Source organism: Drosophila pseudoobscura, chromosome X, assembly GCF_009870125.1.
Source record: "Drosophila pseudoobscura strain MV-25-SWS-2005 chromosome X, UCI_Dpse_MV25, whole genome shotgun sequence".
In the NCBI taxonomy this organism is placed as follows: Eukaryota; Metazoa; Arthropoda; class Insecta; order Diptera; family Drosophilidae; genus Drosophila; species Drosophila pseudoobscura.
Genome location: NC_046683.1, coordinates 42,896,158 through 42,967,497, shown reverse-complemented (window position 1 = coordinate 42,967,497; position 71,340 = coordinate 42,896,158). Strand labels below are relative to the sequence as shown.

The 71,340-nt window shown below is 44.4% G+C and overlaps 4 protein-coding genes across 8 annotated transcripts; 2 read left to right on the top strand and 2 right to left on the bottom strand.

Moving 5' to 3' along the window:
• Positions 1 to 8,417: 8,417 nt before the first annotated feature.
• On the bottom strand, positions 8,418 to 10,771 carry Best4 (Bestrophin 4). Of its 2 annotated transcripts, none has more exons than XM_015187088.2 (6): positions 10,611 to 10,771; positions 10,447 to 10,557; positions 9,634 to 10,384; positions 9,129 to 9,567; positions 8,831 to 9,073; positions 8,418 to 8,776 (listed from the first exon to the last, which is right to left on the bottom strand). In XM_015187088.2, exons 1-5 carry the CDS (start codon positions 10,679 to 10,681, stop codon positions 8,901 to 8,903), a joined length of 1,545 nt encoding a protein of 514 aa, XP_015042574.1. In that variant the 5' UTR covers positions 10,682 to 10,771; the 3' UTR covers positions 8,418 to 8,776; positions 8,831 to 8,900. The 2 variants fall into 2 exon arrangements, with proteins under 2 accessions (XP_015042574.1, XP_001353162.2); XM_001353126.4 differs by having other exon boundaries at positions 8,418 to 8,750.
• Positions 10,772 to 11,206: 435 nt separating this feature from the next.
• Positions 11,207 to 13,272, bottom strand: Best3 (Bestrophin 3). The gene is made up of 3 exons (XM_001353125.4): positions 12,882 to 13,272; positions 12,707 to 12,817; positions 11,207 to 12,641 (listed from the first exon to the last, which is right to left on the bottom strand). Exons 1-3 carry the CDS (start codon positions 12,950 to 12,952, stop codon positions 11,255 to 11,257), a joined length of 1,569 nt encoding a protein of 522 aa, XP_001353161.2. The 5' UTR covers positions 12,953 to 13,272; the 3' UTR covers positions 11,207 to 11,254.
• A 1,908-nt stretch (positions 13,273 to 15,180) lies between these two features.
• LOC4813539 (cationic amino acid transporter 2) lies at positions 15,181 to 21,320 on the top strand. 4 transcript variants are annotated; one of them, XM_033382616.1, is made up of 8 exons: positions 15,181 to 15,325; positions 16,141 to 16,206; positions 16,898 to 17,193; positions 17,263 to 17,547; positions 17,607 to 17,711; positions 17,775 to 18,590; positions 18,650 to 18,925; positions 19,065 to 20,767. In XM_033382616.1, the coding sequence occupies exons 3-8, from the start codon at positions 16,953 to 16,955 to the stop codon at positions 20,567 to 20,569; spliced, it is 3,228 nt and encodes a 1,075-aa protein (XP_033238507.1). In that variant the 5' UTR covers positions 15,181 to 15,325; positions 16,141 to 16,206; positions 16,898 to 16,952; the 3' UTR covers positions 20,570 to 20,767. The 4 variants fall into 4 exon arrangements, with proteins under 4 accessions (XP_033238507.1, XP_015042572.2, XP_001353160.3 ...); XM_015187086.2 differs by lacking the exon at positions 16,141 to 16,206 and having other exon boundaries at positions 15,183 to 15,325; positions 19,065 to 20,768; XM_001353124.4 differs by lacking the exon at positions 15,181 to 15,325 and having other exon boundaries at positions 15,963 to 16,206.
• Positions 21,321 to 45,184: 23,864 nt separating this feature from the next.
• Positions 45,185 to 50,745, top strand: Toll-6 (Toll-like receptor 6). Its single transcript, XM_001353123.4, has one exon. The coding sequence runs from the start codon at positions 45,947 to 45,949 to the stop codon at positions 50,615 to 50,617; it is 4,671 nt and encodes a 1,556-aa protein (XP_001353159.3). The 5' UTR covers positions 45,185 to 45,946; the 3' UTR covers positions 50,618 to 50,745.
• The last annotated feature ends 20,595 nt before the right edge of the window (positions 50,746 to 71,340 follow it).

Genomic DNA, 71,340 nt, shown 5'->3' with positions numbered 1-71,340 from the left:
GCTTTCCTTTCGGCATTCGGCATTCAGAAGCAGCAGCCAGCAGCAGCAGAAGCAGGAGCTTCAAGGAGCAGAGGAACAGTGCCGAACCGAAAAGCATTGTTAACCAACAATAGCAACAACAGGAGCAATAACAGAATGAGAGGAGAGCAGAAGCAGAAGCACAAAAGTGAGAAGAAAATGAAGAGTGGAAGCAAGCAAAGGCTGAAGCGTGGTACACTCAGAAAAAAACAATTGATACTTTTGCTGATCGCACAATAAATGGTCTCTATTTAGGGCCAAAGCTACCGATGCGATACTTTAGTATTTGAGCTCTTCATGGCTTTCAATAGCTTGATGGACTCTTGGACTTTTTTCTCTGTGTAGTGCTGTGGGTAAACCAAACCGATGGCAAGGCGCAACGAAGGAAAGAGAATGTCAAACTTTTGATGTTGCAATTTGTAATTCAAGCGGAAAACGAAGCGGACAAATTTTTTTACTTTGCTGCTTTGGTGCCCGCTTTTCCTCATCTTCATCTTCAGCTTTGGCTCCTGCTTCTGCTCCTGCTTCTGCTCCTGCTTCTTCTTATTTTTGGTGGTTTTTTGAATGCGTGTCAATGAACGAAATGCTGTGTGTATTTTTCCAGCAGCCTGTGTGTACCTTGGGCTGCCTGCTCGTTGATTGTGAGTATGTTTTATATTCAGGTTTCCAGACAAATGACTACAAGCCCCAGTCGAAATACATAGGAATTTTGCACCAAGGCTAAGACGATTGGGATATTGGGCGCTTTGTGGCCAACGGATGATAAATTGTGATCGAAATACATGGCTAACAAATGTATCAATTGAATGGTTACATTTCACATTCAAAAGAAGTACCTTATCGGATAAAACTATTTTGAATATGACAAAAATTGGTCAAGGTGCTAAGAAACCTACTTCAGCTAAATTTAGTTCGCATAGAACTGGTATTCCCCCAAAACGCACCTCCTGCTGGGGCGCCACCATCGACAGCTCCATCTCCATCTAATGCTGGTGCCACAGCGCTCTCTGTCTGTCTTTTCTCAGTTCACATTCGAGTTTGCTTTTCATTTATTTTTCCACACACTTTGTGGCCGCCTCGCCTCGCCTCAGTACGAGTATGTGGGCGTAATTGAAGCGAAGGAACAAGAAAATGTTTTCAATTTGAAAAATTGTTAGGAGTACGTACCCTGAAAATCGGAGCCAAATGAGGGTATCAAAATGGAAAGAGAGGAGGGGAGGGGGGCAGAAGGGAGTGAAGAGCAGCGTACAAAGAACTGTGCTCCAGATTTCGATTCCGCCCTAATCCTTTTGCACTCTGTTGGTATCTAAGTACATTTTTACATTGACTACTCTCATTATTCTCTATTAAATTAAGGTCCTACCCGAGACCATTTGAGTCTAACGTTAATTGTTCCAAGATTAAGATATTTGTTCCCTTGCTCTTTCGCTTCTCTCTTTGATTATTATTTACTTAGGATCGCTTCGGGCCTTTCGGCTTTCTTCTCCCGATGCGGCTGTGCGACGCAGAGGAGTGCCGATCAATGGCTTAATGCCTGAGTGGAGGTTAAGGAGATTTATTCAGTTGAGGGCTGAGAGCTGGGAGCTGAGAGCAGCTGTCATCGGTGTCGGGGAGACCGTCACCATCTCACCCCTTTTTAAAAATAGAAACCCTAATTTTCTATTCATTGCCAATTTAAGTGCGATATAAATAATTTGGCATCTACCAGGTAGATGTCGCTGACTTTGATGAAGCACTTTCGAGGGATCGGATGGTCCTAGGGGAGGGTTTCAGTGTCTAACGAATACCCGTATGTGGGGTGCCATTTTTAGGTAACGAATTAGCAATTTGATTTGGGGTAGTCTGGCATGGATCCTTGCCACAGCGTTGTTTAATTGATTATGCAGAAATATTTCATTATTTATGTAGGGAAGTGGTTTCGGCTTTTTTTTTCGGGTTGCCCTTTAAAAAACAGGATTTGAAGGATGGTTTGAAATTGTTTAAGTGGCAGAAGTATCTAAGGATCTGGATTTTAGTTTTGTGGTACTTTTCAACCACCCTGCAACATCCTGTAAACTATTTTTGTAGCTTTGGTTTATTTTAGAGCCAAAGCAAAATTTCTTGCCCTAATTTCGTTGAAATTTCTATACAATTCTTGGATCTCAAGCAAATTTCTGACAAAACTCCCATCACCAAATCAGATTACGCTTAATGCCATCTTGATTGGGCCTTCGCTTCTGTTGCTATTCTCCGCTGCTAACCTTAATTTCATAATTGATTAAATTATTTAATTTACTTTGGAGTACAGACATATTTTTGAAGTCTACCCTGCCCTGCCCTGCCCTGCCTGCCCTGCCCAGCTCTGCACTGCCTTGCCATCTTCTGATTATATCGGCGAAGTCAACAAAAAACCTTGTTAGTGATTGCGGTAAATGAGATTAGAAACTTCTTGCTGGCTCCACCTCCCCCCCCACCCACCTCTCGTGGCCTCGTTTACCGCTCTTCTCGCAAATTCCCCTGTTTGATTTTTACCATAGCAAAGATCCGAAACTTTTAACCTACAAATACAAATACACACACACGCACACGCACACACACACAAACTCACTCATATACAGAGAACATAACCGTAAATAGTTAGTTCACCTTTTACGTGCGTTAATGATGTTTTCTCAATCAAAAAGTTAAATCTTTCGTAGCGGTTGAAGGAGAGCTTTTGCAAGCAAAGTTTTGGGATAGACAGCGGCGTAGAGGGTGAGGGCGAGGGTCTAGATTGGTGTGAGGGTGGGGATGGGGATTGGCGAGGGCGAAGGCGAAGGCGAAGGCTATGGCGATGGGCAGGGTAAGGCTTCGCGAGAGCAAGCGTATGGCGGGGGACTATCGTTTTTTGGCTTCCAATCGGACATGAAAAGCTAATTACAAGTAGCTGAAAGTTGTGCGTGTTTCGGCTTCAATGGTCCAAAATGGAGTTGGGTGTCGGCAAAGCAGGAAGGGAGGAAGAAGAGAAGTAGGAGGAGGAGGAGAGCAACACCTGCTCAAAGAAACTTTGATTGGGTTTTATATATGATTTTGCAGTGGCAGCGAAAACAGCTCGTCGTCTCTTCGACCAAGTGTGCCAATAATTTTCATAAAAAAGATTATTGCATCTGCTCGTTGGAGACTTCCAAGTCTTTGCTGCTTTTCCATACAAATTGTTGCTAGAGTAGGTCTGGGATGGTTCGACTTACCTATTTATATCCCCTGAGCTTAGCAATCCAATAATGATGAAGGACTAGTATGCCCAGAAACAGATGGACAGAAAGATGGGCAGACGGGCATGGGCGAGTCAAGTTGATAAATATTCTATAATTCTGATCAATTAGGTCATTGGGTGGAAGGATGACCTCTGCTCTCTCTATGTTGTCCCATTCCAAATGGAGAGAATTCGCGCACTAACAACAAATTGATTCGTCCCATTTGCGATACCAATTCCAGCGGTTACATATAATTACGAATAAAGTATATTTCATTGGATGAATAAGTCATAAGCTCAGATACATACATATGTACATATATGTAAAAGGAGAGCCGCGGCCCTTGCCGTGGCTCGCAACGTTTCCGCTCGTTTTAGTTTTCTTTACTTTATTTGCGGCCTTACTTTAGTCCTGTGGTTTAATCGTTAATTCCCTTGGGTTCCAAGTCTCGTTCATAGTCCACAGAACTCAAATTTGAAGCTCCCCCAAAACCATCCCGATACACTGATGCATTCAACTGGGTTTATTCATTTATTCATTTGGTTACTTACTTTTGTACTTCCGTTGGACTTTAGAACTGGCAAGCTCTTTGGTTCAAAACTTGAATGCCAAAGAGTTTTGATCCCCAAAAGAAAGCGAGGGAAAGGGTGCAGGAGGGAGGTGGAAAAGGAGAACCAACCCAAACACTTACTTACAAAAGTATTTTACCGTTACGCTCTCCCCTGTGTCATAACAATGGGACTTCGCCAATTTCATGGCACCCAAATTGTTCTTAGTTTGGGGCTGGGTGGGGGTAGGGGTAGGGTATCGCTTGGGTTGGGAATTTTAATATTAAGCTAAGCTGTCTCTGCTTCTTCTAGAGCATTTTGAGAGTTTCTTGTCGAGTTTTCCACCCCTGCCGCGTGCCCAGCGAAAAAGTTTTTTTTATCTACAGCCAAATAGTTTTGGACTATTTCTCCATCAATTTTATTGGTAATACTTAGACAAAAGTTTATCCACATTACACACTCACACACACACAGTAGATAGGGGGGACAGTTGGAGTGGAAGAGGAAGAGGAAGACAGAACGAGAGTCCGAAATCCTTAAATGAAAGGATTCAATGCGTAAAGTTGGTTGAGTTTGGCCCGAGATTTCTTTTTTCATTTTGTAGGAATAAGAGAAGCCTTTTGTACATCTTTTCTTTTTGATAAATTTCCAAGTAATGCTTTTTCAGTGGATGCTGGCGAGGGATAAACTAATAAAATGGGTCCCAAATGCTCGTCGGCTTAATTTTAATTACTGGCTTGGGCATTCGTCTCCTCCTTCTTCCCCACCGACTCTATCTGCGGCGACGATTGAGAGTGCGGAAAGTTTTGCCAACTTGTAATTATCACTCACAACATGCAGTCGAGCATCCCTTGCCCTCTGCTCCTCCCTCATTCTGGTTAAACACCTGACAAACTGACAACTACAAACGGAGGGAGGTCCAAACTCCCCCACACATAGCCACACAGCCACACAGCCACACGCACACACAGCCGCACACACGTGTAGCTTAATTAATAGACATCACAAAGTGCTACACCGCTCTGTGGGGAGTACGGGTACCCGTATATTACCCGTGCCCCGAAATTTGACATGATGTAGCACAATTCTGGCCACAATAATAACTTACATTTTAAGCCAATTTGAAAATGGCAACACAAAAAAGAATTTCCATTTTCACAGTTAAATAAAAATTAATTACAACAATTTATCGTCGTCGTCGTCGCACCAGCCGCAAAAAATGTATGGAAATGCTGGCTTGCAGAGGCATCGACAGGTGGGTTACCCTAGACATTTCACATTCAAAATATATTACATTAATTATACGAGTAGTGGAGGACTGGCTTTTTATTTGACGGAACAGTTCTGAATATCCAGGCTTTTTTTGTCCAATGAAAGAAGGCAAACATTGATGTATGAGAGCGAGAGAAGCGAGTGAGCCGGGGGTTGGCACACGAGTATATACGAGTCATTATGTGGAGACACCTGTGGAACTGGTATGGAATTTGGAAGATACGAGAAGGAGTGATAAGGAGTGATCAGAGATGAATGATCATAGGGAACAAAGAAAGAAGTAAGCAGAAAGGAGTTTCAACAGATTATTAAACCTAACCAAATATAAGTTGTTATTGGCTCGAATCGGATTAGGCCGAGTTCCACTGTTTCTTTTCTACTCAAATGATGCAATGTTCCATTGTTGGCCCTATGGTCGATCACAACTTTCTAAAGGGTACACAAACGAGAGCAGTTACAAGGCGAACAACCCTCGGGACAACTGCCCCGTCCAGCTTGAAAAGTCCTGTCCCCCATCTTCTCCACTTACCGCACCAGTCCAAAGCCTGGTCGTTATATGCGGCTTGCTGCTGTTAAAACGCAAATGTTAAACCCTTTCGGTAATGCAAAATAATTGCTACGGTTCGTGGTCCGAGTTTACCAGAGTTCCGCAGAAAAAAATTTCCAAAAAAAAAAGAGTACCGAACAGAACAGAACAAAAAAGAAAAACGTCAAAACGTAATATTATTTTCCCTCTCCTCCGCTCTCATCTCCCGGTTTCTGGCTACAGTTTGGGTTAACAGAAATTAGAGCAACGGAAAAGTGGGCGTGTGCCGGGTTCCGTTTCATTTAGTTTTCAGTTTCCACCTAATTTACCCAATTGGGTAAAAGTGCTTTGTCATAATCAGCCCGGGAGCAAGGTTCGCATATCTAATGAATGAATAGAAGGGCCGTAGAAGGGTGGGGCCAGGGATCCGCTGCCTGGCCTGGGACCTGGGAGCTACAGAGACAGAGGAGGTGCTGGACCAGGCTCCACCTCCGGACCCATAAAGTAAATGTTCATGAATGAATGGGTCTTCGCCTTTCTCCGCTGGGCACATATTTACCGAGTTGCTAATAGGCTGTCACATAATTAGCCCTGAAACAACCTAAATCGGACCACCAGCATCAAAACAAAAAAAAAAAAACAAAAAAAAAATAAATAAAAGGATAGGAAAGGATAGGAAAGGAAAAGAGTTGGAATAAAATGGAGAGACTGACATTAACATTGGCTTTGATGGAAGTCAAAGATGACCAAACGATAATGTCCAAAGATGTCCTAATGAATCTTACGGCAGATTCGGGGTTCTGGCCCTTTCCTGATAGCGCTGGGGATTAGGGATTGAGGTTTTTTGTTGTCCTTGGGGGAGAGATCTAGAAATCTGTTAGGAGTGTTTACTCCCCATTAAGATAAAGAGTGACGAATGAGATTGAAGGGAAGGGCCAAAATGCATATTTGTGGAAGCAAAAAGGAGTAAGGAACAGAAAGGAAAGATTATCCCACCCAGGAGTCGTAGAGTCCTAAATGATTTATACATAAATCATGAGATAGAATGTCCATGAAAGAGTATCAAAATGTTTACCGATTATTTTCTTAGGGGTATCGTGAATGGTCCGGTCTTTTTCACTAATTTTCACCATAAATAAACGGCAAATTGCCTTTGAAACTTTGAAACAATTCTCTCTTCTGATATCTCTGCAAATCTCTACTTTCCAATATACAAATTGAAAATAAGAAATCCCTTAACTATCATTTAAAGATTAGGGAATAGAAAGATTCCTTCCATGGGCTACCGTGCATCAATTTCAGCTTGTTGAATGTGTCTTCCTCCTCCCTTCGCACCCCTGCCAACCCATATCATTTCCAATAAACAGAGAGAGAGAGAGAGAGAGACCACCCCCTTCCAATCTTTACCTGATTTGAGGTAAAAATTCTCTGCGCCTTCCCAGAGGTCGCATTAGACAAAAAGCAAAAAGCCGAAACTGACTTTGAAAAATGGCAAACGATTGAAGGGAATCGCCTGACCGACCCGAGAACCCTACCACACCCCACTCCCCGCCACATACCCCCAAGCCAGGGGCTGCATAAAACAGTTTGCATTAAGCGCATTTTGCATGGCTGTGTTGCAATTAACGATGCAGAGCAGCTGCAATCAAGCAGCATGTACAAACGAGCATAAATATTTCTGATATAGTGATATAAAAGAACATACAGGCACACACGTACATACATACATATACATATACGAGAATGCGAGAGGGAATGCAATTCGATGATTATTGTTTCAACGCCTCAATAATTCTGAAAATGTTGTTTTTTCCCGTTTTCGAAAAATGGTCACAAAAATTAAAAAAAAAGGAATATACATATATATATATATGTACATACGTACATACAGCACAAACAGCGATGAAAGGGGGAGAGGAATCGAGCAAATATTTGTTGCAGCAATCCAAACTCTGTTCCCTGACTGTGACTTTGTTCTGGCCACGTTGTAAGTTGACCATGAGAGATGGCCATGATGACGATGATGATTGCCATGGCTCTCTGTACGAATGTACGTATGGACGTGTGTGTATGCAGAAACGTGTATATGGCAATGGTCAATGCTAATTGCCAATTATGGACAAATTCGTTCGAGCGCGAAATTAAATTAACCCCTTTTTTGCGCCGATCCCTGCCTGAAATCCGCCCAAGCCGAGCACACAAAAATCCGCATCTGCAATCCTCGACCGCGTCATCAATCAGCCCCAGCAGCAAAGGAAGCAGCAACGCAACAGCAGGGCAGGCCACACGAGGCGACAAAACACAAACTACGCTATGTGCGAATATGAAATATTTATGCACACATTTCACAGGACTGTTGCGGCACGGATACGCGGCACAGCCGAATTGGTTGGAGGTTTGCCTGCTTCCTGATCCGCCATCAGATGAGGGAAGGCTCTTAATAAATATACAATTTATTATGGCCAGGTAATGGTTTCCTTACACCTGAATTTTGAGTGAATTGATCTCTGGATGTGTATCGCCAATCTATCTGGAATATGTTCTAGTCCCAATGTGCACCCAATCTCGTATAGAGTAGCCCCCATTCGGTAATGCGCAGATTCCATTCCAACAACACCTGCTTATGTTTTTTATCCGACCAAACAAAAAACCGCCGTATGCGAAACATATCGATCTGAAATTGTCAACTCGAAAGCCCAGAAAGCAGGAGGTAAAAAACGAAACCTATAATACCCCGCAAACACGTTAAGTGCCGAACAGAATCGGAATGATTCAGGCCCTCTCCTCTCCCCAACAAGTCAGTGCATTGAACGCATATAATACAAGCTTGTGAAACGATAGTTTTCCTTGAAACGAATGTAATTGCATTTAATTTTTGTCATGGCTTTCACGGGGCAGAAAGCCCTTTTAAGTTTTAACATTTTTAACAACAATTTTAACAACACGCATCGCGTCAGATTTTCAATGTTTGGTTATGACAATGAATGTAATACGGGGGGATATAATTCCCTTTTCGAGGCTGCTGCTCCTGCGGCTTGGTCTGGCAGCTGACACGCGTACATGGGTTGGGTATTGTGGTATGAACATGATTCGGATTCGGAAAATACTCGTCCTGGGCGCATTGTCTTAACGCATCAGAGGCCATTGTTGTCATTGAATTCAATTGAAAAGCTCCTCAAAGGGTAAACAACAACAAAAGACTAATCAAATGTATAGTAAATCGAAAGGGGGATTGTCGCAAAAGTATGACTCACCTTCTGCAAAGATGTGTATGTTTATGTGTACGGAGAAAGAAACGGAGAAATTTTCCTTCGATTTCTTCCTCTAAGCATCCTCTTCTTCGCCCAATGCCTCGTCGGAGGCGGTACGCAGCACGGCCACCGTATAGCCCCCCGATGGCGATGTACGGATGTGAGTGCCCCGCATATTGAGGAAGCGCTGACGCATACGATCCCGCCGCTCCTGATGGCGCTGCTCGATGAGCTCATCAAAATCCACTGGCGAATAAATAGGATGTTTATGTAGCTATGTGTGGGACTGCAGAAAGCTTACCACTGGCGGAATCAAGTCTACTGGGTCTACGCCGGCGTGGTCTGTCCTCCTCCGGACCATCCAGGGGCTCGGTGAAGGTCAGTCGCGAGATATCCTCCCAGGTGGAGCGACGGCTCGGATGATAGTTCTCCGCGAAACTGGCGCTGCTGGAATGCTTGTCCAGCATATAATTGAGAAAGTTATCGCGCCCACTACGGTTGGTTGCAGTCGAGTCTCGGGACATATGGAATCTCCTTTGCTCCGAGTTAGTGGCTCTGTAGTCCAGTTTGGCCGTAGAGGCCTCGGGCGGGCCCGTCCGTTTCGCGTCGTCGGCATAGGGCAGCTCGTTGGGGAAGACTTCGTCCCAATACTGATCCTTGACTAGTTCCGGATGCTCCTGGTGCATCTCATCGACAATCAGATAGGAGACTGTCAAATTGCGATCTATCATCCAATTGAGCTGCGAATATGGGAGAGTACTGGAGTAGTGTTAGATGAAATATAGGTGGAGTGGAGTCCAAGCAACCTCAAAGTCGTCGTCGTCCTCGCCAAAGGGGTTGATCAAGGACTCGGCCACCTTCAGCCAGCCCATGTAGAAGAAGAACTGCAGAATTGTGAGGAAGGGAAACCATTGCTCGACTCTGTTGGGTGCGCCGCCAGCATCGGCGACTTGTGTCCACTGCTGGCCGATCACGCTGAACAGGAAGAAGGTGTAGGTGGCCAGGGTGACCACCTGGGTGTACACCAGCGGCACACTGACCCAGTCGTAGTATAAGAGGAATCCACAGAAGCCGCGGAACTTGTTCAATTCATCGATGATTGTTTTGACGGCATAATCATCTCGGATCTTGTTCTCCTTTCGGGCTCTCATCACGATGCTGGCGGCCCAGACGATGGGCATCCAGTGCTTAGGATAATGGGGGAAGGCGATGTCCATGTTCTCGATGATGGCCTTTTCGTTCTCCAGCAACAGCCCGGAGTCGATGATCTGATTGTAGGTGGGAAATCTCTTCTTGACATTCGGCGATATCATCGTGAAGACAATCACCTGGCACAGGCACACGTACCGCAGTATGGTGCGACGCATGGCCCGAGCCCGATCGTCGAACCCCTGGATGCTGGAGCTGACCAAGATGGCTATAGAGTCCGGCCATGGTATGGTCGTATACTGCTGCCACCAGCGGCCCATCACAATGGAGACATAGAAGCCGAGCACAAAAGACAGCGGCAAGAGGTTGCCGTGCATATTGCAGTAGTATACAATGCCCTCGAAGACCCTACAAGTTTTTGGTGTTTTTAATTAGGGATAGTTAGGATCTCAGATTATAAAGACACCAACTCTTGGGCCTTTGCGCTCATCAGCATTCGATAGGAGATGGCCAACAAGCAATACAGTGAAAAGAAGATGAACAGGTCGATCCAAACCAGCTTGTAAATACTTCCGCGCCATCTAAGAGAGGGGACAGACTTAAGGGACATTTTTCAATCTTCCTTTTAACTCACCTGAAAAGCAATTTCAGAAAGTTGCTTATAACCTTCGAGGTGTTTACGTTGGCTGTATAGGTCACAGTCATAATTAAAGGAACAAGAATTCTGGATAGAAAATATCTCCGAACTGACAAAACTATGAATCTTTTGACAGTCAAGGCAGAGTAAACTTAAGGCAGTAGACACCTCAAAAGAATGTTGCTTGAACTTCATTCAGGACTATTTCTCAGAGAAGACTAATTCGTAGGCTGCATCTATGTTTCTGGCCTAAATATGAAGAAACGAGCTGAGGTGGTCGACGGACATTTTCATGTGAAAATTTCAGTTCTTTTCGGAGATGAATTTTTTGTTTATCGTTAATCGATATCAAACGCTACCGTACAAGGAAAGCTTGTGTGTAGGCTTATCGCAGAAAACACAAACCCTTTTAATGCAAACGACCATTGTGTCCAGTCCTAATAAGGCTGAAAGTGTCCTAGTCCAGAAACTATAACTTAAACCAAAACTTTTAAGCAGAATTATGCAAACAAAACACAACTAGGAGAACAGTGTGACCATAGTTGCGTGTTGTCTGTCCACACTCATTTATAGTACAGAGTACGCGTTTGGAGTTACGAGTATGGTAATTTTTATTGAAGTCAGTTTTGTGCAATACATATTTACTTGTCCTTTTTCTTGCTTATGTGACTCTTGTCTGTCTGAATTTCTGTGTCCTTGCGCGTTTGCCTGCCGTTGTCCTGCTCCGAGGCCCCACCCGAACTGGTTCCAGCGGGAGCTTCGCCCTTCATTAGCTCCAGCGTCATGGCAGCATGATGGATTTGACGAGTCATGCGTTCGCGTTCCCGCTCCGCCTTCAGACGGGCAAAGTCGTCCTTGCTTGTCTCGCGACTCAGGTGTTCCTCCTCGCCCAAATCCTCTTCGAACCGTGAAAAGTGTTCATCCGAGGAAACTGAGATGGACACAGAGCTCCTGCTGGGGTGGATTTCATGCGGGGCGAATCGGATGCGCAGCTCGTTCTCGTCCTCGTCATCGAAATCGGTCCAATCCGGCTCTAGATCGACGCTGTGAGCCTTGTACGGAGCCGTTGTCAGCGTGTTGATCTTGGACAGGTCCATCCTAGCTGTAGAAGCCTCCGGATGCTCGGCCCGCTGTGCCTCCGCTGCATAGGGCAACTCGTTTGGGAAGACCTCGTCCCAGTACTGATCCCTAACTAGCTCCGGATGATCGTTGTGCATCTCGTCCACGATTAGATAGCTCACTTGAAGATTGCGGTCGATCAGCCAGTTGAGCTCAAAGTCGTCATCGTCATCTCCGAAGGGACAGATGAGCGTCTCGGCCACCTTCAGCCATCCCATGAAGAAGAAGAACTCCAGGGTGCTGAAAAGCGGAAAGTAATAATTGATCACGTTCCTGTATCTGCTCTCGCCGCCAGACTGCTTATCGATCCATTGATGGCCGAATATGGCGGCCATGAAGTACGTATAGACCGCCAGGGTCACCACCTGCGTGTAGACCAAGGGAACACTGATGGTGTCGTAGTGGATGAGCATGTTGCAGCCAGCCCGAAACTTGTTCAGCTCGTCAATCATGGACTTGAGGGAGAAGTCGTCCCAGATGCGCCCCTCCTTCCTGGCGCGCGTCACAATGCTGCTGGCCCACATGATGGGCATCCAATACTTGGGATGCTTGGGAAACTTGGCGTCCATGGCCTTGATGATGTTCGCCTCGTTCGCGTTGAGCAATCCCGCCTCAATGAGGTAGTCGTAGTTGGGGAAACGCCGCTTAATCACCGGCGATATCATGGTCAGGACCATTGTCAGGGCCAGGCACACATATCTCATGATGGTGCGACGCATGAGTCGTCCGTGCTCATCCTGACCCCGCACCAGGGCACTCACATACACCGCCAGGGGATCTGGCCAGGGCACTGTGATGTACTGATTCCACCAGCGATCTACAATGATGGACACGTAGAAGCCCAGAACGAACGAGAGCGGTATCAGGGTGCCATAGCTGTGGCAGTACACGACAATGTCCTCGAAGATCCTGAGAATCAGATTTGTGAGCGGGCTACGTATACATATGTGGGTTGGGGCCCTATAAAAACTCACACTTTGTCACTTTCCCTGAGGACATAACGGTACAGCAGGGCCATGCAATAGAAGCTTGCCAGAAACGCCAATAAATCCACCCAAATAATCTTGTAGATACTGGCACGCCATCTGCCGATTACGGTCATAAATGCTTCAATGGACAGCTCTTTTCCAATAATCAAAGATATCTTACCTGGCCAGCAGCTTCCAGAAGCAGCCAAAATGGCGGCACGAGGCCACCTCGGCTGTGTACGAAACCGTCATATTCCCGCTATTAGGTATTCCAATTTGAGAACTTTAATATAATCTTCCCGAGACTGAGACTGAGACAGAGACTGAGAATCGATTGTGGCAATACACAAGCACTTTGTGAGGCCATAAGCACAGCCAACTTTGGAATTAGTTTGCTTGGGGCAATTTTCTTACTCAAGCATTAAACGAAGGCAATCTCGGTAGGCGCGTCACATTTGTGGGCGTAATTATTTAAATTAGATCATTTATATTTGCCACAGGGCGGTAGACAACACATACCCAATTTTCCTAGAGCCCCCACACATCCAAGCATCCAACTCTTCCTCCTTTCATACATATGTACTTGTACATGTACACACATACACACATACATATACATGTATGTATACTCGTACATGTAGTTGGGTCTGCTGGGAGGTCTGGGGAGCATTAAATAGGTGCAGTAAAATTTTAATACATTTTGGGTGGAATGGCAGTGAAATTTCCCAACTCCAACCCAAGGGAAAGTGTGAAGAACATTTTGAGCATCTGATTAGCATTGGAAGCGTGTAGTATTTGTTGTTATTGCTGATACCCCTCCATACAGCCAATAAACTCGCATGTTGAGTAATCCACAAAACTGAAAAAAGGTGAAAATAAATGAAAGCACGTGACGCATCGATAAAGTTTGATTCTTGGTCTAGTAATGCCTACAATCAGTTAAGAGATAATATAATACATACGATTAGTTAATATTGCTTGAGCGCCTCGCGATTCCGCCTCACAATCTTATTCTGAAATTAAGCATTTATTCGGCTTCTTCTAAGATATTTTTATACCTGGTACTCGAAGAGTTTATCTGTGGTGGATGCGTGTAACAGCCAGAAGGAAGCGTTTCTGACTACATAAAGAATATATTTTCTTAATCAGAGTCAATAGTCGAGTGGATAGAGCCATGTCTGTCTATCCATCCATTCACCTTTATGAACGCCTAGATATCAAAGGATGTATGTAAGTGCTAGAGTATCCAGACTTCTGTCATGTGACAAGTGTAATTTCAAATATTTCTCCGCCCTCTTCCTCGTCCAATGCGTTGGCACGCTGAGGTGAACGAAATATGGAACCATAATGCATCATACATCATAAAATGATATGTATGTATACTAACTGAGTATAACAGGGTATAACAGTAAAGCTGCGTCCCTTGCCACGGCACAAAACGTTCCCACTCGTTTGGAGTGGTAATTGCTCAATTTATTGAGATAAGAGAGCCGTCCTACAACGATTAAAACTACATTCAGCCAGGGCCCTCTACATATGTACAGTTTTTTTTTAGAATATATATCTTTTGACCATTTTTTTTCAAATAACTAACTTCATTAATTGTGATATCGAAATCGTGGATTGAACTTCAAACCAGAAAGGGATTTGAAGTTGAAGGAGCCTTATGAAAATGTAAGTTGGATACTTTTTTAGGCTTGAACAATATTAAATTTAAAAGACGATTTGAAACTTGTCTACGAGTGAATTATTTTTTATTGCAATTCATTCTTTGTTATCGTAGCATTAGTAAACTATCGGCTGCGACTGCTCCGATGGATGGTGAAGCTGTATAATTTTCGGAATGAAATTAAGGATGGCCAGTATGAATAGGGTAAGTTTTTAAGCGGAAGTTCCAAAGATAAATATGTAAATACTGTATGTATTTATATGTCTCCATGGACATATGATATTGGGACTGGTCATGTTTGGAGTTTGATACATTTTATCCAGCATGCAATGTCCTGCCCTTTGGCAAAAAGTGTCTTTTCGAAGCTCACATTCATCAATTTAAATCGATCAATATGTAAAATTGACTGTCAATTGATTGATACAATTTTGTACAATTAACTGTGAGTTCTGAAGTCAATATGTTATTGTTTACCGATGATTTCCCGTATTAGTGAGTATATTTCCATGCATATTTACAGCTGCACATCGTATTTACCCAAATGTTTATTCGAGATTCCATTCTCTTCCTCTCCTTCTCTACTACAAAGCGCATCCAAGCTTATCAACCGACTCGACCACTTCACCCAGTGTATAAATTGACACTCGACAACCAATAACAACAGCAACAGCAACAATTCTAAAGCGCATCTATACGACTGTATTTGTGTGCGTCTGTGCGATATTATTTCATTCCCCTGTACACCGGTGCACCGGTAGGGTACTACGAGCAGAATACGGAATACGAGTATTCCGAGGCCTCTCCTCTCGTATATATCAGGCAGAATATTATCTTACACTTTCAGTTAACGTTATGCGCTGAAAACGTCAACAACAGAGAAGCAAAGAGCGAGCGAGAGAGGAAGAGAGAGTGAGAGAGAAGAGAGTACAAGGGAGTGATAGTGTGAGCCAATTACGGTACGTTTAAATCTAAAGCCGAAACGGTAGATCGGACATAAAGTAAAAGAAATCATAAAACAATAATCTTATCTAAAGAACAACAACAGTCTGAACAGTGCGGTGCGGTGTGTGGGTGTGCCGTGTCGAGCACAGGGGAGTGAGTGCGGTAAAATCTGTTGTGTTGTTTCTGCTATCGCAAAGATCATAAAACGAAAAAAAGGGAGACAACATGAGCAAAAACGGCATACGGCATGCGACGTCACACGGCGTGATTCAGAGCAGCGGCAGCATCTTCCCGTTCTCCCTCTCACCAGCCGGACAAAAATACATACATATATACATACATACGTATGCATATCTGCTAATTTTTTGCTGTTGTTGCATTCGCTCCAATTACAACCCAGATCATCTACCTCTCTCACTCCCCTCGCCACACCTGACTTAGGTGATCGTGGGGAGGGAGTCGTCGTTTTCGAAGTCGTCGTCTCTTATCAGTTTGCCTCGGGCACACACAAGCTGTTTTTCCACTCTGCGTCTCCCTCTGCCTGATCTTGGCTGGGCGACGGCGACGGCGACCGCGACGGCTACCGCTCTCATCCGGCTGAGGTTCGGCTTCGTCTTATCTTAAGAGTAATACGAAGACGAATTCGCGTCTGTAATACTAGTCCGACACCCGCGGTGGCCTGGTCAGAGCAGTCCAAGACAGAGACAGACACAGACGCAGACGCAGATCGCCAAGTGTGTCAGTCACACGTTCTGTCCATTTTTCCATTATTGTTTTTTGTCTTGTGTGAAATTAATAAAAGACTTTCCATTCCGATATTCAAAAATAGGCTCAAATACTTTCCCATTCTGAGCTGGACACAATACTCTTAATTACAGAAAAACGCCAACGCCTGGTAAGTGTTTCAGTGGCTAATTCAGATGATAATTATATAAATCTAGCATAAGTTTCTATTCGACAAGCCCCACCTGTGCTCGCAATTATCTTAATGTGCAAAGAGAGGATAAGTATAATAATAGAAATGCAAACAAAGCTGGGGAAGATACTGTCTTGAGCATCCGATGAGTGGGTGGGCGAGTGCCTAGCTTAGTCACCTGCTAGAAACATAGGAGCCATAGGCGCCGGGCCACTGAATAGAATATGTAATAATCTTCAACAAATATCCAATTTGTCATTCCGCTCCCTTGTCTTGAATTGTTGGAATTCTGCAAGAAATAGGGGGACATTTCATTCTACAAATCTCCTTCATTCGAAAAAGTCCTTCCCCAGACTTGAGTTCAGTCTCGTCCCTGCAAATGGTATGGTAGAAAAACCTATACGATACGGCTGTATAGGTTGCTCTAAGTAGAGCAATCGAGTTCGAATTTGATGCTAACAATAGCCTCGTCTCACCCCGGCTGGGGCTATTATTACGATTACAATTTGAGCTCAATTATTTGCATATAATCGTATAATCGAAAGCTGCGCCAAGATAAGACAACAAGACATTAGACACAACACGAACTCGCAGTCGTACATAGATCGAAGTGCATCATGATCTTGGTGTGTACATACCTCAGCTAAGATGGGATTTTTTCGCTTTCCAGCTTCAAGGTTTAGTGAACTTATCGCGCATCAAGAGGGAAGGAGACGGAGCGAGAGATGGTTCAACAGCTTTCGCCCTGGAAGGTTCTGACACGACGGAAACGTATCCAGGCCGATGGCAGTGAGGGCGAAACCAAGCTGAACCGGGTGCTGGGACTATGGGATCTAACGGCATTGGGAGTGGGCTCCACTCTGGGAGCGGGGGTCTATGTGCTGGCCGGACAGATAGCCAAAGATCAGGCGGGTCCCTCGGTCATGATCTCGTTTGCTATAGCCGCTCTGGCCTCGCTACTGGCAGGTAAGGACGCGTCTTGAGATCTCTGTTGTCTGGAGCAACTTCATTAATGTTTCGTTCTCCGACTTTAAGGTATTTGCTATGCAGAGTTTGGCGCGCGGGTCCCCAAGGCGGGATCGGCCTATGTGTACAGCTACGTCTGCATCGGAGAGTTTGCTGCCTTTGTGATTGGCTGGAATCTCATCTTGGAATACGTCATAGGCACTGCCAGTGTCTGTCGAGGGATAAGCCTGTATCTGGACTCCCTCCTGAATGATACGTTGAAGGAAACCTTTGCCGAGGTGGCCCCCATGAATGTCACATTTCTCGGAAGCTATTTTGACTTTCTTGCATTTGGATTGGTGGTCGTGTTCGGTGGTATGTTTCGGAGAAGACTCTCCTTAAATTGATTGCTGATCGGTTTCTGACTCCTTTAGTGGCTCTGGCCTTTGGCGTGGAGACCTCGGCAATGGCAAATAATTGCATCACTTGTCTGAACATCTTTATACTGGGCTTTGTCATCATAGCCGGCGCTATCAAAGGTAATGTTTTGTATTCTGCGAGTGACGGAAATCCCTGAGAGTAACACTAAATTAATTACCCAGCTGACTTCACCAACTGGACTGTGGACCCATCGACTGTGAGTGCCAATGCCACAATTGGATCTGGGGGTTTTTTCCCCTTCGGTTTCGAGGGGACTCTCCAGGGCGCTGCCACCTGTTTCTTCGGATTTGTGGGCTTCGACTGTATCGCCACCACTGGGGAGGAGGTTCGCAATCCCCGCAAGAACATCCCACAGTCGATCCTGCTCTCCTTGCTTATAATCTTCCTGTGCTACTTCGGCGTCTCCACCGTATTGACCCTGATGCTGCCTTACTATCTGCAGGATGCCAATGCTCCGCTGCCGTACGCCTTCGAGTACGTTGGCTGGCCGGTGGCCATGTGGATCGTCACGGTGGGTGGACTGATCGGACTCTTGGCCAGTCTTTTTGGGGCTTTGTTTCCCCTGCCCAGGGTTATGTACTCGATGGCGCAGGACGGCCTGCTCTTCCGGTTCCTGGGAAAGGTGAGCCCGCGATTCCATGTTCCTGTGACCGGATCGATTGTGGCCGCTCTCTTTACGGCCGTCATTGCGGGCCTGTTCGATCTGGCCCAGTTGGTTAGCCTTCTCTCCATTGGCACTCTACTGGCCTACAGCGTGGTGGCCATTTCCATAATGCTACTCAGGTACATGGAGTACTATGAGGCGGAGGAAAACCAAACGCGGATCGATAGTCGAGCTTCGGAAACCACTTCATTGACCTCCAGGGCGGAGCGTTTCACCTGTGGGTCGGTCTGCGCTCAGCTCTTTAACGTTCATCGCGTCCCTGAGCCAAATAGGATATCGACTAGAATTGTAGGAACACTGACTGCACTTTTCAGTGAGTATACAAAAAAAAACAAGCAGTATCTAAAACTAAAACATTGATATATCTTTCAGGTCTTATTGCTTTGGGTTTGGGCCTGTTGATTATGCACGCCTATTCCGCGATCAGGTCCCAAAAGGCGTGGGCCATAACTCTGCTGGTGGTATTGATCGGGATGATCTGCCTGGTCCTCCTGCTGATCTGTCTGCAGCCCAGGGAAACGCGCAGTCGACTGTTCAGAGTGCCCTTCGTGCCAGTGGTGCCGGCCATCAGCATCTTTATTAATATCTACCTGATGCTGCAGCTGGACAGCTGGACATGGATACGCTTCGGGGTGTGGATGATTGTGGGTAAGCTTGCGATTGCTGTGTGCTTCATTACTGCAACTACAGCAACTACTGAGCATGTGGTAGAATAATGCGACTAATGCATGTCACTTCTTGAACTAACCATTTGTATTAAACACACCGTCTGTACTAACACACATAGGTATACCCATATTCCTTGCATGCTGGTATCTTTACGACTGTAAGAATCCACAGAAACGCAACCCCGATCGCTTGGCCTACTATACGGCCCTCAAAGGACCTTCGACAGCTGCCGATAGTGCAGATAATGCAGGCAATGGTCTGTCCAAGGAAAGCGTAATCACCCAGGACACTCACTGGAAGAGCAGTTCCTGCAGCAGCCTGGATCGAATACAGAACCTAAGCGAGCTGGGGGAAGATCTCATCGAGGTGAAGAATGCCAATGGAAAGATCTTCTACGTGGAAGACACCAAGAGCGAGAACTCCACCGCTACCCTGGGCGGGACTGAATCACCCTCTCGCGAGGATGAACAGTCCGTTATAGCAATGCTCGATGATGTCCTCGACGCGGAGGACATACAGCAACAGCAACTGGAGCTAAGCCAGCAGAATCACATCTTTGAGCGCCACTTCAGCCTGGACTCGGAGATGTACCCGAGTGTGATAGAGACCGTCATCGTGGCCACTGTCCATAGTAGTAGTGAGGACGATGAGGTGGTCAGTCAGCAGTCTCTGAAGCTGCGGAAGTACACGCACGATGAATGCCGAGTGTTTGCTCAGCAAATGCTCGATGAGATGTTCAATAGCGTGGTGTTCTTTGAGCAGCTTGAGGCAGCCTTGGTGGCCCGAGAAGAGGCTGTACCAGCGGAGGTAAACGATTCAAGGGATACTATTAGAGACACGCCAAAGCTGAGGCGGCTCGCATCCGAGACGTCCCTCAGGTCTCAGGCCTCCTCCATCGAGGATCCCATGCATTCAGACAAATTTAAAGACCGCTTGAGTCACATCATTATGAATGCCAGTGCCCACAAGGTGAATACAGCCATGAGGAGGAAAGGGGAGCCCGAGCCCGAGGCCGAGACCGAGCCTGAGCCAGAGGAACCTGAACCAGAGGCAGGATCAGCGGGAAGGCCAGAAAGGACGCTGCTAAAGCAATCGAAAAGTGAAACCGATGTGCGTCGGTTAATGCTCAAGGCCATCAGCGAGCTGAAAATCAACCATAATGAGGATGGTAATGTTGGTGGGGACTCCTCAGATTCACATACCGCCCACCGCCACCCCTCCACATCCACGTCCACATCGATACAGTATCCGAACAGCAGCCACGGTAACGGCAACACGGCTGGGCTTATACCTCGGCCACCGAAATTCGATCCAATTCTGTACAAGACCATCAACAGCATTAGTTTGCGCAAACAGCGACCCAGTTTGAGCCAACAGCATGTTGTGGATGCCAAGAATCTGGTGGTAGCAGCAACTGTAGCTTCCTCAACGGAACTAGAGCCGGAGCCGGAGCCGGGGCCAGGGCAGGGGCAGGAGCCGCAGTTGGTCCCATTCAAAGCGAAATTGGAGGCCATATTGCAGCGCGGACCCTCTCACCGCACCCAACAGCATCCGGACCCTGTCCGTCGCCAGCGTCCGCAGTCGACCCACGCTGAGCAGGAGACAGAGGAGGCGGAAAGCTGAATGGGGCTGGGGTGCTGTGCGGAGTGAAACCAAAGAGTGTGCAATATTTTTTCTTTTTTTTCCTAGCTAAAAGTAGTTAAACTTCCATGTGGACTGTAAAGAGCTGTAGATAAATAGTTGAATGTCAGCAATTTTCGATAGTATTAACAATGGAATTGTAGTGTTGTAGATCTTGAGATCTTCTAAAATCTCTAAAATACCTTCTATAGGTATATATGTATGTATATACATTAATATTTTTTTTCCTTGTATGCTGATATGGACGTTGTATTGTGATGGTAGAAAATTTAACTTGGGGTAGTTAAATATAGAATAACACACACTACCCGCACAATCCGTAGAGTCCTTGTCACGGTTATCATACTGAAACTAGTCGTAGACCATAAAATATATTTAATAAATTAAAAATGGTATTCTAAAGGTGAAAGCAATTAGCCAAGTGCATGCCTGAACTGTTTTGTCAACAAATTTAACTAATTATATATGTGTATACAGGACTATCCATATACTTTCTTTATGGCCTGCCCAACAGCTACAGAGAGCTGCGACGACAAAGGGCTGGCTGGCAGAGACTCAAGTACAGCGAACGGCTCTGAAAATGGTATTTCCTTCCGAAATCAAATAATTATAGATCTATGAAGCTATATCTACATACAATATGTGAATGGATCACTAAGATAATATGATAAATTGTGAACAATTTGTTGGTTATAAATAAATGAAACTACATACATAGATGTAATTAATTAAAGTCAAATGTCTTACCTGATTGGGAGAGAAAGGACAGAAGTGGAAGAAAATAAATGTCGAGTTGCAGTTGCTGCAGCCGCTTCCGGAATCGAACCCCGGACGATCGTTCCGAGAGTGTGTTGCAGTATTAATAACCCAATGAATTGGGATCGTTCATTGTCGTTTAATTCCCAGTGGCCTTGTCTCAACTGGTCGTATCTCCCATGGGTCGTGCACTGGCTGACTTTGATAAATTAATTTATTTCAGCTGATCGTCTCTCTGAAGATTCCCCCTCTTCCCGGTTGCCCCTCCCCTGCCACGAAAAACCCCTTCCCTTCCCATCCCAAAACGTTTGGTATTCCCTTTTGCCTTTGCTGTTGCTGTTGCTTTGATTTTGATTAGTCTGAAACATCCCCTTGGGCTCGGGCTGGGTCTGGGGCTGGGGATGGGGCTGGGGCTGGGTCTGAGGCTGTCTTTTGTAGTATACTCGTACGTAATGCCTTCCTTCCCCTTTGGCCCTACACTTACACTGTCCTGATTTATGCGGACGTTCGTTGGGGCATTTCTTTGGTTTGGTCAGGTCGCTCGAGCTGTTGATGCCAGTCTAGAGATTTGTCCAACCACAAGCCGAAACAACTGGCGACTGTTTGGCGACCCATCTCCTTACCAGAACTGGATCAGTCTGCTGTTCGAGAAGCATGGAATGCCATGCTATGGTATGGTATGGTATGGTATGGTATGGTATCGTATTGTTCTAGGGCGAAAGACGACGTTTGTGCTGCGTAAGTGTAACAAATTGTAATCGTATTTGGCGGGGACTTTGTCTGGGGCGTGCCCCAGAGTCTCCCCCGCTCTGTGTGTCTGAGCGGAGCTCCCCTCGGCGTGCCCTGCTCCCCTGTGCCCTATGCTTTGCTTTATTATTATTAACTTTGTTATGGGCCAGAGAGGAGTTGAAGAAGCTGCCTCAGAAGTCGTCCGGTGGTTGTTTTGGTTGTTTGCTACACTTGCTCCCTGGCTGTCCGCCCCCTTTATCTAGCCAACCGTTCAAATAGTTTTATGGCATATTTATGGGCGCCAAAACTTTAAGTTTCTTTGGCTAAGACTTTAAGACTGTCGGCAGGGCAGTCAGGTTGCTGGTTTTGGGGGGTGCCGAGTGTGGACGATGGTGGGGGTTGGTGTGGGTTGGCGTGACCCCGGAGAGCATTGACTCTGTGCGGCTCTGTGACAAATCGGCAAAGGGCGAAACTAATTATTGTAAAGGGAGAGACAGGGAAAGGGAGACAGCTCATGATATTACATTCTATTGCGAGTCCACCGAGTTTTGAGGGTAAATACCAGTACGCATATGAATATTTAATACTCGCCTGTAGTTATTTTCGGGCGGCAAAAAGGGGCTGCAGAAAAAACAATAGATTCAAAATGAGTAAAGAATATAAGATATCAAAGAATGGACACAAATCCAAATCAATAATAAATCAAGAGACTCAAGGATTGACAAAACGATTTCCAGATTTCATTCCCATACCATTCTGGATCGTCTGCAATAAAAAATCCTCATTAATCCCGAAGTAAGGTTGTGTTTTTTTTAAAATCCTTTTTAATGCAAGTATTGGAGTCTGCAAAAGCATATCTAATACTAGTGTTCGGAGCAGCAGCTGTCAATAGATCTAAAGATATCATCTATATTCCCTTCTAATATATTCTATTGGAATCCATCAATGGAGAGATCATACTCGTAAATGTGGAGCAGGATTACGTACTCTCTTTGGCTAGCAGAAGCTGTCTCAAAGTGAATATGCCATCCACAGCTCTCCGATGGCTGCCTGGCATATTAGGACTATGCTATGGCATCGATAACGAGAACGAATCTATTTGCTAGATGGTCATCTATGACTACGGAACCAACAGATGTGACCGGGACACACTTTGACCACTTCGAAAATGAAACTAGTAGATGTGGGCTTGAGCTTAGTTAACTTCCACTCCCAGGTCTGGGGACACTCGTTTGAAAAGTCTCTTCTCCAAATGAGTTGGACCCTCCACCTGTACTCACTCAGTGATCATCTCTTGTAATATTCAGCTCCCCTAACTTGGGGGCCCTAAGTACATTTTCGTCGCATGGAGTGCACAGTTATTTTTGAAGCTGTTTAGTTTGCCATTATTTTTTTTTCTCTCTTTTTTTTTTGCTGACTAAAGCGGCTTTTCCATATTCATAAAAATTGCGAGTTTTACCATTTCCTCTGTCCATGTCCTGGGCGCATTCGGAGTCCACATACACACACAAACGCCAACAAAAAGTAATCCTCTTAACGTTGCAGGACAATTCTCAGTGTATTCGTTTGACTATGGTCCAATCTCCCTGATTTTCTCGTACGTATTTTGTTTTGCTGAATTGTTTCGAAAATTAAAATATGTGACAGAGGGACAGGGGGACAGGGGCACGGGGTAAGCGGGGAGGGTGCTTAGCCAAGAGCGGAAGTGGTCAGCAGGTAGAATACTGTAATTTCCAGTGCTGCAGTTGCAGTTGCAGCTCCTGCTCCCTGCTCCCTGCCACCGACCAAAGTCAATGGCACTCAACAAAAACATTTTGTCAAAACAAGGAAGGCGGCTGCTACTGTACGCAAAGTGGATCAGTTGATTTGTCCGGAAAAAATCCATCTGTAGTCAGAAGTGACAACAACAACAGCAGCACCGTACCCAACTGCAGCACAGATGCAGGCAGAACAGAACCGAACAGAACGGAAGTCTCTCACAAAAAAAAGGATTAGCATTTTGGTGTAGCTGTTTTCCCAATCCGCCGTGACAACAGGACCAGCCACGGATATCGTCTATGTCAAGGTTTGGGCTTACAGTGGATCGAGTCCCTGCCGCCTGTGGTCTGTGCCTACGCACACACACATATGCTCGCCGGGGAATTGAGTTCGCTGGAGATTAACCCATTGATAAATTTCCTGAGTGGATCTGGACCTGGATCTGGATCTGGTTTGGTTGGAATATTAGGCCCCTAGTTGAATTAATTAAACCAATCCATTGAGTGGGAATCCATTGAGTGAACGGCGATCAGTCGAAAGATAAGCGATTCGCATCAAAGATGTTCATAAACTGTTTATAGGGTTAGGAATTAACCTATTAAGGAGGTCCACTTTATCTATAGATTAGTTAACAGATCGAGCAATGAATTCATTCCTACTTAGCTCTCTTAAAGGGTTCTGCTTAGGAGGATTTCAATAGACTTCGAACTTTTCACTTGGATCTGTGTCTAAAGGCTTATGTTGGGATCAGATCAGTATAAGATTTGCACAAAGAACATAATTTAAACTCTTTCTATTTCCATCATTTGGCAAATATCTTTACCTTCCTTATTGTTTGTTTTGCAATCCGATCTCTGAACGTTTTCGACCCAGTCAATTCCAATTGAACATTTCTTGGCCTCTACACACCTTCTTTAGTGGTCCAACTTCTATTGTTTCATCATTAGAACTCGCACAATCTATAAGACACTTTGGCAATTGTCAGTCAGCATTTTTTCTTGATTTTCATTAGAGTATTTCGCTGGATGTCTCCAGCCCTCTTACCATACAACAAACAATTAAATTTTATTCAGCCGCTTGGCTCCTTCTATTCCTTGGGTGCTCAACATAATTGCTCCTTTGTCATTTCCCACAACACAAGAAGGAACAAAAAACTAGAGAATAGAGCAGGAGAATAGGGAATAGAGAACAGAGAGGAGACGGGAGACGGGAGAGAGTGAGAGTTGAAGAGGAAAATAATACGCTGTTGATTTTCAACTCGACTTCAATTGATTCTTTCGAGGTCTCTCCTCCTTCTTTTTTTCTCATTCATCTTGTTTGGGACAAATGGTGAGTGCTGGCCATAACCTTTGCTACTCCGCCTTCTTCATCTTCTTGTTCTTCTTCTGGAAATATATATATTTTTTAAAATTTGTCCCTTTCTTCTCCATCATTCCATCATATTTCGTTGTATCCTCGGGCATTTGGAAATTTTTAAAGAAGAATAATATTTACAAAGCGGCGCACAATAGTAGGGCAGAGCAGAGCAGAGCGGAGTGGAATGGGACGGGACGGGACAGGACAGAGCAGGACTCTAGGATAGGGCATTGTTTTCGCATTCAATTCCCTGACAACAAGCATTATTGAGAATCTGAAATGTTTCTAATGCACAAACAGACACACACACAAGCACGCTCACACACACACGCACACACACGCACACAGACTCGCAACCGCCCTCTCCATCTGGCTGTCTGTGAGTGTGAATGCGCTTAGAATGTTAACCAAGCCAACCAAGCAATTCAAATTCAATTTGCCCCATTATGTGAGGCCCATTGTTCCTGGCTAAATTCTTCGGGGCTGAGAGGCTGAGAGGCATTGAGGGGCATTCAGGGAGAGAGAGAGAGAGAGAGCGAGCGAGCCAGGCCAAGACTGCAAGCCAAGTTAAGTGCAATACAAAAGGCAGTCAGATTAAAAATGTGCAAAAGACACCCGAGAAGGAGACATTGAGAGAGAGAGAGGGAGAGAGAGGGAGAAGGAGTGAGAGAGAGAGATGGACGAAAGGGAACCACTCTTAAAGCTAAATGAATGCAATAAGTAAATAACAAAATGTCGTTACCATTTTCTGACGCACTCACTCTCCAGCCACATTTCTCTTTCCTTCCATCTCTCTCACTCTATCTCCCTCTGATTCTCTCCACATCTTTTCAGCTCTCCAGAACAATGGGAATGTCAGCATTTGCAGTTGCAGTTGCTTTGCCGTTGACATCCTGGCCTGGCCTGCCCTGGCCTGCCCTGAATCCTGAATGCAGACAACCCAACAGCAACAGAAACAGGAACAAATTCTCCCTTCTCACAGCTGTCAGCGTCAGCGGCAACAAATTGCGCGCAAAGTTCGTATTAGAAAAGGGGGTGGTGGGGTGTGTGGGTGGGGTAGGGTTGGGGGTTGAGGAATAGTGGAGGTGAAGTTGTAAGTAAGTACAGGAATCGGCCTATCATTATGTGGGAGCGAACCGTGCAACATGCGACAGCTGAATGCACTTTTTAATTAGTGAAAAATGCAATCGAATAAAGATCTTGGGCTAGATTTATAAAGCCACATCTTATATGTAAATGTCATATGAATGGCTTTGTGGAAGAGACTTATTGGCTGGGTACTAATTACTCCTGGAACATTTTCCAACTATATCTAGATGTAGTCTTTTCTACCGACACTTAACTCTCATTTTCAAATCCCATGTCCCCTTTTATAGTTTGTGGTACGAGTTCTGTTACAAAACAATCCACCGACTCTATAGTACCCTTGGCGTGGAGATATTGAGCTTTCGTTTTGGGTCCGCATTACGTTCGCTCATTTGCCAGCGGCAGTAGGAGCTTCATCATCGTCGTCCTCATCAGGAGTCATCATCAGCCAGCAGCCGGCAGCCGGCAGCCAGCAGCCAACAGCTAGCATTCAGCACATCAAGTGGCAATCATATTAACTGGCTTAATTGTCAACACATAGCCGGGGGCAGGAGCGGGAGCAGAGCTCCCCTCCTTGTTGCGGGTGCCAGTTTGTTAACAAGTTGCCAGGAGCTGTTAATGGTTGCTAGTTTGGGGGGCAGTGGGAATGGGGATCGGTGGGGAGGGGAGGGGAAAGCGTGAAGCCTACAATTCCTGATTACAGTCACAAATGTGCGAATTACAAATGCTCATTAGCCGCAATTTTTCGACACTCAACGTGTGGTTTGTCATTGGCAATATAAATGGGAACCGGAAAGGGAAGTTGAAGGGGCTGGGGATGGGGAAAGGCCATAGTTAGTTAGCAGTTAGAGACATTTTTCCGTGCTTTCGGAAGCGCTAACTAATGACAAACACACCCATGACCACCCATCACAATCCTAATCGGACCCCAAATCTGGGCTGAAGGACAATCGCCATTCTCAATTAATTTTTAGTGTCCCGAAACGCGCATGAAGTTTCGAGTGCAATATTTGAGGGGAGCGTAGGAGAACGCGTAGAAATGGCGCCACGTGCCAAATGACAGAATAGGAATGATGATGCTGCTGCTGCTGCCATGGCACTAGTCAACAAAGAGATTCATCTTTAACCACCAAATCCAAATCCGACCACCCACTCAGCAACAGCGACAGCAACAGCAACATCATCGTCATCGTCATCATCATCATTCGCCATCAGCGTCCTGTCTTGTCTTCGCGTACTTGTCTCTGTCAAGTTGTATGCAAACTAATCACACGCAAGCATTTGATGCGTTTAACACCCACACACCCACACACCCGCACAGCCACACACAATTGAGACAGATACACACAAACATATGTACGTGTACATACAGACTGTTGGTTGATGGTAGTCCTATGTACGGATAGATAAAGATGGGAAGAGCTAAGTAATTGCGTCTGTCAGGGGGACTTGCTAGGAGTTTCGAATGAAGTATACGACAAATCGGATACACTATATGGAATTTAGCTGTTCGTTATATGTATATCTTGGCTAGGCCAAAAGTTTTACTGGATAAATATGTATTTCCCTATAGAATAGATGGTCTTTGATTATTACGATTGAATGAGTAGAAATTATCTATAAGTCCCTACAAAAATCGATGGGAGAGCTGATCATTATATAATAAATATTCTAGATAAGGAAATTCCACAGATCTCAACAGATTATTAATATTAAACAGGTTTTTTGCTTAATAAATGCAGGAAAGAACCTATGTGGGAGGGTCAGAAATATTCGTATACGGCGAATGGGATAGTGCTTCCGAAGCTGTTCATTTGTACGTATATTATAATGTTGGTAATTTAAACATTTCAAATCAAATCTAAACGTCAGCTGGTTAGCAGCTGTGACCCTTTCGGGGGGCCAAGGGGAAAAACGTACGAGAGAGAGAGAGAGAAAGGGAGCAAGAAATAGCTGGATGAGTCGCCAAATGGAAATTGTCAGCAGCATTGAAATGAAAGTGGAGATTGGAAAATGGCAGCAACAGCAGCTCCACTAGAACCAGAACTAAAACGAGACCAAAGCCACAAGGCAGTTTTGATGAGAAGCAGTTGGCTCTCCTCTCCTCTCCGCTCCGCTCCGCTCCTCTCCCACGTCCCCTCTGCTCCGACACGCTGCATAATAAATCGACTTGTAAATGCAATAAATTTTCTATTGAGCCGCCCCCTCTGGCAGAAGGGAAGAAAAGGAAATGAATTTAAAACGCTTTAAGCCCAGAACCTGAAATCTAATGAAGTAAGCTCCCCAAAACATTTTTTTTTCCCTCTAAAAAACGCCAAAAATGTCCAAATGTGTAGGGCAAGTGGTGGGGAATGAATAGGGATAGCGGTGCGGAGAGGGGGAGGGAGGAGCGGAGGCGAGGCAAGTGCCAGGCGAAAACAAGAAAACAAATCACGTTTTAATTTTGTTTAACTAAATACGAAAATCGCATACAGAACACTGTACTGTAGAGAAAGAGAGAGTGCGGTGAGGAGGTGTAGGTGTAGGTGTTTCGGGTCGGCGGTAGTGTCTGCAGTGGGAAGAGGAAGGGGAAGGGGAGGGGAAGCACCCGCCTGGTGACGTGCAACTCTCGACGCCATTTTGTGCGCTGTCATGCCATACACAATTAAAGCGCCCAGGATCTAGGAAACCTCCACAGTAGAGTGGAGCTATGTCTATCCCATACAAGTATGTGGGTCGGGAGGGTAGCCGGGTGTCGAGTTCGGGGGTGGATGGACTGGGGCCGGGGCTGGGGCTGGGGCTTGGGTCAGGAATAGGGGCCACCGGGGCTCCCTGGTAACGTCTAGCTCAACGTCTAGTTGTAGGGAAATTAAATTAAAATTCACTTGCACGTAAAAAGTCTGGGCCAATTGGGGTACGCAAGGAGCATGGCAAGCGGGGCCACAGCAGAGGGGTGCGGATTGAGTTGAGTGGGTATGAGGAGGGAGAGGGGCTGGAATTCTGTCGGTTAAGTTAGTAAGTCAGCGGGTGATTGGAAAACTGTGCAGATATTTTTTGTTTTTCGAGCGAGTGGAACAACAAAATTAATTCGTTGAGTTTGAAATAACAACTAATAGAAAAGGAGAGGTGGTGCAGCGAAACAAAACTATGCTAATGATATACACAAGTTGAAATTTCAATAAAATAATTCAATTTCGCGGGAGAATTTTTCACAGAGATTGCGAACGCGAGTGCGAATGATTTCAACATTAAAAGAGCTAATGAAATGCTAAATTGGTAACAGAAATATGGATAACTGAGTCTTAAACTGGGGGTTTGACCGATTTTTATGCAATTTTTTTGAGGATAATTTGTACGTGGAACGAGTAAAGCAAAAACATGAACGAAATCAAGAACTACAATTGGAACGGAGACAGACGCCAACAAGTGTATCGAGCATTTACATCCACTTTGTTTCTTCATCTCGCACTCGAGTACGTGTCAAATATTGACTATTCCGCTCATACGAAAGTTCTGATTGGTGGAATGAACAGAGAATGTCCATTCTCTGATTCAGATGGTTCATTGAGCCAGATCCAAACCCGTTCCTGAAGCCCATTCGCACATTCAATTCATGATTCCAATGTACTTCCACAATACTGAGGCAAATGGTTTGCCGGACCAGCTAGTTTAAGTTTGAAATATTTTTCTATCGTTTGCCAGCCAATGCGGATCATAAAATTGTCAGCTAACTTATTACTGTGAAACATTGTTTCCCGAAGTACTTCATGTACATCATCACCGATCGCATTATCTCTAGGGGTCTGCTCTTCTCTTCTCGACTCCCTCAACTCTCTTCAGACTCGTTGCTCTATATCATTGCCAACAAGCGGGACTATTTTTAGTGAAGGTCATGATAAATGACACCAAAAGTATCAAAATACAATGGAAACTACTCAGACGAAGAGGAAACATGCTCGCATGTGACAGCAGCTGCCGCTAAGTGCCCAGCGTTTGGGGGCGTTAGATTTAGTGCCTGAACTATGATACATATGCAGATTATTCCAAAGATAAGCGGAAAGTCGAAGAGGAAGGGTAGTGGAGCTGCTGCAGGTTGCGAGTACAAGGAAAACCTTTTTCCTCAACAGTAACCACAGAAGGACAGACTTATGAGCGCGCTTCACCTTGGAAGGCCCCACACGGCTGTCAGCATCTTATTGAGCGTACATAAACACATTAGCTGCGGTCGCATCCATGGGATTCAGATACACCCAAGGCCGAGAGCTCAGTGTTGCGGCAGTCCCTTTGGTCTACACAAACCCGAAAACTATAACTAATTTCGAAACAAGAGAGACAGAGAAAGAGAGAGACGAGAGACGAGAACAGGGGTAGAGACTTCAAGCAAAGGATAATTACTGGAAAAAGAGTGCAGCATATGGCAGAGTTAGAGCAGGGAGAGGCGGTGCCGAGAACCAGACAAGAACAGCCATATGGCCCAGAAGCGGTTTCGTCTCCCAACTCGTCGATACTCAGAGTAACAGCAGGGCAGGCAGGCAGAAAAAACTCTTCCTATTCGCTTCGCTTAGGTTTTCTTAAAAGTCATATCCTGGAGCCGTCATTCCGTCAGCTGACTGTCGCTGGGATCTATCATGATCTTGTTTGTGCTGGCCCAACATCATCCAGATTGATAAATAGATTTCTTGTTGTTTTCTTTTTTATTTTTTGGGATACGCATCAAATTAAAGAACCCGAACTTGTTAGATCGATACATGAAAGACTGTTAAGTCATTCCCTAAAGAACACACGAGGATGCTTAAAATCTAGTTAGGGGAATTTCTTTGTAACATTTTTTACGTTCTATGTTATATGGCATATGGATTTTGATCTTTGACAGAAAAGGTGTGAGGATAAGCGCAGATATCTTTCTACGTATTTGGTCGGAAATTGAGAGGAAATAAGTTGAACTTATGGTGATGATATGAGATGAATGGTAAAAATTGGGGCCTCTCTGGCCTCTCCGAAGACTCGTTGACAGCATCGATTGTTGGCAGTTGATCCTAAGCCGATTATGCTGCAGCTTCAGTTCCGTTCTATTCAATCTCTTAAGAGGCCATCACATGGTGCAGCAGGCCATCTTAAGCATGAGTGGATATAATAGGATCTATGACCTTTTCGAGGAAGGGCGGCACTCGAATACATGGGCTCGGCTTTGCAGGCCGGCTGTTGTTGACACAACAAGAAATTTGAGAACCAAAGAAGTGTACAAGAATAAGAATAAGAATACAAAGTGGATCACTGCAGTTAGTAGGAAACGATTTCTACGGATAGGCTTAAAAAATATGTCATAAAAAATATCGTTTGGCTTCTGGTTTCATTTTTGAGAACATAAGTAGAATCGCACCCCGTCCATCTCATTATTTAAACATCAGTTTAGCACATATCAAACATTTCAAAGCTTTTCGTTTCACAAATTGTCAATTGCCATTGGCCATTGGCCATTTGCCATTGGCCATTGTCCATTGGAAAAATAATAGAATTTTGCTTTTTGTTTCAGTTTGGTTCAGTTCGGTTCTGGTTTTGCATTCTCATCTCGTTTTGTGGACAGCAAAATTTGATAATCGAAACCAATTGAATTTTGTTTTTGTTGCTCTGCTGCCCATTTGAGAGAGCTCCAATCACAATAACCGAAATGTGTATGTGTCTGTCAAAACGTTATTGGTGGGCCAAACACAACTCACAAATGTGTCAAATCGATAATTGGCAAAATATCATTCTCGCTTCGGTCCGGTCCGGTCCGGTCCAATACACTGATGGTGTTTCTGGGTGGGGGGGTGGTGGGGTGGTGGCAAGCTCGAATATCACAAGACTCTCAAGGACATTGAGGCAACAGTTGACAACACTTACGGGCTTACCCATCCCCATGCACCTCCCCTGCTAACACCCACCTATGCCACAACACACTGCAGATATTTCCGACCACAAACGTTGATTTCTGGACAGGTTTGGAAAGAGTTTAAGTTGGGGCAAGGGCCGAGCTACTACATAAATCGAATTAAGTGAACACACAATGAAGGAGGTACTTTAGTGTCCTTTTACGGCTTGTGTGTCTCAGTGTGAGTGTGTGTGTACTTTAAATTTTGTCTCAATGTGTCTGTGCCACATACAAAATTCTACTTCATTTGTCTAATTCTCATTCTGAAGGGGAGCGGAGAGGGAGAAACAGATACAGAGAGAGCAAGAGGGAGAGAGGGAGAGAGAGAGAAGGAATCAAGAGGACACAGCACGCACTTCTTGCAAAAATGAAAGTAAATCCTTGGCCTAAGCCTGGGCAAGAGTCCTCCATTCGCTTGTGTGTGTGCGTGTCTGTGGGTGCGGCGTAGGATAATCTGCATTTGAATAAGAGCATTTTAGTGTTTTTTCAAACTATATACGTATGTACACACATACATATCTATGTATGTACTCGTTTGTCTCCTACTCTGTCCTGAGGGCTATTTCTCCATGCGTGTGTGTGTGCATGTGCCTATATAGGACACCCTTGTGTTGGCAGGCCATCAGCCTTTTTGCTGTTTTCTTTTTGCAGCTTTTTGTGGATTCCCTTCACAGAGAGGCTAGACTATTTTTTAGAGAGGTTAGTAACTTCATATTGTAGTTCTTGAGATGCGTATGAAAACCATCAATTGTTGTTTTTAATTCGTCATCAATATGGACCAAATTAGCATAATATATTATCCCACATACTTACTAGCCCATCCTTTAAATGTAGAAATGATTGATCAGTATTTCTCGAAAGCTCACATATTTATTCTTTATTTTGGATTAAATCACTACTTTGATTTGCTTTATAAGAACATCTGGTTTTTCTCTGAGCTTTTGGACACAAATATACTAAATTATATCCTCGTACTCGTACGAGTATATCGGCGATTCATCACTCCCTTGGTGGGAGCTTGAAAATAATCGATTTTCTGTGGAATTGTTTGTGGGAGTCTGATTTTTAGAAATCATTTCAGTGAGGATTGGGTGCCATGCGAATTGGATCCGACAATGTGGGAAATTAATACAATTTGCCTGATTTGCCACTGTCGGAAGTTCTCAGTGTCTGCCAGAAGATAAGGATTTCTTTTTCTCCGAAAATCAAAATCAATTTAAACGATTTCTGGTGTCATCGTCATCTGCCTCTGTCTCTGTCTCTGTCTCTGCCTCTCCCTCTCCATCTGCCTCTCCCCAGCAGCGAAAGAAAAACTTCTGTCAACTGTTGGTGGCCTTGATATAGGGGAAATTTTGGGAACTCCAGTCCCCCATGGAGGAGAAGCTTAAACTAATTGATAAAAATGTTGCACGTCGCCAAAGCGTACGTGTGGAGGAGAGGGTATCTGATGGGGGATTTGGTGAGTTTGCATTTTTGTTGGTTTTGTTTTTTTGTAATTTATGTAAAATAGCAAACAACGTGTAGGTCGCAATTTGTTGTGTGCCTGGGTCACACTTCCACTTCCACATCCACCTCTCCTTCCCCTTCCCCTTGCCATGCTCCATCCCTCCAGCAACTGTAGGCAATCCCTGACAACGCCGCATGTCTTGACTTTTAAATCCAAATGTATTAAATTTCCCCAGTACAGAGAAGAGTCATGGCCATGGAGTTCCTACTCCTGCTCCTGCTCCTGCTTGTGCTCCTGCTCCTGCTCCTGTTGCCGCCGAGGATGATGACGAAGGTGAGGATGATCGAGAACAAAATAAACGAACGAACGGCAAAGTGCCATTGACGGTGCATGTGGCATGTGGCATATGGATGTGGGTCTGTGTTCTACTCTCAGGTTCTGGGGCTTGGATTGCTAACCTCTATTCCAGCGATGTTGCTTCGGCATCTGGCATGGCAGCAATTATTCAACAAAAGCTACTGACAATTATGGCACACCAGTCATACATACCGCCAAAGAATGTCATATCCTGCCACCTTCGTTCCCCACATCCCCGACGCACAGACACTCACCCCCAAAGCCACACCCACGCCCACACCCACACACCCCATTGCTCAAATGATGTTGTGGAGAGGGGTGGATGGTAAGGTTGTGAGCGACTGCTCACGAATAAAGGCATTTGAATTGGTGGATGATCTTGCCTATAAAGCCAGTAGCTCTAGGCTCTCATAGAGACTATTCCTTCAAGAAATATATCTAAATTGTTAAATTTGTTATCCCTCTTCACCGCTGAACCATATCAAAGGGCTCCCTTGGAGCTACTTGGATTCCTACTATCAACTGCGATCGAAATGCCTCTGCAACTGGTGGCACAACCCTCGCCAGCGGTGGCACAGAGTGCACCTACAGGGAGGGTAAAAGCTTGATGGATAGACACACACACACCTGGATGTTGGACTTAGAGGAGAAGGCAAAAGCAAAGTACAAGTAGCAGCAGCAACAACAACAACGGATAAAACAGCCAGAGGCTGGGCGGGAGAATGGGAGGAGGTGGTGGGTGCACAGCTGGCACTGGGCCGGCTCCTGCTCCTGCTCCTGCTCCTGCTTTGGGGCAGCCCCCGCAACCCGTTTTCTAGATTGTCTGCGTATGCAAAAATATAATTTAACACACATTTGCGCAATTAGATTCATTCGTGCAGGATGAGAGGAGGGACTCTGTGGGTGAAGAAGTCGTGTGACATACAAATGAATATCTATGAGTGTTGCTGGGAACGTGTACTCGTACATGGGTATTGGTGTGGATGTGGATGTGGATGTGAGTGCTTCTTGCATGTGTGTAAATGTCACAATTTGAATACATAAAATGCAAATAACGGTACAGGAAAGGACCCAGGAGCGGGACTGGAACTCGGACTCCCCATCTCCCCCTGTTGTTCTGAATTTCTTTGCGGGGAAAAAAAAACGCATAAATTGCTTCCAATGCAGAGACATCTATTAAAAGGACATAAAAAAGCATAAAAGCGGAAATGATGCATGGGAAGGAGGCATAGGGCATGGCATGCCCCAACACTCAACCCACCTTTTTCAGCAGTTTAGCGCAAAAAAAGGGAAAGTGAATGGCTAACCCGCAGGGGATCCTGTCTATGCCTGCCTTGTGCGACCTGCGACCTGCGACCTGCGACCTGTTGCCCCACATATTTTTGGCTCTGCTAATTTAAGCATTGCAACTAAGTCACCTACCCCCCAACCTCCTCCTGCCCCCTAAGGCTTCTGCTCCAACCACCACCACAAATATATATAATAAAATTTACAGACTTGCAAATGCTCCCTAGTCCAACTCTCAGCCCGGGGTCTGGGGTCTGGGCTCTGGGCTGTGGGCTCTGGGCTCTGGAGTCTACGGTACGTGGGTTTTCTGGCGCTTCTGCATGAAATATGCTTGGGCAGAAATGCTTACAAGTGTAAACCACAGCCTAGGAACGTGTAGACCTGTCAAGGGCTGCAGGTGTAAGAGGCGGTAGCCCCCCTTCTGCTCTGTAATTGTTTTTTATAAAATTTAATTTATGGGATTTTTTGCAGAATGAGAAGAGAGATGGTTGGCTCCCTGTGCACTGCACTTGAAACGCTCTAACCAATTTCCAGCCAATGTGTATGCGACATTTAAATTTATTTTCAGAGAGAAGGTCTTGTATCGTGACCATTTTAAGATCAAAGCTAAGAGCTGCCTTAAAACGTTGATTAGTACAGGCAGAGGGGTGCCTAAGGGGCCTAAGAATAGAGATTGGATAGGTAGGGTATTAAGGGATCGCGATTGATTACGGATTACTGGTCATATTTGTGTACATGGCAGAGTCTGATTGAATGCTCCTTGAATGTAACTACTTATCCGTACTTATGTATGTCCACGATTTCCTCGTTTCCTTCAATTCCCAAAGGAACACGTGCTTAGACATTTTTTGGATCCGGCGGCGGATGATCATGGGATCCTTGCTTTCCTTACTTTCAGAACTCTCTGCTAAGTAGATTCCAAAGTCCATCTGATAAACTAGGTGAACCTTTGGATTAGATGAAATGATTTAGCATTTATTGTCCGGAGAGAAAAAACATTTCGTAAACCTTTTTTTACATTTATTTCGCGTTTTCCTTTTCCCCTTCCCTGTATTCCTTCAAGACGAGCCCATCTTAACCTAGTCTAGGGCATCATTCGTTGTCGCTGGTAAAGAAAAACCCAAAAACAGAAAAAAAGGATGAAGAAATAAATGAAATTTAATTGCCCTGCCTCATGGCACCCCTACTATTTTCTGGTTTTTCGGAATATTTTAATTAATTTCCCTGAACCCCAACAGCGCCTCCACCAAAGCACAACAAATTTGACTTCTAATTGCTCTGCCGCCCTTTTGAAGGGGGGGAGGGGGCATAGACTGGAGATCGAGTGAAAAAGTTCTTTCATGTTATTTATTCACTTTGATTATGGCTGAAAAATGTTGACGGCATACCATCATCGGTTGGCTGCCAATTTAATTGTTTCCATGACAGAGGGAGAGCCTGGAAAACTCTTGCCGAACTCCACCAGCTCCAGCCCCGACCCATTTAAAAAAAAAACCAGCCAATTCCCCGACAATCGAGAGGTACACACATATCTGAGGCATTATGTGGGAGTCACAGCAACCGCACCTTGGGGCCGAAATCAAAGTCAAATACTTCGGGCTCCAAGCTCCAACCACGACGCTTTGCTCAACCTGAACACTGACGGGAACACTTTAATAGAACGCCCCTGCTCACTCCACCCATCCCCCTCTCATCAACTACTCAGAGTACGCGTATATGTGCCTATTGTACACTGAATATTTGCGGTTGCAAAGCACCTTTGCCTGGCCTTGCTCCCAGCTTCTGTTTTGGGATAAAACTTGCCTATAAAGTGTGTCGAAAATGTAAGAGCCCTGCTGAACCCAACCACCAAAAACCGTGCACTTAAAGACACAGACAAACGAGATCGGATGTTAATGTTTTTCAACTCTTCACAGCGACTGCATCATCTTTGGACTTTAGTCTAGAAGGGTTTAACTCCCAAGAACATTAATGAGATGATTTATTAGATGATTTAAATGGAACTTGTCTCAGGAATCTCAGCATATTCGTTGGATATTGTTGATTTGTTTGTTTGTTTTATTGTATCATACATCATTACCTTGGAACACTTCAATGCTTTGGCAATTTCCCGGCACAAAAATAGAATATCCATAAGCCGGGCAGTGCAACGCACTCCGCTTCTATTCTGAATGTTTAGGCTTTGTCTTATGGATGTTTTTATATCTCAATTTAGAAACAATAATTACTTGAAATAGTCTAAAGCCAAACCACTCTTAGAAAACGTTATTTTTAATCTTATCTGTCCCTATTACTTTTCACAGCCCACCCTTGGGTTTAACCCAAGTTAAAAAAAATTAAAATCACTTCAAAACTACAGAAAGTAGTCATTTTATAGAGCCTTTGCTGTACTCTACATCGATGGGTATTATGCGGAATGCATTTTTCTATACTTGGCCGAGAATATTGCAGATTGTTGTCAAATCACAGTGATGAGGGATCTTCGGAGAAGATGTTTAAGTTTAGGATCTGAAAGACATTCTTATACGAGCTAGAGATGTGCATTTATGGGAGAAGGAGAGAAAGAGTCCCTAGGTAGATACATGTAAATGTGCTTGTGTCTGTATTTGATTAATATTGTATCGAAACTGTGTATCAAGACCAGGTTTTGTCTTGATTTTGAAAAACGGCGAGCCCGCAGTGTTTCAAAACTTAAATTGCATCACCAATGAAATCCTGGGTTTTATCATAGCTAAAGAAATACCAAATCATCGTTTTGTTGTACACAGGTGTTTTTCTTGCCACAGATCCATCGATAAAAATAATTTCCGAACCATTCTGGAGGAACGTTTTAATGCGCACATAAAAATTATCGCCAATAAAATTGAAAGTATTTCGAAAACAAGAAAAAAATACATAAAAAAACCACAGAAGATGATAAAAACAACAACAATACCGACAAATTGTTGAACGAAAAGTAAGTCACGAGGAATGCAAAAAGGGAAATCAAAACAGAAGTAGATGCAGGAGCAGGAGCAGGAGCGAGGAGCGAGGAGCGGCATTCTAAGGGGAGCTGCAAAAGGTGCAGCGGCTGGCACCCCACACAGTCAGTGTCAAAAGTCAATGCACTAACATTGTTTTGGCCTAATGGAAGAATATGCGAATGGAAATTGACGCTATGGCGGCTGGCAGTGATGATTATACAGAAATTAATTTATTTTGCTCGTAGTTTTGAGCGAATGAAAATTATTCCGAAAAATGTCGGACTCAAAAAATGTGTCACCGTCACCCCATCTTCAAAAGAGAGGAGACAAACATTAGAGTCAAAAACAGCGAAAGAGAGAGATAATTTAAGTAGAGAAAATTTCCCGTAGTGACCCAGTGAGGCACAGAGAGAGCGCAGGAATTGTGCTCTCCGTGTGGTGTGGTGAATTTTGGGCCGAGAAAAGTCACCATGGACAACAGCTGGCGCTCTCGCACACAACTTCAGAAATATATGTACGCACACACATGCATAAATTGAGGAAAAAACATTCTTGGGATAGGGATCCTTTTGCTTTGGGTCGTCACAGTTTTTCTGGAGGAAAATTCGTTGTGCACAGTATGCACCATGCAGTGCATTGTGTGTCGGCCTCCGTCGACTCTGACTTCGCGTTGGAGAGTTTTCTTCGTCGCTTTTCGCATTTCAATACATCCCACTGTTTTATCATTGTCTCAGCCAATGATTTAATGAGTTTTCCTTCTGGTGTGAAGCGGTGTGTCCTGCGGAGCGCCTGTGACACCTCAGTCGACTGCCTGCTGTGCATAATGGCCTTATGGTAGCTGTCACACCGTTCGCTCATTCCATTCGAATCTTAGTCAATCCAATCCAATCGAATCGACTCGACTCGAGTCACACTTCACGGCTGCTGGACAGGGCACACATACTGATTCCTCAGGACGACCGAGCCAGAGGACAGGACAACAATGAACAGAGTGCCCCGTCTTGATTGACAGTTAAATGTCAAGCTAAACAGTGTGAAATCTCCAGGATTGAGGACAAAGGCAACACTGATTGCTAGGCGCAGTGCCAAATGCCTTCGTATTGTGTTCTCCCTTCCCCGTCCCCTTCCCCGCCCCCTTCCCTGGCCAACAGCTACTACCACAGCCTTTTGTTTCGATTTCAATTTTCGCTAGAGAAAAAATCAACCATCAACCAAGGTACATTGTACATCCATACGAGCATAGCGCAATGGATGTATGGATTTCCCAGTTACAAGTAAAGCCAGATTGAATCGTTAGGAAATTGACACTTTCTCTCCTCAGGGGTGCGAGTCCGCTAAATTTCTGAAATTTCTGAAATTTGTGAAATTTGAGAAGGTGTCCTGCTCTGCCCTGCTGTCGTTTCTGTTTCTGTTTCTGAAAATTGTGTTCTATTATTTGTGGAATGTACGGGGGAACAGGGGACGGGACAGAGTGCTTTGACAGCGGGCACAGACCAAAAGTCAGAGGATGTAGAAGTCCTTGCAGCAAAAAACGGGGAGAGTGCAAGAAATTAATTGGAAAAAGAAGGAGAAGAATTTATTAACTTTTGTAACGAATACATATCGTATGTTTAAATACTTTTTATTGTATATTTCCGTTTCCCCGATCTGAGGATCGCTCCTTCACTTTCAAATGTATTTATTCTATTTTTCCAATCTATTCAATTGAATTGATTCTGTACTTTACGCGTATAATTTCTATATCATCTATCATCTATATATACCTACATATATAGTGTTAAGATGTAGCATCCGCTTCCCACCTGATCCTATCTGATCATACCTTCATACATACAAATTGTGTTCCCACAGATCAAGAGTCCGATAAAAGTTGCCCACTTTTGCTAATCCGAAGTTAGCCATCTCATCTTCTTAGTTTCCCTTTCAGGCCGAAACCAAGCCACTTTTTGTTGGGTAAACAGTAGTAGAAGTAGCATTTTCCACACTTTTATCTGAGATTGAAGGGGACATGCGGCAAAAAGAAAAGTGAACTTATCTGCAAGAATCGCTGCACTGCCTGCCTGTCTGCCTGCCCTGGGGTTGTCATCTCGATGAAGATATTATCTACTTCTATATACATAATATTCCCACCACTTCTGCATCTTTCAATGCAAAATCCAATAGTCATGCACACAATTCACAATTGTGAAAGAAGATTGAGGGATTTGAGGAAGGGAGTGGCAGGCAAGCACTTGCGGATGTTCAAGATTAGTGGTGGTCCAGTTTGTCCTTCTCTATTTGCTTTAAAAGGACATTTTGCAGCATTGCCAATGGCAATTCATCTTCTCTGTGTGTGTCTTTGGCTCTGGCTTTGGCCCTGGCTCTGTCTCTTGCTCCGTCCTTCTTGGTTTTTTTTTCGATTGAGGAATAAAAAATTTGTTTGTCAGTTTGCTGATTCCCAAATGTCTTTATGAGCCCTGTGCATTGTCCTTTTCCCTCTTGGCTGTCATTGGAGCGGAAGCAGGAAACACTAACATGTAGGTAAATGTCAAGTCAGCCCAGTTGGATGCATCTTTTCTTTTCGCTTTGTCATGACCGATATTTCTCTCAATCAAATGGCCATTGATTGTTTACATTTTGGCGTATTTTGACAACTAAATTGGTGGCTGGCCGGCCAATGAGTAGACCCGGAGCAGGACCCACAACAGGACATCGCATCATCCCACCCAAGTCGAGCACCCACCCAGGCAGACCTGCTCTTTGTAAATGAAATGCCATACAAGAAAGATTGCCCTTCTGTCCTTCGCCCGCTTCCATCGCTTCCCCCGCTTCCGTATGAACTGGCCACATGTCCGATTTCCGGTTGCCACCTTTTCATAACCCACAGATCTGCGGCCAGGCCAGACTTTTTTCCTGTGTGCTTGTGTGTGTGGGCCGAACCGAACCGAACCGAACTGAACTGAACTGAACTGTGGACTGTCTTGAAGGTCGACTGGGCAATTACTTGGCTGGCTAATGCCCAAGCCCAGGCCCATGCCCAGGCCCAACTGCTGCAATTCAAACTAACGTTTTTTCCCTTCCACCACATCCTTCCTTGAAATGTCCTTGGCTTGTGCAATTTTCTCTGGGCAGAATTGTCATTATGGATTTCGGTCAGACCACATTCAAGATTTGTTGCAATATTTGTCTCTGCGGCAAGCAGACCACTCTGAAACCTACTCTTGGCCCTGAATGAGATACGTTTAAGACGCGGTTTCTCACCAATAAAAATTAAAGCGATACCTATTGCTATTTTAGTTCTGCTTAGAGAGGTAAAAGAAAAGAGTTATGAGAGGGTTAGCTACGAAAACACCCATGCCGCTGAGGAAGATCAACTTCGAAGTATCTTCGCATCAATAAAGAACACTCTGGTTCCGTGTTGACTGAGAGTTCCAAGGAAATCTTCATTGAAACTACTTTAAAGTTATACTTTCTCATATACTTTCAGTTATTGAAACCAAAAACACGAATAGTAGATGCTTAATTCGGTGACCAAGATACATTTTCGATATGCTATTCCTACAAGTGTATCTAGAGGATTATCACAGCCCCTTCTCACCCAGCCACCATGACAGACAATTTTTATCCTGTCCGCCACTTTTTGCCGTATCGTTGGCGTATAGTCGGACTAGTCAGAGAGAGCCTAGCTAAATTTTAGCTTTAGTTTGCTGCTAATGAGCAATTCATGTCAATTGCTAATTAGTGCGTCGAAGATTTCTATCTGCCTGTCTGCCTCAGTGACTGACTGACTGACTTATCTGGCTATTTTTATGGCCGAAGCTCAGCGCTGGTCTCAGGGCTGCAAGAGACCAAGAGCGAGACACAATGGCCAAGAAATTAGCAAACCCAAGGCAAGATAAGTCAATTAGGTTCGGCTTTATAGCTGCTTCTGCTGCTTCTGCTTTTGCTCTGCCTGGAAAACAAAAGACCAGAAAAACAGTGGAGCAAGAAGCGCAAAAGAAAAGCCGAAGGAAAACCAAATCAAATAAAATGAGGCCAAATAAAGGCAACAATTAATAAACGCAAACAGAGTGAAGAGAAAAGAGACAAACGAGGAAGACCACGACGAGACGAGGAAAAGCTGCCTGCCTGCCTGCCTGCCTGCCCCAAAAAGGGATGCAGAGTGGACCTTGGAATGGGGATTAGCATGGTGAGTGGGTGTGGGCCTGGGTTTGGGTGTGGAGGGGGATGCTGACGTGTATGGGCAATTTAAGCTGGCATTGGACAAGCAACTGACAGGATGCTCCCTCTCCCTCTCCCTCTGCCGCTCCCGCTCCTGCTACATCCTTCAGCTTCTGTTACTGAGCCTTCGTGTGGTGCGTTTGTCGTTCAATGCCCCCAGAGACGCAATTGTAACATTTAATTGTGATTTTTGTCCTGGATAGAAAAGAGACACCATCGTACGCCATCGGTCCCCATCCTTGCTCCTGTCCCTGTCCCTGTCCCTGTCTCTGGCCCTCTCTGAGACTTCGAGGTAAAGCTGCTTGGGCGCCATCAAATATGCAACCTTTTTTGTGCTGCTTCTCCACCCACGGCAGAGATCTGAGAAGAGACGAATCCCGGGCCCACTCTGAGTGAAAGTAATCCGAAATGCTGTCATTAGGCCGAGTCCAGGCAGCCACAATTAAGATTGACTTGAAAGACGTCCAGCCGTCAGGATAATACCATTGTAAGGACACCCAGGAGCAGGACCAGTACCAGTACCAGAACCCGGAGTCGGCCATGAAACCAATCCAATCTCTCTGAGAGTTATGGCTTTGTCGAAAAGTGGACCAGAGCCTCGCTCCTTATCTGGTGGGTCATTTCTCATAATTTTCCACAGCTCGAGAATTATTGCAAAAGTTAATATTAATGACGTTGATGAAAATCTTGTCATTCGTGTTACCACCAGAAAAAAAAACCACGTAAGAGAAGTAGCCACACAAAGAAAAAAAAAAACAGAAAGAAACCTTCGTTATGGAGCACATAAATAAAGGAGCCGAGGCCACGGCCAGGACCACGAGCACGAGCACGACCAGGACAAAAGCCAGAAGCGTTCGCCAAATTGATAACCACCGAAAAAGACCAGAAAAAAATATTCCTCCTTGGTTGCATGTGCCGCCTCGCACCACACAAAGGATCCGCAAGAGCAACAAAAACGTCGTCGCCATTTACATTTGAAAGAGCCGCAGAGCCCAGAAGGCGATGGAGATGCTGGAGAAGGTGCAGGGGGAGGGGGAGGAGGAGCAGGAGGAGGAGGAGGAGGCTTATTAGACTTAGCTGCTGTTGGCTCTGCTGCTGCTGCTGCTGGTGATATAATTTTAATAACTTACATAATATATTCTTTTGTGTGGCCGGGGCCCATAATTGTTAGAAACATTAGGCAAATCATTAGCCCAGCCAGAAGCGGGGAGCTTTCGCTGACGCAATTTGCTAAAAATGTTTTTCTGTTTGTGTTTGCTGGATGTGGGGATGGGAGTGGGGATGAGGGGACAAATGCCTATAGAAGCAGAATATCCTATACGTATATCGGGGAAAACTTTCGGGATAGTAACTTGTGGATAAGGCGAAAATTAGTCATGGTTACCCATTGAAATCAATTTCAAATAAGCCTTAGCCTGGCAGCCTATCCATCCATCCATCAATAATCCAGCGATTCTGGACAAATCTTTCACATTTCAAATAAACCGTGATATTAGGAACTTTTGGTGAATGATGAGGGTTCGTGCTGTCCCTTGTGAATCTTTTTAAGGGGGAGAAGGGGGATAAGCAAATGTAAACATAAAACCAAAATATATGTAATCAAAATAATTAGAAACTAATGAGTCATACTCATAATGATAATACGACAGCTTAAAGTACAGTTCAACTGATTTTATTATTCATCATTTGTAAATAGATTAATATATGTAATTAGCCATTTGTATGTACCCCCAGATATAGGCATATACTAAACCATCGGAAAGCCAATTCGATAATCTGTCTCTTCCTTCGGAACCCCCCTGCCAACACAATTAGCAACACCCTAATAATACTCTATGCTCTGAGTGCAATCATCATACCTTAGCCAACTCGTTCCTATCGTAACCATACTTTATAAGCTCTGCCAAAATGTCTAGGACTTTAAAGCCAGCAACACTGCACCTAGGGCCGTACACCCACAGAGGCCCCATAATCGTATCGTTATCGTAATCGTAATCATCATCGTTAGCCTGATGAGAGAAAGAGAGAGAGAGAGTGAGGGCTTTCTGGTTTTTTCGTCGGAGAGGAAAAAGAAGTCATCAAACCGCAAAAATTGCTACATGAGGCGCAAACAAAACAGTTTAATTAAAATTATTATTGTAATTTAATGGAATGTGAGGAATTATTATTTTTATATGAGGCCCAGACACACAACAAGTCCGCCCACCGCCCACCACCCGCACCCACACGCACACAGACACACACACACACAAATATAGCACACACACGTGGTAGTGGAATAAAAATAAATTACATTTGTATGAAGATTGTCGCTGGCTTGGCCCATGCACATCATATATTTTCATTATCAAAGCAGAGACAGAGAGTCCTCGACGGGGGACGAGCCCAGAGAAGGAGCCGGAGCCGGAGCCGACTCCCGATTCGGCGGCAAAAAAAAAGGATACGAACGGAGAAACAACAACAACAGACAGCAAAATAACAAGAAAAAAATGCCAACGAACGCCAGCTGTTTGATGCGATTAGAGGGAGAATGCAGAAAAGCAAAAGAATACGGAGAAGAAGTACGAGTACGACTACGAGTACGAGTACGAGTACGAGTAGTTCTCACAGAAACAGAACGGAGTCCTAGCGACATCCTCTCCCTCAAGCAGCATCGCTGCCGCCATTCGATTCGTTTGCAGTGAAGCAGAGCGAATTTCCCTTCGGGAACAATTTCCTCTCGAAATTTTCCCTTTGTGCAGACCGCCAGCCATCCTTCGGCCGACGTTCTATTTAAGTGAGAGCTGCGCACGTTGCGGCAGTCACTCGACTCTCAGAACTCAGACAGCGCGCAACACACACGAAACGTACGGGCCAAAGACGCTTGACTCAACCTCAACTGCATGGAAAGCACGCACACACACACAGCCGCACACTAGCACCCACATAAATAGGTTCAGTTCAGTTCCGTTTGGTGAATGTTGTGTTTTTTTTTGTTTTTTGTCGGAGAGAGAGATACTCCTACTCGAAGTCGTACTCGTACTCGCACTCGTGCTCGTAAAGTGATAATAGCACACGCGCCCGCAGAAAATTAATATTCATCGAAGGTTCCTACATCAACGCCGCGTCGTGTAATAATTACAAAACCGAAAATTCTCTTTCAAAAGTGCTCGAAAATGTTTCGCGAGTTGTAGCAGCCCGGACCCAGATCCAGACCCAGAGAGTTATACTTATACCGGGTATATACGAAGAAGAAACGATACGAAGTTTGGCCACGCCAAAAATATAACTATATTGCGGGAAAGCGGAAAAACGGAAAAGCGGAAAAGAATAAACTTGAAGGCTCCATTAGACGCAGCAGCTGAAGAGGAAGTCGAAAATATGTGCGCTGACTTTTTTCTGGCCATCCAGTGGAATTGATTTCCTTTCGATTTCCCCTCCACACCTCTCACTCAATCACTCACTCACTCTATATATATGAGTTGTATATAGGGAACGGAACCAACCTTCTTCCCAAGTCACACAGAACCAGCAATTGCTGATCCACAACTATGCTGATCCACTACTACCCCTGGTGCCTGCTCGCCGTGGCCTTCAGCCTGGCCCAAGAACAGCCCCAGCAGCAGCAGCAGCAGCACACGGAACCCCTGTCCACCAAGCACCAGCAGCAGCAAGCCCACTCGAATGCCATCATGGGCGAGGCCGGTGTGTCCAACACCCAGCTTCTGCAGCCCTCCAGTCCGGCCAGGACGCTGCGTCCCCTGTCGGAAGGGGTTCCCGGAGCAGGTGGCTTGGGGGATCCCGCCCTGTACGATGCCCCCGATGATTGTCACTTCATGCCCGCTGCCGGCCTGGACCAGCCAGAGATTGCCCTTACCTGCAACCTGCGGACGGTCAACAGCGAATTCGACACGACCAATTTCAGTGTGATCCCAGCGGAACACACGGTGGCCCTTCACATCCTCTGCAACGACGAGATCATGGCCAAGAGCCGCCTGGAGGCGCAGTCCTTCGCCCACCTGGCGCGCCTCCAGCAGTTGTCCATCCAGTACTGCAAGCTGGGGAAGCTGGGACGCCAGGTCCTCGACGGACTCGACCAGCTGCGCAACCTCACGCTGCGAACCCACAACATCCTCTGGCCTGCGCTTAACTTCGAGATAGAGGCTGATGCCTTCGCCGTGACCAAGCAGCTGGAACGACTGGATCTCAGCTCGAACAACATTTGGTCCCTGCCGGAAAACATCTTCTGTGCTCTGTCGGCCCTGTCTGCTCTCAATATGAGCGAGAACCGCCTGCAGGATGTCAACGAATTGGGCTTCAGGGACCGCAGCAAAGAGCCCTCAGCCACAGGCTCAACGGAGTCGAGCTCCTCTACGGAATCGGTGAAGCGTGGAGCTGGAGCTGGCGGAAGTGGAAGTGCCAACAGTGCCAGCAGCTGCTCTTTGGACCTGGAGTTCCTCGATGTGAGTCACAATGATTTTGTCGTGCTGCCCGCGAATGGCTTTGGCACCCTGCGACGCCTTCGCGTGCTGGCCGTAAACAATAATGGAATCTCAATGATTGCCGACAAGGCCCTGAGTGGCCTGAAGAACCTCCAGGTGCTCAACCTCAGCTCCAACAAGATTGTGGCCCTGCCCACGGAGCTGTTTGCGGAGCAGGCCAAGATAATCCAGGAAGTGTATCTGCAGAACAACTCCATCAGTGTGCTGAACCCGCAGCTCTTCTCGAACCTGGACCAACTGCAGGCCCTGGACCTGTCCATGAATCAGATAACCTCCACCTGGATTGACCGCAGCACATTCGTGGGTCTGATTCGGCTGGTGCTGCTCAATCTGTCGCACAACAAGCTGACCAAGCTGGAGCCGGAAATCTTCAGTGACCTATATACGCTGCAGATTCTCAACCTGCGCCACAACCAGCTGGAGAACATTGCCGCGGACACCTTCGCGCCGATGAACAACCTGCACACGCTGCTGCTGTCCCACAATAAGCTCAAGTACCTGGACGCCTACGCCCTCAACGGGCTATATGTGCTGTCGCTGTTGTCGCTGGACAATAATGCCCTGATTGGCGTGCATCCGGACGCCTTCCGCAACTGCAGTGCCCTGCAGGACCTCAATTTGAATGGCAATCAGCTGAAGACGGTGCCCTTGGCCCTGCGCAACATGCGACATCTGCGCACCGTGGACCTAGGTGAGAACATGATTACCGTGATGGAGGAGAGTGCTTTCAAGGGTCTGGGAAATCTGTACGGTCTGCGTCTTATTGGCAACTATCTGGAGAACATCACCATGCACACGTTCCGGGATCTGCCTAGCCTGCAGATCCTTAATCTGGCCCGAAATCGCATTGCTGTCGTCGAGCCGGGTGCCTTCGAGATGACCTCCAGCATTCAGGCCATCCGATTGGACGGAAACGAGCTGAGCGATATCAACGGTCTGTTCAGCAATATGCCCTCCCTGCTGTGGCTCAACATCTCCGATAATCGTCTTGAGAGCTTCGACTACGGCCATGTGCCATCTACGCTGCAATGGTTGGACCTGCACAAGAACCGCCTGTACGCCCTGTCCAATCGATTTGGCCTGGATGCCGAGCTGCGACTTCAGACTCTCGACGTAAGCTTCAATCAGATTCAGCGCATTGGTCCCAGTGCCATTCCCAACTCCATTGAGTTGTTGTTCTTGAATGACAACCTCATTACCACCGTGGATCCGGACACTTTCATGCACAAGTCGAACCTCACCCGGGTGGACCTGTATGCCAATCAGATAACCACCCTGGACATCAAGTCGCTGCGGATTCTGCCTGTTTGGGAGCACCGTGCCCTGCCGGAGTTCTACATTGGGGGCAATCCCTTCACCTGTGACTGCAACATCGATTGGCTGCAAAAGATCAATCACATTACGTCGCGTCAGTACCCCCGCATAATGGACCTCGAGACCATCTACTGCAAGCTGCTGAACAACCGCGAGAGGGCCTACATCCCCCTGATTGAGGCCGAGCCCAAGCACTTCCTGTGCACGTACAAGACGCACTGCTTTGCCGTCTGCCACTGCTGCGAGTTCGACGCCTGCGACTGCGAGATGACCTGCCCCAGCAACTGCACCTGCTTCCACGACCAGACCTGGTCCACGAATATTGTAGAGTGCTCGGGCGCTGGCTATGCGGAGATGCCGCGGCGCGTGCCAATGGACACCACCGAGCTGTACATCGATGGTAATAACTTTGTAGAGCTGGCGGGGCACTCGTTCCTGGGCAGGAAGAACCTGGCCGTGCTGTTTGCCAACAACTCGAATGTGGCCCACATTCACAACACAACGTTCAGTGGACTGAAGCGTCTGCTGATTCTGCATCTGGAGGATAATCACATAGTCTCTCTGGAGGGAAACGAGTTCCACAACCTGGAAAATCTGCGGGAGCTGTATCTGCAAGCCAATCGTATTGCCAGCATAGCGAATGGCAGCTTTCAGATGCTGAGGAAGCTGGAGGTGCTGCGCCTCGACGGCAACCGACTGATGCACTTTGAGGTCTGGCAGCTGAGTGCTAATCCGTATCTGGTGGAGATCAGCCTGGCGGACAACCAGTGGAGCTGCGAGTGCGGCTACCTGGCCCGCTTCCGCAACTACCTGGCCCAGAGCTCCGAGAAGATTATCGATGCTTCGCGTGTCAGCTGCATCTACAACAACGCCACGAGTGTGCTGCGGGAGAAGAACGGCACCAAGTGCACCCTGCGGGACGGCGTGGCCCACTACATGCACACGAATGAGATTGAGGGACTGCTGCCCCTGCTCCTGGTGGCCACCTGTGCTTTTGTGGCCTTCTTCGGACTCATTTTCGGCCTATTCTGCTACCGACACGAGCTCAAGATGTGGGCCCACTCCACCAGCTGCCTGATGAACTTCTGCTTTCGCTCGCCTCGTTTCGTCGACCAGCTGGACAAGGAGCGACCCAATGATGCGTACTTCGCGTACAGCTTGCAGGACGAGCACTTTGTTAATCAGATTCTGGCCAATACTCTGGAGAGCGACATTGGGTATCGCTTGTGCCTGCACTACCGGGACGTCAACATCAATGCGTACATAGCGGATGCCCTGATCGAGGCTGCCGAGAGTGCCAAGCAGTTTGTGCTGGTCCTGTCCAAGAACTTCCTGTACAATGAGTGGTCCCGGTTCGAGTACAAGAGCGCCCTCCATGAGCTGGTCAAGCGCCGCAAGCGAGTGATCTTCATCCTCTACGGGGACCTGCCTCAGCGGGACATCGATCTCGATATGCGGCACTATCTCAGGACCAGCACGTGCATCGAGTGGGACGACAAGAAGTTCTGGCAAAAGTTGCGCCTGGCCCTCCCCCTGCCCCATGGTCGAGCCAACAACAACAAGAGGGTCACCGGCTGCCTGGCAGCCCGCGCTCCCTCGGCCAACATGTACTCCTCGTCGCATGAATACCAATCCGGGGGGACTACTGCCGGCGGTGTGCCTGTGCCTCCTCCTGCGGCTCGTCTGGCCGACAAACTCTATGCGGACTGCAGCAGCAACAACTACGCCACGATCAACGAGTGCGGCGCCGTGGGCAGTGCCAGGGGCGTGGGCTACAAGCCCATTCCCACCTCCGCCTCGGCAGCCGCCGCCGCCTGTAAGTTCAACACGATGAATCAGCTGTCCAAAAAGCAGCGCGAGCTCAGTGTGGGCGTGGGGATGGCCAAGACCCTGGAGCACCAGCACCACCATCATCATCCCCAGCAGCAGCAGCAGCAGCAGCAACAGCATCCGAATCGCCGGAGTCAGCATGAGTACGCGGTTCCGGCGTATGTTCCCAGTGGCGCACCAGCCTACGACAGCGTCGACTACGCCAAGCAGCAGCTCCAGCAGCAGCGCAGCAACTGCGAGTGCATCAGCCTGGGGACCGGTAAGCGCGTCCTCGCCAAGAGCTCCACAGCCGCCGTGCTGCCTTCCAGCTTCAGCTCCAACTTTGTGCCGCCCCTCGGTCCCACTGGGGTGGCCGGTGCCTACAACTGCAAGAAGCCCTGCAACTGCAATGCGGACGACGAGCTGGTCTGTGGCTGCGGGGGCCTCGAGAGCGGAACCCAGAGCAGTGTGACGATGAGCAGCAGCAGCAACAACAGCAGGCAGCCGGAGCTGACGCACTACGAGTCCAATCTGAGCCTCAACGAGCTGGACGACAACGTCCAGGCCGGCAAGCCACTGCACGATCTATGGGCGTAACGGGGAGGCCAGAGCGGCAGGCGGAGGATGTGGCAGAAGGGGGGAGATAGGAGGCAGAGACAGACTGCGAAACCAGTGAATTTATAAAGATTTAATGAGAAACAAAACGAAAACATACGAAAATCCAACTCAAACTGATTAAACTGATATTGGGATAGCTTATGGAATACAAAATGGATAGGAAGTTAGAAAAGAATACTTTTTTTAGGCATGGTTTGAAACAGACTGATACTTTTAGTTCTTGAATAAATTTGATGTTGAATTATTCCCTGTAAATAAAAAAGATACAAATACCTTAAATATGATAAATGATATGATGATAAAATATGATGATATAGCCACAAAAACGGTTTTAATTATCTAAGTATTGTACATAAACAGCGACACATAAACATAGCGGAGAAATCCAAAAAAACAATTTTTTTTTTATGATAAATACACACTAACATACATGAATATATATATATAACATAAAATATACATATATATGAATACCATTAATATATTTAATATAAAAACAATTTTTTTTTATTAAAATTAATATAAAAATAATATTAAAATTAATTAAGCGGAGCGCTAGCATCGTGGCCTTCGGCACACATATATATATTCTTAAAAACCATGTTAAATAAAAATAAAAAAAATAAGTATATGAACAAAACGAAACGAAAGATCTAATATATATTCCACCACCCTCCACAGCATTATCCGCATCATCCGCATTTCCACAGACTCATCCCATCATTTAAGATCATTTTCCACCGTTTTGCAGACAGATTCCGACTCCCTGCAGCATCAGATATTCAGGAAAATTAATTAGCATGTAAGGAAATTGTATGATAAAAATCAAACAATGCCATTGGAAAACAAAAGCAGAGAAGCACAACCAGAAAAACCCGCGCTGCAAACAATAAAAACTCATAATAACTGCTATGAAAATATCTACATATAAGCGTACGCCCAGCCATATATACATAAATACATATACATTATGATAATAATATTAATAGTTGACACTCAACGAATTAAAAATAAAATTACACTGCATCATACTCTCGTGCGCACTCATTTTAACTCATGTCCTGGCAGGGCGATAATGATGAGCCGACGCGCCGCCCCGAGTCCCGCCCGCGAATCAGCCGTTGATAACAATTAAGTTCTGAATAAAATCCAAGCGAAAGAGAGTAAATTTAATTGATTACGGCCTGGCCATAATAGCTTATGTTGTGGGTTAAGTTAGCCAATGGGTACCCTTTGGGAACGAGAGGTATGATGAACGCCATGACGGTTAAGAAACTCTGGCTCCGGCTCTGGCTCTGGCTTAAGCTCAAACAATTTTTGTTCTTCGAATCCTAATTGATACCTATTCCTAGGGTTCGACTTAATCCCACTACTCTTTTTCTGTTGTGGTCTTCTTTTAGTGGTGTTTTTTGTTACTTTGAACAACTTTTTTGTAATATTTAGCTTTTAAAATAATTTGTTGCGCAATCATCTGTAGATGCTGTCGGGTAAATTGAAAAGAAACAACAAATAAATAAAACAAACAGTAAAGTGAAAATATTTTTTTTTGCGGTAATGTTGTTCGCGGCCCATACAAAGTATTTAATAACATGCCATTAAAATAACAAAAGCAGTAAAAATAGAGCCACACAACGGCAGGTCATTGATTGAAAAGGTATCGGAAAAATCAGGGTAGGAGGCGGACTATTGTTTTCATACAATTTTTGTTTGTTTTAAAGGCAACAACAACAAAATACACATGAATAAATTATATTCTTGAATGTCTGACTGCAGAATGTACATACATAAATAAATAAACCTAATGATAAAAATAAGAGAGACATTTTAAAAACTAAAGTGAAACGAAACCCAGAAGAATTTATTGCGAAATTAAAAAACAAAAAGCGAAAGGCAAAAACCAAAATGGCAAAGAAATACCCTTGAGATACTAATGATAAATATTCACTAAGCATTACAAAATAAAAGCCGAGCAATAAACCGCAACAAGGATATATTCGAAGATTTTTTAAGTTTTGTAAAAACAATGGAATGTAATACATTTAAAGCTAACCAAATTGACTCAAAAGTTATAGATAAATTAAAAAAAGCAAGAAAAGCAAAGCCAGAAATTATAATAAATTATCGTTAAGCAATAAATAAAATGCATTTCACTTCAAGCCCAATTTTTAATCACAATTTTTTACAAAACAAAAAGATAAAGCAAAAGAAATAAATAAAAGATACCATTTAAAGTTGAAACATTTTCAAGTCACAATTTACTCATTTAAATAATTCATACAAACACTCATACAAACATCAGAGGAAAGGAGCAAAGATATTTAAAATAAAATACTTTTTAAGGTTTTTTATGTTCCTAAATAGCGTTTATGCAAATTAATAACAATTTCTATATATAAATATCTGTGCAAAAGTAAAGAGAAGCATCAAAAAATATGAAATATATCCTTCATTTGATCATTCAAATTTTTGTTGGTTTTTTTTAAGAACATGGCTCATTATTTAGTGCGTAAGTGGAAGTATATTTTAAACAATCGCAAAACTAACTAACTAAGCGAGTACGGAGGTGTGGAGGAAAAAAAAATATACTTAATGCAGTCAAAATGAGACACAGACGGAAACGAACAAAACAAAAAACCAGAAAAGTCAAGCAACAATAATAAATAAATCAACTTATTTCAAAAATTGAAAAATATAATGTAATTTTTTTCCTCAAGGCGGGCTACACATGAACATTTCGGGTGTCCAATATTTGTATTATCCTATTTCTAAAGCGAACTATCATTTGTTATACTCCCGAAGGAGGTATTAAACCTTTGATCATAACATTTAAAAGCACATCAAGAAGATTCTTGGAACCCATAAAGGATGTTCATTGATGGTCAGGGGGACAGGCTAGCGTTCCAGCTGTAAAAGAAGTTGTGCACAAATTGTTTGACCATTGGAACCCTCGCGATGCATCGATGGATTCCACCCTATCGTATGTATGTGACCGCAAAAGTGATGAAATGTTGATGGTCGGAAGTCTCAAACTCCTGTTGGATAGTCATTTACATAACTTCGGTGGACCGTCCTGACACTTTGCAAATTGACAATGAAATGGATCAATTTAGTGCACAACATTTTTGCTGTCTCTTAAAAGGTTAAACTCTTTAAGGACCTTTGTGCCTATGTTCTAGACTGTTACCAAAACAGGATATGGTTTTCCTTAATGATATAGTCCTTAATAAAAAGCCTTTAGAGATTGCTACTGTTTCCCAATAGCTGTAATTTATGTGGAATACACCGAGCTAGTGCTGATATCGAGAATTCATATGCACTTTCCAGTCCCAGATCCGTAACAATAATACCTACATACATGTATATATGTATATGTATGTTGTAATAAACTCGGGTAGACTGAATCATTTACGCAACTGAAGCATGCTTGACCTTTCTCTCGCTCTCTGTTTGTCTGTCTGGGAGAAGGGGAGACCACGCTCCACCCACTTGGGCGAGTGTTTTTGAATGCACTTTGAGTGCATTTCGCGTACCACTTAATGCAACCGCAAGCCATTCATATTCATATGAAAAGTACTCGAACGCACACACGAATTATTATATCCGCTCCTCGCACCGCGGACGCCTCTTTCGTCAGGGCTGTTTGCCCTGTTTGTCCTTCCGGTCCTGTCGTCCCGCAGTGCCGAGGCGTTGGCACGCCCTTTTACACTGAATGGCGGACTGCCGACCACACCCATTTACGGTGGAGTCATCATTGCAACCAGATTACACGGAGTATGCGAGCGGCTCAATGCAGGATTAAGCCAACAAATAGAGAGATAGGGACATACAAATACTAAATTTAATTTCATATAATTGCTTTTCCAAAGTCCATTTAAATTATATTGCCTACGAGTGAGACCAGGACCACGACCAGGACCAGAACCAGGACCAGGACCTGGACCAGATCCAGGGCTTCAACCGGCGCGCCGGTGGAAGGCCGGTCTTTCCATTGATGCATATTTATGGCATACGCAGACAGTCGTCAATGAATTGGTATTCCTCTGATTTGTTGTTGCTGCATTCCTTGGATGCGGTGCTTGTTGCAATTGCTGCATTTGCTGCCGTTGGCATTGCCGTTGCCAGCATTGCCATTGCTGTTGCCGTTGCCGTTGCCGATGCAATTAGACAGCATTTTCCATCATCGACAATAATTTACAGTCACGGACATATTTTTTGCAGTTTATTTTAATGCTGTTGTTGTCAATATTGGCATTACTTCAGTTTATTAATGCAATGCAATTAGTGAAAATTTGTCAGTTAATGGCATCCACCAGCAACCAAATAAATAATCGACCCCCTTTTTGGACGCCCACAATTTTAATGCATTTTAGCAATAAATTACTACTGCACACAAGCGCAAACAAACACCAGATTGTGCACAAAATAATGCATTTTCTATGGCCGAAAGCTCATTAATAAATTGCCAAAATTAAAGGAATTTTATTTCTATTTATATCTCTACACACGATATATGTGAATATTGTAATGTATGCATAAATATCAACGTACTTATTTTTTTTGGCAAAAAGTCAATTGCGCAAAAAACTAAATAGTTCCACGAGCCGTGGTATAATAAAGATATCCTAAATGGAGAAAAAATAAATATTATAGAGAAATAGTAGTTTTGATGTTAAATTGCAGAGCATTATACCAAAAATTATACAAGCCAAGCCAAGCCAAACCAAACCATTCATGATAACATCTGTCCTCTTTTTTTTCGAACCATAACTGTCCATCTAGTATATTTGAAATCCCTCAAAAATAACGTTGTCCACTCGCCTTTCATTCAGTTGAAGGTGCAAAAACCATTCATTAATTTGATTTGAATCTTGTTCAGAGCTGGCACTCTGATGAGGTCAGAATGAGTGACCTCCACTTCCACCTCCACCTCCACCTCGGCCTCCACCTCTGCCTCCACCCACAGCCGGTGCTTGTTTAACAATTCTCCTTTAGTTTGAATATACACTATATACTCGTACTCGTAAGGACGTATATTAATCCGAAGGAGCTGGGAATAATTATGTCATGTGCTTATGTTTTATGCTTGCGTTTGCTTAATTGTGAATTATAACCTCATAATTTAGGCCGAGCGAAAACAGGCAAAGTGGATTGAGGTAGGTTGGGTGTGGTTTGGTCGTGTGTGTGTGTGTGTGTGTGTGTGTTAACAGCATTTTAATACTCTTCTAACCGGAGCGGGGTGGGGTTTGGTGGGCTGGCCATACATCAAGCAAGCTGCCACGCCCGGCTGACGCTCAAGGTCCTTTTGTGTTCTCAATAAAAATCTCATTCGCTGACGCATAACTTTTACTTTTAATTAGTTGTATTATCTCCCTTGTTGGTTGCTAATTGCTTTATTGCTCGACTTGTCTTTGTTCGGTCCGCCTCGAATTGCCGTCCTCTTGCCAGTTCTTCGTCTACTCCTCCTCCACTGCTTTTGATATCAGCTTTGTTTTCCTTCTTTTCGTGTCCTGTCGCTTAATTTGAAATCATTTTGTCGCAACTTTATCAGCAGCCGTACCAAGCAGGGTCTTCCATTTTCGATTGCTCCCATTTCGATGTCCTTGCGGACAGTTATTGATTTTTTAGTCTTCTTGTCTTTTGGCTGTAAAATGAAAACCAAAATCTGCTGCCATCAAGTCAAGTCAGTTTCTGGCAATTCATACAATTCGCCTGACCTACATGTGTATGCACCCTGCTCCCTGCTCCCTGCTCCTGGCTTGACTCTAGACTCCGGGGCTCAACCCGATGGCCATGTGTCTGCTAGCGATTCTTGTTGTAAGATGGAGATGTACTCGTAGATGTAAGTTGCGGGGATGGAGTAGGATCTGGGGTCTGGTCTGGTCAGGTCAGGAAAAACAATAAGATTGAAAATGAAAAGAGCCAACGAAGAACGCTTTCAATGCTCCATAGGAAGATTGATTATGAGATGGTACAAAATGGGAGGTCTTCTGGTACAAATTCCTTGGATATATTGCAGTATCTATACAGATTTTTTACTTTTTCCGATGAACCATTAAATAATTTCCATTTAGTCTGTATGCATATTTATTTCTATAAGATTGCATTGCTTTATGGCTTTATTGCTCGTGATATATCGAGCAAAACATTTCATAACCAAGCCTTTTCGACCATAGTAAAACCTTTTTGTGTCTCAGCGTGCTCATTCGTACTCATACGAGTATTAACTAAAATATAAATATTTTTTGGAGCAGCAGTGGAGCAAAGGAGCACACACAGCAGAGACAACAGAGTATCTGCATCCCTGTGTTGGGCTTCTCAAAGTCTTGGCTCGCGTCTCATGTTTTTCCGCTTGGCCCACCCCCCGCCAAAACTGCCATGGAAAAGAATTGGAGAGTTGGCTCTTCTGGAGGCCGGGGGTGGGGGCTGGGGGCTTGGGGTGGTTCGTCTTCCATGTCACTTTTAGTTTTTAGTTGTGTCTCGGGCATCCGTTTCGCTTCAGTTTGCCGTTTGCCGTTCGTCTGTTTGTTTGTTTGTTTATTTGTTGGTTTTGTTTGTTGTATGCTTGTCTGTTTGCTTTGCTTTGCGTATGAGTGCGTTATCGTTGTCCTCTGCCACGCCCACATCTGAGCGAGTCGCTGGGGCGGATAGTCGGGGACGGGATGGGACAGGCGACACAGGACACAGGACAGGGGACACGGGAACTGGCTTCGTACTCTCATTTCATTCACGAGCAATTTATTCGTCCATTAGAGCAAGGACGAGCAGCAGCAGCAGCAGCAGCAAGACAGGACAGGAGACCCCGGCTTGGCCCCTTCTTGGATTTCACTGTGAGCGTGTGTGTGTGTGTGTGTGTGCTCGTATTAGAGAGTGTGCGAGTATCTGAGTGTGTGTTAGAGTGAGTTTGTTTTGCTTTTATTTATTCCCTGTTTTTGCTTGTCCGTTGTCTTGTGTCCTCTTTGTTTCGCTCAAGTGTGTGTTAGGATTTCCCAGCTCCTCTTACTATCTGTCTCCGTTTCTCTCCTCCCTCTCTCTCTCTCTCTCTCGCTCTCTCTTTTGGAATTACTTTCTTCGTGTGTGCTTCATGTGGCGTTGTGTAGTGTCTAAATAAGTTGAGAGTCAACTTACAAAGTAAACCAAAGATTCTTAATTGGAATTTTACAAATTCGTTTGTTCACTAGCGCTCTCTACGAGAGTGTCCTTCTCCACGAGAGAGAGAAAGATGAGCAGAGAAGAGTGAGAAAGGTTTTCGAGGGGCCTCCAGATCATGGAGCAACTGTATAAATAACTTATACGAGTATGTGTGTACATCCGAATATTGATAAACGAATATGGCTGCTCTTATAGGATTGATAAAAAGTCGGGAAATTGTCCAAAAATATGTGTGTACTTGGCTACCCGTATCCTTCTAACTTCTACCGTCTACCTTCTACCCTAACCTATCCATCGCGCTCACATTCGCTATACAGACTAGAAAGGACCCCTTGTCGCCTCGGGGGAGAAGCGAAAATTTCTTCAAGGATTACTGATTCGCAGCATCTTTTGCAGTTTTGTCTAATTTCCAAAGAAGGGGCGACACCGAACGGGGTGGAATTTTAAGTATTCAAGGGTAGTTCTCTGCCACATTCTTCCCCAAGATAGACTTGGATTTACACCAACAAAAAAAGGGGGAAGGGGAAGGTGCAGAAGCTGTGGCAGGACCAAGAACAGAAGCAGATGAAAATGGAAATGTGTGACAGTTGAGGAACTCTATACAAGGATTGTGATTGATTGAAGGATTGCCAGCCATTGAGACTAAGCTTCTCTTTCAGTACGTATTTGTGTGTGTGTGTGTTCGTGCATCTGTGTCGGTTAGCAAATAGATTAAAAAAGGTTATTTGTATGAAATTTGATTAGGGTAGGTCAAAGAAACTAATCTGATTAGGACTGAATAAAAAGCAGCACATTTGGCGCATTTGACGCATTTGAAGCATTTGAAAAGCTTGAGAACTCTTCACAACTGGAAGCCGTAATGGAGACACATGTTACGGTCAGACCTATCAAAAGGAATCTATCAGTCATCAGACACTATCTTAGATATCCATATCTGACAGTTTTTCCCAGGTATTTAGATGGAGACGAAGTGGGTCTAAATATGTATATTTTATAGCAATCTCTTGAGCTTTAATTTGACCAAGATCAAGGTCCGTCCTTCGCTATAATTCGAAAAATTCTTAAGTTTTTAAAGATTACCCTCATTTTAAAAATCTTCTTGAGGCCCTTCGCCTTGGAAAAACCTTTATAAATTTGGCCATATATCATCCGTAGATCAATCACCGCTGATGTCAACCAATTACTTCCAAATCATTCAAGACAAACTCTTCCTAATATCAAACCCTCCTCCGCTTCTACTTCCCAAAAATTTAAGTCATTAGCAATCTGAGCCATCACCCTCATTAATATGGGAGGAAAAATATTAAATAATAATACAGCAACTGTCATATTTTATGATTCATTTAGACCCCATCCCTAACCCGACCCGTCCCCCACAGACGAGCGAACAAAATAGGAGCCGCAGCGGCAATTTTATTTAATTAATTTTTAATTCGAATTTATTTAATTTATTCTTTTTTTTTGATTCAATTCTTCTTTTCCAACACACATATGCAAAGCCCATCAAAATCAAAACGTTTTTCAGCCCGGATATTTATAATTTTTTGTTTTGTGAAATGAAAAAGTGAACTCTGGATCATCCATCATCATTGCAAGCCCTCCCCTTTCCGCCCCTTCCGCCCTTTCCGGCGGTTCTGTCTCCTGTATACGAGTATATAATTTAAACAAGGCGGAAAAAAATGTCAAATGTCACAAACACTGGAGGGGAGAGCTATGTGGTCTGGAAGGCTCGAAGAGTGCCTTCAATTAATTCTTTTTTCAAATTTATATCAATTTATAATTTTTTCCCCCTTCGCTGTGATTCGCTTGATTAGGAGGAGGTTGGGTTCAGGATTTCCCCTATACCGAAACCGAGCCAAACGAGTTGAAATTTTAGATGTTTGTGATTAATTGTTGTCTTGAGTTGCGGGGACCCATATACTATAAATCTATGTGTGTGTGTGTGTGTGTGTGTGTGTGTGTGTCGACGGCGAAGGGCCGAAAGGATAATGATGCTGCGGCAAACTGTGGTAGTAAGTCGAAGGAGTCGCGTTAATTGCAGGGCTTCTGGGTAGCTGGATGGCTGGGTACTGGGTGTGCGGTTCGGTTCGCTCATGGCCCGGTGAACGCACGAGCTATGAAACTGGCATTAGGGCTGGAATGAATGTTCCCGTGACTCGGGTTGGCCCAGACCCAGACCCCAGACCCCAGACCCCAAAGCCCAGACCCTCGCGACAGCCACAACAGTGGCCTTAACTGGGACTCTGATGCTCTGGTGCTCTGATTACGTACTATGCGATTATGATTTTGTGAAAAGGATTAGTTGCATACTACGCTGAAGTAGAGGAAACCTCCAGCTAAGGGATCAGAGATAAAGTAAGTCAGAATGGTCGGTTAGAGAAGGGGAGGAGACGAAGGGGTAGCCAGGATGGTCCAGACGAGGAGCTGGCTTCAGTTCAGTGGCTTAGGCAGTCAAGGCTAAAATCCTAGAAAAATATATATATATAATTTAAGCTTCCCCTCAACCCTATTCGGATTGAAGTTCATACGCGCCCCTCCCCCAACAACAGAGAACAAGAGACATCTGTTATGCCAGAGGATTTCTGTACAACAATTTGCCAGTAATTATTGCCCGTGTATAATCTTTATTATGGCTGTTTCTTCAGTTCCGTTCCGTTCCCCATTGTCCCCCCATAAACAAAGGGGGGGACTCCTCCTCTAAGCTGTTAACAATACAGTATTTTTGGTGTGTGGGAGTTTTTTGTCAAATTTTGCACGACTTTTGCAATACTCAATCTGGCGGAATGCTAAGCGCCACCAAATTCTATCCGGTGTTAATGTGTCAAGAGATACTCATATGTGGCAAGATTTTGTAGGAAAGTGAACCTGAAGAGAGGATGAACCTACTAAAAGTTACTCCTACATATATTCTGTAAATACTAACAGCTGTACGTAACTTAAGACTTTTTCTGCCCCGAGGCACAATTCTCTGCACGCACATTTAATAGTCGGGACCGCCCGCATTCCTCTATAAATGTTCCTCCATAAACAAAAGACTGCCTCCCGACAAGTTATTTTGGAAAATAGCTCACGCAACAATGAATTCAATTAACCCAAGACTGCAATTTAAGATTTCACACAATAAGGGAATCGATCTAACACCTTTTATAGCCGAGCGAAGCCACAGAAGACAACCACATGAGGGGGGCAATACTCGTATTAAAACCGAAAATAGGAAATTATGCACGCAAGGATCTTTCAGCGGATCAAAAACTTCTAAAGCGGAACAAATTAAATAACCCTCGTATATTGTAGATGTACAAAAACAATAGATATCCCTTGGAGATACGTTAGACGTTGCGGTTTTGTTGTCGATTTCGATTTCATTTTTACCTGCAACCTTGACTGGATTGGGCTGAGCAGAACACGGAACAGAGAACACAGAACACTGAACACAGAAGAGACCCTCCTCAAACGTCAGGGACGTCGACGCTCGTCATTGTCTCTGAACGAGCGACTCCGCTGGACATTGATGGTGGTCCTTTCTACACTCCATGCCCCCCTCTTGCCGCAGAAGGGACTCCTGGGCATAATTTGTAATTTCCGACACGTCAAAGCCGCCTGAGTCTGAGTCTCAGTCCGAGACAGGGAGAGCGAGACTCGAGCTAGCTGCGAGCAGGTGCAGGTGTAGGTGGAGGTGTGCCCCAACCCCAGTCTCAGTCCCAATCCCAATCCCAAGCCGAACTCACGCACTTTCCCCGCACTCGAGCCAGGAAGCAAAGCTGTGCCAGTCGAATATCTAATGAGGAGAGCGGGAATGGGGCTGGGCGGAAAGTGTAGCCAAGTCTCCACTCCTCATTATGTAATGAAAACGCGTAGCATTTTCCGTTTCAGTTTCGGTCCGATCTGAGGAGAGGGCGCATGTGTGCAAGCATTTACAAGCTTTTATTAAATTAAGCCGTGTAATAAGGCGCCCAGGAACTTGGGACACGCATATCAGTCCTGTCCCGGTGCCCCTCAATCACCGCCCTATGGCTTTAAGGCCCCCCCTACCAACCACCTTTCCCCCGTCTTATCAGTTTGTACCAAGGCTGAAATCGCAGTAGAAAAAATTTCATGGTAATTATGACAGTGTGTGTATGGAAATTTTATTTTTTCTGTTCCAAGCTGGCCTGGGTAAGGGCAAAGGTGGGGCTTGGGCGGTGGGAAAAGGTGAAAGAAGCGGAAAGTTGCCGGGAATTGAGAAAATATCTCAGATAGAAAAACTGGGAAAACATGTGGTTTGAAAAAATCCATTCAAAATTCATTGTGCATTCTCTATAGTCACTTTCGATGGCTTTTCTGCAACAAATTTTACAGCATTTACAATTTAAAACATTTAACATTGCAATTTTGTGGAATACTCTTTGTTAATGATTGAAAATAAGGTGTGTGGTCTCTGTGTGTCATAAGCATAAAAGGTAGGCCATAAAATGCTCGTCATTAGCATAATCTGAGCCAGCCCCAGCGCCCACCCCAGTACACATTATCATTAACTAGACAAGCCATCGTTAGAATATTCTGAGCCGAACCAAAATTATCTGCCCCCAGCATTAGGCCCTATATGAATGTTCACGCCCATTTGATCAATGCCAACTGGATGACTTGACTGACACATTACTTAACTTCCGCTTCCTGACGTATCCGTACCCGTACCCGTACCCATACACAGGAACAGAGAGAGACAGAGAGCGAGAGAGAGAGAGAGGTAGATACTGTAGATAATTTCACAGTTCTTTGGACAGGGCCAAACACACGCACTTCTCGCATCCATCCATTCTCGCTTTTTGGGTAGAAAAAGTGAGCAAAGGGAAACGTAGCAAGGCGCCAAATGTCAGGCAAATTAAATTTAAACGCAGCGCAACAATCCATCATCTGGTAATTACTGCGTCAACACGCCACGAACACACACAGAGACACATAGATACAAACATACCGTGCATACATACATACGTAGATAAAAACTGAGACAAATAGAGAGGAGGTACCAAAATCCTTACCCGCACCCACACCCGCACCCTCACCAGCACTGGAGGATGATAATGACTTGACTTGTCATAGCTTCCGCCAAATTAAAGAGATTTGTGCATTAGGCATCTGCCTTAGGATTATCTCAGACACCCACACCCACACCCACCGCTCCACTCCACTCCGCATCTCGGCTTTAGCATTGATTAATAATTTCTTTCTCTTTCGCTGGATTTTTCTTTGGGAGTCGGGTTCTTGGCTCAGCAATTAAGTTCTTGTCCCACTTTGAGGCGGCAACTGTAATTGACAGTCTGCCATTTAGTTTTCAGCAGAGGAGGGTACGGAAACAAAGAGCGGAAGAGCCGTCGAATCGATGTCGAAGAGTCGTGGAGAGTGCGGGGGGCGTTGCCGCACTGTTGAGGCCTCCGTAATGGAATATTACCAATGGGGTGGGTTCTGGCCAAAAATCATATGTATACGATGTGTATATGTAGGTATAAGCACCCTGTTTCCCAATTTCTGGGCGTTCATTCCGATCAACATATTTCTAGAGTTCTCGGTCCTCACAGCAGGCGATCCATCCACACACTCCTGGGCGGTCTGTCCACAAGTAGGTAGGACAGAGGCAGGAGGCAGGAGCCAGGGCGGAGAGAGCTACTGGGGGGAGGCAACAACAGTTGCCAAATTACTTTCAGCTACTAGCGACAGCTTATAATTATGTTGATGTACAATGACGAGGCGTGGAAGGGTAGAGGCGGAGTAGACCAAACCTCTGGATGCACTATGCCAGAGTCGAAGATCAGTTGCTGATGGACCCAAGATTGTAGATGGCATGATGGTAAAACTTCATCCGCACAAATTCTGGCATATCACACATCTGGCGCCGTTTCTAATTTTCGTTTCGATCCATGCAAACTAAACGTCCCACAAATTTGCAGTGCATAAGCTAGCCCTACAGCATCAGAACAACAGAACTCCACCCACACGCACTCACAGCAGGACATGTGGCGGCTGTGGCAGCAACAGCATCGCACAAAACTTTTGGTAAATTATGAAATTATAAACATGGCCAGCATAGTCAACTTTTTACGATACATACGCACCCAGAGCCGCTTCCAGTGCCAGTCCTAGACACATACGAGTACACACACTCGTCTACGTTCGTTCATACGAGTACGAGTATGTTACATGGAAAATGTCTGGCCGAGAAAAGTAATTTAATTGTCGCAAAAATGTCGAAAACAGCTTTAGTGCTTTGCATTACCAGAACCAAAAACAGAAACAACAAACACAACGCATGAAAAGATGGAGAAATCATAATAAGGGGAAATTATAATTACAAGTGCTCGCATGTGGTTGAGTCCCGAACCAAGTCGAGATTTATACATAAAAATAAAATACGCACACACATATGAACATACATATGTACATACATATATGATTAAAGTTTCCACTTGCCGGAAAAAAGCCAGAGACCATAAGAGAATAATTTTATGTTGAGTTCAATAATTAATATGCGTCCAAGGTTGTTTATGGCCGAGTGTAGGTTATACGATATTTAAATGTGGCCATAAAATGTAGAGAAGTTTGTGGAACGAAGGTGTTCCAAGAAACAGTTTCATTATAAATTTATACTGTGGCAACCGTATCGAACATATTCACATTCTTTACCTATTAAATAAAATATTTATACTTTGAAAATATTTCGTTCTTTACGTAAACATGTACATCAGATCAGTCTGTTCCTTGGATTCCTTGGATATGTCCCTCTTTATTGGTAAATTTTCTCCTACGAGTATTAGGCCAACTCCCAAAAGTATGCTTCGGGAGAGGCAGAGTAGATTTCGGTTTCAGCGGAAAGACTAATACCGGAACATTTCCCTCGTTGGGTATCTGGTTTGATATGAATTTTAATGGCCTTGTGCATGGTTGAAACGATTTATGATGCGCCACGCACGCGGTTAATTAGACACAGCAAAAACAAGAAAGAAAAAAAAGAGGAGTGGAGCGGAGCGGAGAGGATGGGATAGGGGAGAAATTGGGGCCACGCCACAGCTGAGATGGGGCTGATGCTGGGACTGACGCTGATGCCGATGGGTTGCTGGGGGTTGGCCTGTTTTTGTTATCCTTTTCAATGTCACACAAACACAGACATGGTGGGAGAGACTACATGCGAGTATAGCAGCGCATCATGTGTTTTATCTATGGCGCTCAGATTTCAGTTGGCGGAGGGTGCTTTTGGCTTGGTTAAGTTCTGGGGAGAGTTTACTTTCGTAAACCCATTCCACATCCCGTTCTTGGCACCGCGGCCCCGGCCCCGGCCCCGCCCAAAGGGAGACATATACCCTCGAGTTGTTTTAACGTCAACTTGCTGCTTGTATCATTTAATCTTTAATATCCTTTCTTAGCGTCGACTTTGGTCTTTTGGCGTTCATTCGATGTTCTTTTTGTTGGTCGATGCTCGCCGCTGTTGTGTCCTTTGTGACTTTCGCCTGACGCATACAGATACATAAATACTTCAATGCTTCGCTTCGTGTGGGTGAAGGAAAGTCTTGCTTAGATTTATCACTTGCCTGTGCTGTACATACATACGAACAATAAATAAATGTAGACATGTATTTCTCTCTACTCGGTACCCATAGGGTTCAAGGATATATTATTTGTTTGTAGCCATACAGGTAAAAGCATAAAAAGGTGATCGAGTACTGAGATATACGACACTATTTTCATTGCAAATTCCAGATCAGATTAGCGTCACGTTTACTGAACAGACATTGTTCCACTTATTTCACGGGTTGTTTGGATAGGATCGTTTATCCGACTACGGGGTATCTTATAGTCGGAACCCCTAGCTATGCTACTTGTTTTTGTTGTTTGCATCTACCCATGGCCGCCACATGGCTTGGCATGCTCTGATTCTCATCTTCATCTCCCATTGTCAAGAATTTGTTTCTTTGTGTCTGTGTTTGTGTGTTGGTGTTTGTGGCAGTATCTGTATCTATGTGTGGCATTAACAGGGAGCAGGCAAAAATATCTTTATGCCTCATAAGTTTAATTTGGCGCAAATTGTTTTTATTTGCCCAGTCGCCAAAGCCAAACAGCAGCAAAAACAACAACAACATCAAGTTGGCACACAACAACACACAGACAGACAGGCGGACACACAGACCGACAGACCGACAGACCGACAAACAGACAGACGGATAGACAAACAGACAGAAGGACGGACAGAGAAGAATGGCAGCCGAGAATAGAGTTGCCACATGCATGTGTGATACAAAATGGCGGCCCTGGTTTTGTTTTTTGCTGGCATTTCCACAAATTCTTTTTGAATGTCATTAGTATAATTGAAAAAGCTATTGGCACAAGGCCAACAAACCCCGAAAAGCAACAAAATAGCCAACCAACCAACAAAAACGGCTATGGAAACCAAAAAACGAACTGGTAAATGTAGTCGATGCGACACGCGAAATCCAATAAAAATTTTAGATACAATTTTCAGTTAATTCTGGTTGCTTTTTGTAGTCTAGCGGAAAGTTTTGCGACTTTGGCTCCCCTTGATACCGCTATGGCCACAGCCCAAGGACACAACAGCCCGCAGCCCGTAGTTCGCAGTCCGCAGTCCAAAAGACACCCAACATGTGCATAAATTTTGCAGTTGACATCCAGCAAATGTACATGGGATATTGCTTAGAACAACCAACCACATGAGTTATAGAGTGTATAGAGAGAGCCAAGCTACGAGTGTTTATGCAGAGATCGGATTGCAGCACAGAGATATGCAAAGTATCGAAAAGTATCGTGTCTAGCCGGAAAGGACTGTCAGTCGGTCACTTGAAGAAGGTGAACCGGAAGTGTTCAGCCATTGCACAATGGCCAAAACGACCGATATTCTGGCAGAATATGCAATCACACACACAAAATAAGATTAAACTGTATACATACTTACAAAATAGTCTGAAAGTCCTTTCTGTGGTTTAGAATTGTGGCGCAATTAACCGCGAATAATGAGAAATTTTACACTTCTGTTGGGGCTGTTCCTTTGAACTAAAATCGAACTGTAAACATGGAAAATATTCGTACAGGTATGCTTAATAATTAATCGTTTTGTAGAGTATAATAAAAACCTTTAGGTTAAGCAAAGAAGCACAAAATATATGCATTCCATTCAGACCACTAGTCTTTCTGTATGTAATCAAAACGAATAATCAAAAAAATATAGCTAACTTTATGAGAAAACAGACAAAGTTTTGAGATGCAAGTTCAAATATGGGGCAGGGCACATAAAATCCAAGTGCTTCCAGTTTATTCATTATGTTTTCTCTAATAGCCCTTGCCAGTTTTTCCCCCATAATATTATTTGAGAGAAATTTCATGTAAATAGTTGGTTACCTTTTAAGTTTATTACCCTTCATATCAATTGATTTGATCTTACGGACCCTTGCGTATATTTATAACAGAGACATCGACGGGAAGCTGAGCGGAAATCAGAGTACACATGGTACTCCATATATTCTTGTCGCCCCATCCATTGAATTTCCTTTCCTTAAAATGTTATGTAAGCTCAATAAAACAGTCTCTTTTTTCTCCTTCTGTGTATCTTTTCTGGCAAAGTATCGTTTTGCTAAAGCTCTTACCTGATTGTTTGTCTTGCCAAATGTCTCTCTTCCACATACATATGTATTCTCTTTACTCTTTACCCCTACTCTAAGAGTATCTGTGTCTTTGGCTACTTGGCAAAATATTTCTCAACTATTTTCTATATTAGAAAACAGAATCCACACTGGGCAAAGGCAAAGTCTATGCGGCCACAGACAAAGGTGCAACTACTCGTACTCGCATGTGGGATGTGGGTTGTGTCTGTGTGTGTGTGTGTGTTCTTGATATTTATTTGAATCTTGACTGTCTCTTGGGCGAAACACACGCACATACACACACACACACGGATGCACACTCTCGCACACAGATACAAAATATATACAACTACATCAATGCTTATCTTCTCTCTCCATTTACCGAGAAGCGAATTTTATTTGAAATTGAACTTGTTTTTGCGCCAATAAATTGTATAGACAAAGTATTTTGATTGCGTTCGGGTGAGTGGGGTTATACTCGTATTATACCAAACTCGGCTACTTCAATACAAACCTGTGTTCTCTGTACTTCCGGTTCACCAATGAAGAAACAACAACAACAACAAGAACAACTAAAAACCTAAAGCTAAATGCCAAAGCAATAGACTAAAGTAAACCAAGGGTAAAAGAGGCCAAGCCTAGAAGTTGGGGAAGGAGGTTTTTATGAGGTTAGCAAGTTTAACTAAAAGTTGTATATTCTCCTTCTTCCATGTGTGTTTTTCTCATTCATTTTATTAAGGAAGGTACGAGCACAGGTGAAAGGAACAAAAACTCGTTTCAGCAATTCAAATAAATGCCACCATTTATTTGTTGGCAGCCATCAAAGGAAAAGTCACTGTACTAATTTCTCAATCGAAACTGGGAAAAACTATCCAAGAAGAAGAATTGCATGGGCAAGGGGAAAACGGAAAACGGAACGATTACATCACAGGCTGTTTGATTTAAAATTGCAAACAAATAATGAATAGAAAAATCTACTTTACTTTACCACATTTAAAAATATGCACAGCTCTACTGCCTAACTGTGTCATATAACTGTATATCTTATTAAAAATACTATTATTAAATAAATTAATAAAATGATTGTCCCTAACCTGTACCGCCCTTAATTTGAACCCATAATTTTAAATAAAATAAGTTCCACATTGCTTTTCAGTAAATGTTTTTGTAAATTAATTTAAAAATATTACTACCTATTTATTTACCTCCAATTATAAAAATATGCTATATATAATATGTATTGTTATTCAGGCAGAAAATAAAAAAAGGAGTTAGGGATACTTTTTTTTTTAGATAGCTTACAATATTTACTTATATTTAAAGAATGCCATTTTCACTTGAAAATAAAACGAGGGGAACGTCGTGAGTTGCTGCGGCGACCGCAACTCTACATTCATACCCGATACTTAGTCAGTAAGGTTCTCCCCCGGCAGACGCCGCTAATATTAAGCGACACGACAAAGAGTGAGTGCGAGAGAGACAGAAAATCCGTCTGAGCATGTCGACGGGCGCTGCGTAGCGACCCTCCGCAGACCCTTCTAGACATCTTCCATCTTATGAGAGCTGTCTATGTCTTATTAACTCTTTTCAAAGAGTGGTGAGATCGAATACAGTGCCCTCATTAGCCTTATTAGTACTGCTAACCCGTCCCGACTAGGCACTACTGTGCTCTTTCCGTAGCCATCACGCTGTTTTCCTTTGACACCTGTACTATCAAGGTCAAATCTAGTCTAATGTATATTTTAAGTTAACTTTCTTCAATCTTGAAGTGTGTCAGAGAACTTGCCATAGCTTGCTTGTAGAGTAATTTATATTGTACAATATATCAAAATCAATTTCACATCATATGATTCATTGAATATCTAAAAACTTAGTACTAGAATATCAGGACTAATTTTTAGGTAGAAATAATCCACAAACGAATCCAAGATCCTACAATATTTATTAATTTTATGAGATTTTTAACCCAATCAAGATAAACTTGGGACTTACCGCAAACTGATAAGCCCATTTAAATAGATTATAAATTAAACAAGACTGCTGAACAGTCTTCTTCTTCTTCTTCTCTGCTTCTGCATCTTACACAAGCTGACCCAAATACTAACTACTCATGAATGCCATTTACTGTCCATCTATTAACTATCGGAGATAGCGTCAGGAAGTTTTCTGCTTGTGGCTCTAAAGCTAAACAGCGCACTTATCTTATCGACCAGGAGCAGCTGTAGCAGAGGGCACAGCATCGCAGCATCATCATCATCATCATCATCGTTCTCATGCACACTTACATCGAAAAGTACACCAAAAACTATAACGAAGGAGCAACATTGGGGAAAACTACTCGGCAAAACTTGCGTAGAAGTATACACAGATCCGAAAAGGGGCAAGGAGGCAGAGGGATCCATAATAATACTCATTTGGATCATTACCGCATTTTGAAGGAGGAACAGGGCCAGGCAGAAAAGAGCTCTTTTAAGCAAGCGATGAGAGCGGAGTCGACTCTTCCTCTTCGATTGGTATGCCTGCCTTTTATACTTTGTTGGCCTGGTGCAAACAAACAATCAACTTTGGATAATTATTGCACATCAATCACTGCCCCAACAGAGAGCAGTCCTTAGTTGCTCCTCGAACAAAGCACAACTGGGAAAGGAATGGTGAGGATGTACCAGTAAGAGTACGAGTACGAGTACGAGTATGAGTATGGGGTCATGGGCAGCACTTTCAAGTTTTGGACTGCAGCAAGAGCCCTGAGGTGCTTTTCTACTTCAGCATCCCGAGTGCCGCATCCCGCAACACGGCCCCATGCAGCTCTGCCTCTCCTTCCAGCATTCTTCTCTCCGGCCTTCTCTCTCTATCTGCATTGGCGAAAAGTTTTCTGTGCGGTTTTTGCGTACATTTGTCTGATTTGGCAGTCATCATCAGACGTAGGACAGCTCAGGCACACCTCCCAACAAACATCATCATCATCAACATCATCGCTGAGCCAGTCGGTCCTTGTGCTGGAACTGGTGCCGGTTGTGTGGGGCTCCTGTCCTGACATGTCCATGTCATCTCTTCATTCAATTCGTTGCGAACTGTTTCGTATACAAATTTTCGTGCGGCAATAACCGCAATAATGCTCACTCTCTCTCTTAATCTCTCTATCCGTCTGTCTCTGTCTTTCGCCATGGCATTGATTGTTAGGTTGAATTCGTATTGCATTGGGCTCTCTTTTACTCTTTCTTCCCCTCAATTATAGATGAGCCTTAACCAATGCCATGCCAGAGATATCAAGTCATTGAAGACACTCATAATGTTCGCTTGCCATCTTTACTCCTACATTAATGCCATAATGGTAGGCACTGTGGATAAAAACAGAGATGAAATCAGGACAGAGATTCTTTCAAAACATGTGTACATGGAAATTTCAATGAAATTGGTTTTGTATTTCGTATACAAACATACATATGTATGTGTTGAGTAATTAACATATGAACCTTACGATAAAGAACCTATTCTTTATAGCATAGCATAACGATCTCACGTGCATGGCCGGAACCACAAATTTTATTTTTTTTTCTTATAAAAAAACCATTTAATATAGCCTACTATAATTTCATATTTGCTCTGACTCCATGCTGATTCTGCAAACATTTTGCAAAAATCCAGAAAGATTCTCTGAAGATTCCAGTTCCTTTCCATTAATTTCGTAAAATTCAAGTAAATCCAAAACAATTCTACGTATGTATGTATTTTTAGCCGCATAAGTAAAAAATTTTTCTAAACTCATTTATTAAACAAGTTTAGAATACTTTTGCGTTTAAACTGATTCGTTTTTTATTTAGGAGCACTTCAAGTACACGTGCTAAATGTTTACTAACATTCCTGGACAGTACGAGTATGTACATACATATTTGATTTTTGAACCTTCTGCCTGATACATCACCATCGCATTTC

Coding starts and splice junctions, on each gene's coding strand:
- Best4 (XM_015187088.2), bottom strand. CDS start 10,681: ATGACTGTGACCTATACAGCCAACGTAAACACCTCGAAGGTTATAAGC. Junction 10,558..10,610: donor TTTCTGAAATTGCTTTTCAG/GTGAGTTAAAAG, acceptor CCCCTCTCTTAG/ATGGCGCGGAAGTATTTACA. Junction 10,385..10,446: donor ATGAGCGCAAAGGCCCAAGA/GTTGGTGTCTTT, acceptor AAAAACTTGTAG/GGTCTTCGAGGGCATTGTAT.
- Best3 (XM_001353125.4), bottom strand. CDS start 12,952: ATGACGGTTTCGTACACAGCCGAGGTGGCCTCGTGCCGCCATTTTGGC. Junction 12,818..12,881: donor TTCTGGAAGCTGCTGGCCAG/GTAAGATATCTT, acceptor CGTAATCGGCAG/ATGGCGTGCCAGTATCTACA. Junction 12,642..12,706: donor CTCAGGGAAAGTGACAAAGT/GTGAGTTTTTAT, acceptor TCTGATTCTCAG/GATCTTCGAGGACATTGTCG.
- Toll-6 (XM_001353123.4), top strand. CDS start 45,947: ATGCTGATCCACTACTACCCCTGGTGCCTGCTCGCCGTGGCCTTCAGC.
- LOC4813539 (XM_015187086.2), top strand. CDS start 16,953: ATGGTTCAACAGCTTTCGCCCTGGAAGGTTCTGACACGACGGAAACGT. Junction 17,194..17,262: donor TCTGGCCTCGCTACTGGCAG/GTAAGGACGCGT, acceptor TCCGACTTTAAG/GTATTTGCTATGCAGAGTTT. Junction 17,548..17,606: donor ATTGGTGGTCGTGTTCGGTG/GTATGTTTCGGA, acceptor TGACTCCTTTAG/TGGCTCTGGCCTTTGGCGTG.